We start from the raw sequence: 72089 nt of genomic DNA on the forward strand, positions 1-72089 counted from the left end.
GTATCCAAAGATTATGCAAGATATTGTGACAAGTCATTGGTATTGAGCAGTAAAAATCCAAGGAAAAAAGGAAAACTGTATTATTTCTAAGTGGAGCCACTGTTTTCTTAGCCAAAATTACTGATGGGATTTTGGAAAGCTTAAGGGCAACACATAACTTCCCAGAAAAACAAAAAACCCCCCTCATTTAAACCACAAAACATACAAACAAAACATTAGCCATATCTAAACAAAAATGTACAATCTAACTACAAAGAAAATTCTTAGGGGGGAAAAAGGATCAGTTAGAGCATAAGAAGTTTTTACTTTGGGTTTGTCAGTGTATTCCCTCACCAGAAATTTCTAAACATTTTTAAAACCTTTGTATCTCATTTGCTTCCACTTCTAATTGCAGACAACACAATTGCTTACCTCAACATTCACATGGCAGTATCAGCATCAGAAAAGCCAGGTGTTAATGATGTGAATTTTCTTGCTAGGATATATTTACTTGGAATAATGTTTAATTTCAGAGGCTTAAGGTGAACTTTGAAAACAGAAGCACTTCCTTCTATATCTGGGAATTATTTTAAATCTGCCTGTCAAAGTGTTCTGTTCTCAAATGTGTCTGAGATGTTAGTATCTGCCAAAACTGCTACATTAGTGATTGTATTAAATACATTTTTTTACTAGGAACTGCTAGAGTGCACTCTTTGACCTCTAGACTTTCCCGTTCTCTTCCTTCCTACTGTATCTATTTCATCAATGAAGAGAATGCACAAGGCATTTTTCTGAGCAAGAGCAATTAAGTTTCTAACTTGAGCTGGACCCACATCAACAAATACCTGTAAGAACTCTGAGCCCTTGATTGTGATAAAATGGTACATTAGCTTCTCCAGCTGTAGCTTTAGCTAGAAATGTTTCCCCAGTACCTGGAAGATCTGTCAGAATTGCCCTCTTTGCAATGTTTGCTCCCAGATTCTAATATTGTTTGGGATTTTTCAAAAAGTTAATAAACTCCATTTTCTGTAATTTTTCATTCTCACATCCAGCTGTATCTTTGAATTTAACATCTACTTCATTCTTAATGACTTTGGCTATGGTGTCACCCACACTGAAATGTGGGGCCATTCCCTGTTTGAGCCTGAAACACCGAGGTTGTGCGTTCAGTCACATAAGAGTTGGACTTGTTGATCCTTCTGGGTCCCTTCCAACTCAGAATGTTCTGTGATTGGGTGACTTAAGCCTGCAGGACCTTGATTTTTACAGTAAAGAACCACTAATCAGGACTGTAGGCAGCAAACTCCAGAGATATCCGCCATACCTCTTCGATGAGCAGACTACAGGTGATCTATTATCCAGTTCTATTCCCAGATATTCTGCTTCTTTTGTTTCTCCAGCTGTACCTCTTGTTCCATTAGCTTTTCTTCCATTGGGAAATTATTTTTCAAATTATTATGAGGAATGGATGGGGGAGGTAGGGTTATTTAGCCTGGAGAAATGAAGACTCAGGGGAGATCTTATCACTCTTCTATCTGAAAGAATGGTATAGCCAGGTGGGGGTCAGCCTATTCTACCAGTTAGAAAGTGATAGGACAAGAGAAAATGGCCTCAAGTTGTGCAAGGGGATGTTTAGATTAGATATTTAGTAAAATTTCTTCCTGGACAGGGTTGTAAAGCATTGAAATATGCTGCCCAGGGAAGTGGTAGAGTCATCATTCCTGGAAGTTTTAAAAAAAAAAACCTGTGGATATGGCACTTGAGGAAATGGTTTAGTGGTGAGTGTGGAGGTTGGGCTTGTTTGATGGTTGGACTTGATGATCTTAAAGGTCTTCTCCAACCTCAAAAACACTGTTTCTATGGCAGTATGACCAAAGCATGAGTAACGTGTTCAAGCAGGATGTACATTGGGCTTGTCCAGTTGCCCTTAGCAAGAGTTCTCCAGCTCTGCCCAAGATCACGGGGACTGTCAGACAGCAACTGGGGCAGACTGCACAATTGTCAAGTACAAAAGATTAGAAGGTCCCAACACCCCCTGCCTGTACTGGCTTTTTTCACAGAATGGTGAGAGTTTTTCTAATAGCTTCACGCTTTAAACTTCTTTTTTTGAACAAGCATGAGAAAAATATTGGGGTTTGTGTGCTTTTTAATTGAAAAACAAGTTCAGTCAATGCATTAAAGAGTTTACAAAACACACTTGTACTGCACAGTACTCCTCAGTGGGGATTTTGCTGGTTATTCCCAAGCTCAGAGAGCTGAATGTGAATGAAGGCACGAGAAAGAAATTTAGCAGGCCTTTTACAAAGTACTGATTATCACTTCTGATTTCCAACAAGTAGAAGCTAAATCTTATTTTGTTAGAACGGTCATGATAATTAATAACCAAGGCAGATTATTTTATCTGGTAAGTTTGTCTTAAACCTCTCATATCATATGCATGTGTGTTCTTTAACATATACATGCATTCACATACCTGGTACTTTTTCTTTGGTTGCTATTGAAGTCCCACCAATTTAAAGGGTAAAGCTAAAGACACTGGATTGGAGGCTAACAATATGGATGATGAAACAGCAGCTCCTTGTTGTAAAACAAAGGAAAAAATTGAGTGGTGTGGCAAATCTTGTTCGCAGAAACCCCGAATTTTATGAACCTCCTGTAGTGCAGGTGCAATGATCACCAATAAAAGGCATATACAGGTTGTGTAATAGTTTCCAAATGGAAAAAGATAAATTTGCTCATAGACTGGGTTGCCCTTTTAATTCCCAAGTGTGAACGTTAATAGGCTTCCTTATTAAAGAACCTCATTAAATTGAAAATCCCACTGAAAATTAACTGTGCCATGATAATGCTGAGAAGAGAAGCTCATACAAAACCAGAAAATATATTTTGGATATCCTATTAATCCAGTGAGATTAGCTGTTGAACATGTTGTCTTGGACCTCCAATGACCATAGTAATAGGTTCATTTTAATTTTAAGTTCATCATTCTACTAATGCAGTAGAAAATATAGTAGTAGAAAATGTAATGTAGTGAAAAAAAAAGCATCCTGATATAACTCCCTTATGCAGTACTGATTAACTGGACTGTTTTGCTATAAATTTTCCATGTCTATTGTGTTTCAGTGCTCATCATAATTTCTTGTAATTTCATTTTTAGAAGGTGGATGATATAGCAGAATATTTCATGATTATCAATGTGTATGAAAACAAGGTTGAAATATAGAATGAGTAAAACATGAGTAAAGCAAGAAAAAACATCCAACAACGGTTTTTTTGGAGTCAAACTAATATTTGAATCCGTTAAAGGCTGAAAACAAGCAATCTAATCACAGATACACCTTTATTGCTCTTTTTGCCTTTGATATTGCTTTATTATCCCCCTTCCCTGATTACTTAATGGCCTCAAAAGAAGGTCTTGAGTTCCACCAAGGCATGTGTCTTCCCTTTGTGGTCCAGACTCAGACATGATACTCCGTTCTGTAACCTATGACAACTCCTTTACATCACTGCAATTTCTTTCCTACTGAAAAGTGTGGAATTTGAAATTAGTAATAGTTGCCTCACACTTGTGTGTTTCCACAAAGAAATTGTGTCTGGTTGTGAGAAGAGTGTTTGGGATGTATAGGTTTGCATAAAAGCTTCATGTTTAGCATATATCTCTCCACACCCATGCAAATCCAGTCGTACTGCGGCCTGTTCTGCACATTAAAAAATCAATCTTGGTATATTTATGTTGTAGCTAATGTTAATTCTGTATCCAGTGCCCACTGTTGTGGCAGGAGGTGAGTTATGGCTGGAAGAGGCACAGCAGCTATATTTGTGGATATGGAACACCACTTGTTAGACAGGACAGTGTCCCACTCACCTGTAGCTGCAGACTTCCTGCCAAGCAGAGCAAAAAAGGAGTCAGTGGAACTTACTGTACTTCTAAATAAATATGACATATTTTTTTGCCCCATGGCAAGCCATGTATTTAAGGACTCAGGCAAAAAAATCTGCTAATCCATTCCTCTAGGACCAGGCTGTGTATCAGCACATGCTGACAGACAAATTGCTAGTGCCTGAATGAAAGAAGGGTGGGAAATAGCATGTCCTTTGACTGTTAAAGAAGAAAGCATGATTTGCTGCCAGGATCTTACCATATTGTTTTATATATAATCATTAATTCTTTACACTGGTCAGGATAAAGACGATGTGGTTTGAGTTGATTTGTGGGTACCCATAATTAACCAGAGTCTTTCTAATTTTATAAAATTTTCTACAGACATTATTTAGTACAATGAGGTCAATTATGTATTTATAATTAGGTATGTGACTAAGAGGGGACATGCTGGATTCAGATGTGAACCTTTCTTGAGGGAAATGAGTGGTTTCTAGCTCGCCACAAAAAGAACTCCATTTCCCTATCACTAAAATAATTATTAAAGAAGTCTTGCTGTGACTTCTATTATGTATTCTAATTTTTGTGAATGCATTAGAAATTGACAACAGTTAGTCCCGCACTAGAAATGGTCCCCATACTGAGTAACCATGCTGCTAGCTAAAATGGTTTAATCTTCTGCCAAAGATTTTTTTGTCTAACATTCTTACTGTTGCTTAGTTCATGAGTGGGATACAGAGGTCACTTACAGCTTTATGGTTGATAATATGCCCCTCTCTGGGACATAATTGACATCACTGCAGTTGCAAGCCAAGGAATAAAAAGCTTTTATCTGTTCTCAGTGATTATTTCATGAGCTTTTTTTCAATAAAATCTTTAAAAATTATACAAATAATAAAGGAAACCAGGAAGCTTGTGACAACAAATTTAAGTTCTAGTAAAAAAAAAAAAAATGTTCTGTATGGATAAATAAAGGGATAATAGGGCTAATTTTTTTGTTTGCTCAGATAATCAAAGCAGCATTTATTTAGAAGAGTCCTTTTCTAAACTCATTTGAACTTGTCAGGAGACTTACAAAGCTATTACTGTTGTGCATGTAATCCATGCACATTTAGCCTGTTAACACAGATGGGAGAATAAATATAAATGAGAAGGATTCACAGTTCCCTAGCACTGTGAGACATGGGCATACTGTACAGAATCCAGCAAAGGGCTGATGATTATAGGGCCTGTAGCATCTCTCCTGTGGGCAAAGGCTGAGGGAGCTGGTACTGGAAGAGAGAAGGCTCAATGTACCCCTCACTGGAAGATGCAAAGAGGATGGAGCAAGGGTCTTCTGTTAGACTCGCTTTCAGGACACAAGGAAAAATGGGCACAAAGAGAAAACACAGGAGGCTCCATCTGAACTTCAGGAAACACTGTTGTTTTTAGATTGTAAGCACTGGCACCAATTTCCCAGGGGGCTTGTGGAGTCTTCCTCCTTAGGGATATATCAAAATCGGTTTTGGTCAATTGGCTTTAAGTAGCCCTGCTTGAGAAGGACAGTTGGACCAGCTCATCTCCAAAGGTCTCTCCCAAGCTTAATTGATCTGTCATTAGACACACATTAAATGAAACTCAGAGGTGAAACTCAGCTGCCAGAGCCATTTGAGAAACTGTGGGTGGATAGAGTATGGGTACATGAAGATGGTATAGAATGTAATCTTACCCATAGAGAGTTACAGCTGAGCCAGTTACTAGAGATTAGGAGCAGGCCTGATGTTAACAGGCCACAGCTGTAGCCAATAAGAGGAGTGCTATTAAAGAGTGGGTTGGTTGATTGAGGGGAACTGGAATCATTGGGCTGCTGTGAGGACAAGGAACAGTCAGTGCCCAGCGGAGCTCCCTGCAGGAAACATCAAGGAGGTACAAAACTCTAGCAATGTGGAACCATTGCAATGTAATGACAATAGAACTCTTGCACTACAATGACAACAAGAAAACAGCCATTACTCCAATAGCATTCTTGGGGATCAGAGAGACATCACCGAAGTAATGATGTCTGGTCTGTTTTTGTCTTTTTTCAGGGACTTTGGTAACTGTTGTTTTTCATTGCTTTTACCATTAGGTGCCAATGACAGCTCAAAATAAATTCAGTTATCGTTTTATGCCACTGAATTTGAAAGCAGTATTTGGCCCACACAGATTTAAAATCAATTTTAAGCTGCATTATTTTATGTTACTAGGCATCACAATACAGAATATTCAACAGTAAACCCTCAGATGTTTTTGGAGTTTAAAACACTTAGTATAGTTGACTGGAAAAGAAGTTACATCTCTTGAATGGGAATAAATAGTTACTGAGATTTCTCATGTTGATTTCAACAGCACTACCCTAATACAAGTGAAGGAAGAGCTGTAACACAGATGAATGCATTTAATAGATTTTTCAAAGGCTTATACTGGTACGACAGCTTGTCTTTATTTAATTTTAACTCTCTAAATTTAAAGAGCAATTTAAACCAGAATGATAGAAGCTAGAGGGGAAAGACACCTATTACATCATGGAGTTAATCTCCTGCCACTGCACAAATGTTCTTTATTGTGTATTTTCAAGTATTTTGTCCAGAATTGTTTTTAAAGTCAAAAACAACAGGGCTTCTACTCCTTAGAAAGGATTAGGATTTTCTGGCCCTCAGGATATTTCTCAGACGTGGTCTTTATTTTCTTTTTCATACTTTAATTGATGTAGGTCTGATGTTTTGTGAAAACAGTAGGAAGTTTAATAAAGGACCTTTATTGCCTTTTTTTTTTTTTTTCTAACAGCCTACAAGGAAATGGGAACTACAGCTTTAGGAGTAATGCAGCTTTTTCTGATCCAGCAGGGCTGCAGTGAAAGTTCAGCCCCACCCTCTCAGACACTCAGCATAACCAGCTCTTTCTCATGCCCAGTACAAAGTTTTGCCTTCTGGTGCTTTTTATGGCTCTGCTGTTGCTTCTGAAAGCTCTTGTAGCTTATCTCTTTCTTTCACAGACAGAAATGTTCATTTTCTTTCTTGCTGTTTAGTAAGAATGTCAAACCTAATAGTGAAGATGTCTCTCCTATCTATTCCATAGACATCCCTGAGCTTTTTATTTCTTTGCCCCTTCTCACGCAAATAATTTTGTTCATGTACTGTCAGTTTTCTTTCCCCAAAGTCTTAGATATTTTCTGACTGCTAGTTATTGAATTTTTCTCTTTTTTTGCTGTTTCTCTGAGATGACATGTTCATTATCTGGCCATTATCTTTCAGGGTTTTTTTTTTCTGTTATTCCCTAGCTCCTTAATTCCCTATTTCAAACTACTCACCCACATCTCCTCCTGCTTGCCAAATTAGCTTCTTCTAGATTTTTTTCAGGAATAATTACTGTTGGAGATGCTGAGTAACCAGCATATTGTGTGGTGGACATACAGATATTAAGCCTGTTGCAGCTTTTTTTACTGCATAGTATATTCTTAAACAGTGATTAGGTCTGAGTTGGTCATAGATTTAAATCATCTGGCAAACAGGGGAGAAGTGGGTTCTAGACCCAACACAAAAGATTATGAACTAAAAATATAACAATATCCAGGGAACTAACTGATCTTCATAGATATTTAGTAGAGAAGCAGTGCCCTGCTGCTGAATTAGGGCTCATGTTGATACTGAAGCTTGCTGGACTGGCCATTAACATTGGAACAGCTTGAGGAGGAGGAGCTGCCTGAGCTCCTCTGGCTGCATGGCAGAGGCCACAGGGCCTTCACTGCCTTAGCAGCTGAAGAGCTCACATGGTGTTTGGGCAGGGTAATGAATGCTACCTGGGTCTTAAATGTTTAGGATGGGAATTGCTGGAACACTGTATTAGAAGGCATCCCTTTTAATGGGTGGTCTTTTCCATGAGAGCTTGGTGTTCTGCATTTTTATCTTTGGTGACTGGCTAATTTCTTCTTTATTTTTTTTAAATTGCTATAGAGTCTAGAAACCTGGCATTGGGTTTGGGGGACTGTGTTATGTACTGGAGAGCAAAGTCTAGAAATTAATGCTGCTGTGTCACATTTCTTACACTGATGCATACATTTCTGGGTCTATATTTAGTAACTACTAAGACTGCAATGATGCAAAAAAAAGCAGAGCAAAGGTGGTGGGATAAGTACTCTAATGAAGAGGGAGAAGGGGTCAAGAAAGTTACTGTGTGAATTAAGAACCCAAGACTTATGGTACGCAAAATGTGGAATATATTGATGGATGGAGATGTTCAAAACTTGATTGATTGTTTTGAAGAAGGCTTTTGTTGTTGAGTCTGAGAAAGTGGCTTTATTCTGAGAAGTTAAAAATATTTTGTATATCTTGCTCAGATGGAGTATTGATCCCTGACATTAATGCAGAGTGGCTTCTTCCAATTTGTCCTAAATTACTTTTTTCATCTTTACATCTCTCTCAAGCTCATATGCAAAAATAGTAATTTTTTTTACATCAATTCTTTTTTCTGTAGTTTCCAAAATTGTAAGAATATGATTATTATTTTAAAGAAAAAGGCTATTAAGTTGAAAATCAATTGTTATTGTTTAACACATCAAGAAAAACATTGTTTTCTTTCTGAAGTTAATCTAGTAGAGTACTTCTTTTTCTGTCATGAATCAAAACTACTACACTTTGCATTTGTTATTGTCAGGTGCAGCTTTTCAAATAAGGCATTGACATAATTGCTAAAATATTACTAGCTAAAGTAGAAAATTAATTACTTTACATGACATAAGAAATGTTCTAATCTGGTCTGAGAACATGAATAAGACAGACTGATGGAGACATGACTAGAAATGCAGGAAAGAACTGATTAAATCTGGAAGGACCCAGTTACTATACAGAACTCAGCTCTCAGTTTATCAAGGCCCTGAGTGCACCCACAGGCACTAATTGTCCTGACCAGCCATAGAGCAAAAATTTATCCTCTCCCTTTTGGTCCAGAAGCTTTTCTTAAGCTCAGGTTGTGTCCGTAGTTCCTGTCTGAACTATGAAACATGTATTCCTGCACCAAACTGATTTCCTCTGATCCTGATGTTTTTGTGGGATGTGCAATTTAACCTCTGCCCTGACTGTCACATCACATTTGCCTGATGATCACTGGGCAGAGCTTGTTACTGCCACCAATCCTGCTTGGTCCTGAGGAACTGCATTTGTGCTGAAGTCCCTACCCTTGTCTGTGCCAAGGTCTCCTGTAGCTCATCCTCCAGTGTGTGGGAGCCTTGGTCTTGATGCTCGTGACAGCCAGTTCCAGCTGATGGCTGGGGCAGTGCAGGGTGTGATCTGTCTCCGTCCTTGAAAGGGTGTGTGGGTGGTTTGTGCTCAGCTTGTTGCCTACAGAAAGATTTCAAGCTGCTCTGTACAAAGCCACTTTTCTACCCATGTGATTGTCATCCTGTAAAATAGTAAGGGTTTATATCATCACAGATGCAAGGCTTTTCATTTGCCTTTGTTGACTTCATAAGAGTCCTTTTTATATTCAGTCCACTTATTTTATCCATTTAGCATCTGTCCAGTGTGGACCTGTCCACCCAGCCTGATGTCATTTGCAAACATGATGCAGGACCCTTTTGTTATGCTAACCAGAATGTTAATGAAGGTTTTAAACAGTATCAACTCCAATATGAAAACTTGAGGAACATTGCTAGTTACTAGATATCAGAATTTATTTGCATCTGTAGTTTAAAAACCATGAGTCCAGCTTTGACCAACATTTGAATAATATCCAATTATATTATCCCATGAAGTATTTCTAAATATTAATTTTAATTTCTCATTTGGTATTTTAGGGATTTTTACAAATCCAAAACCTGTGGAGTAAATTCCCCTGCATATGGACAAAGGCAATGAATTCACAAATTATAGATACAGGGCTGGAAATCAGGCAGCTCTGAATATCCCTCTGCCAAACTGAGACAATACACATCTCTATTTTTGCCTTGTTTCTCATTGAATATATTGGAAATGCAGTGTACTTGGGAAGTAGACAGACATCCAGCAATTTTTCTCACATTGATAGCTTTGAAATGTCTTAGTCATACACACATAATGAGATATTTCAGCATTTCAAGCAAAGTATCCACTTTTGAAAGTAGCTCTTTAAAATGAAAAGTACAAATATTTTTGACCCATAAGAACAGAGAAACACATTTATTTTGCCAAGATACTTCATGTAGTTGCTTCAAATCCTTATTATTCTAAATTACATACTTTTCCAGCATGCCCAGAATTTCCAGAAGGTGTTGAACAGATGCCTCAGTAAGAGGCACAGAGGCGCTATGAACTACTACTCTCAACTGAAAGGGAATGCACTCTTGCCTCTTTGACAATCATTCCCTTTAAAAGCCTGTCATGTACTTCAAAGGAAGCCCAGGAAATATTATTACCCACTTGTGAGTTGCTGTATCTGTCTTTTATCAGTTATTTCTTACAACCAGCTCAGTAGAGATGGTATATGAGAGAGGGTACAAGAAAATTCTTTGTCTTTGCTTGCCTCCTTTGATAGCACAACCAGATCCCAACTCAGGTAGCCCAGACAAGTCAAGCAGGTTCCAACAGGTGGTTCCTAGAGGACCCTACATGAAAAGTAAACCGGAATTTCTGAAGATAGGCAGACAGACTCCAGGCAAAATTAGGGTTTAAAATAATGTTAAGTAACAGTATATGTTACTTAGGCATGAGAATAGTTGAGGCAGACTCTGCCCAAACTCATCCAAAGTGTACATTTGAAGACAATTTGCACCATTGAATCAAGATGACACATTTCTGTGAGCTTTTGAGTCCTTGTGGTTTTTGTTCATTACCCACTGGGGGTTGGAATTCTGCTTGAACCTCAGGTAGGCTCACACAAATACCTTTTTTGCCAGACATCTGATTTTTGTGATTTGGATCATTTCCATTTGCTGAACAGACTTTGTGATTGGCAGTCTAGCAAGTACTGCATTTTATTAAATGTATGGAATAACAAAAGATGTATGAATTTTTGTTCTGTAATTGACTCAGTGATGTGTTAAAGCAGTTGTTTGGAAGATTAAGGAGAACGGAAATTCTTCAAGGAATGAAAAAAAGTAAAGAAATGTGCATTTGAATAATATCAAAATTACTATTTGCCTCCTGTCAGTTTGCTTTTTTTAGTTAATTTTCTTCTGAAGTGCTTTGTGTTCAGTATAAACAAATGCAGAGGGGAAACAGAATGCTGCTATTTTTGTTGTGGTTGTCTGTTCTTGTATTTGTGCAGAACCAAGATGTGAAAAACTGTTGGTCTGCTAACTTTCAGAATTTTTTGCTGTTATTAAAAATAGCCTATATAATTTCAACAAAAGCATGTAACAGTTATCTTTGTTGCCATCATTTCTAGGAATGATTGGTGGATTAAGTGACTTGAAGCATGAGTGCATATCTAAGGGGTTAAAAATCAAATGCAAGTAAAATGTAACAGCCATGTTAACAATGGATTTGACTAACTAGAGAAAACACTGGGGTTACTGTTGGGGGAACTGTCCTTCAAGAAGCAGATGTGTACATTTATATATCTTCATTTTAGAACTAGTGAAGCTACATGATTGTTCCTTTTTGCATTTATTTGCTTCTACAGTGTAAATTGCTGGTTTAGTTCTCAGGTCACGGAGACATTTGTAGTTTCTGTTTATTGGTTTTGGGTTTTTCAGAATTCAAAGAGATTTTAAAGACTAGTTAAAACTAAATCCTTCGCAGTTTTATGAACCTGCACAAAGTCAAAAATAAGGTCCTGATTGAGATGATTCAGGAGTTTGGATTGAAACATTCATGTAAGTGCTTTTTTGGACATGGGCCAGGGCACTTGGTTGTTCTTTCACTCGTGACTCTCCAGTGAAGCAGTTCTCTCAGACTGTTGACACAAGTCCTTGCTCCAGTTTATTTTGGTAGCTTGGGCTGATACAAGACTGAAATTTGCATTTCAATTATCAGGAAGTCTGGGGAGAATTCAAAACAGAAGCAGGATTTGAACTTTGCTGTTTAGCTCACCTCACATCCCAAGAACTCCAGAGAACTCCTTGATGGACTGGTTCACCTTCCTGCCTACTGACACAATCCAAATTAACTGCAGAACAGCTCAGTGTCTCCTCATCTGAGAGAAAATGTAGCTTTTAGCTACATTTCAGTGGTTTTTATTTCATTCATCTATGATCATTTTTTATGGCCTTATGGCCTAACATAATCTGAGCATGAACTATCTTTCATTTAACTGGTTAAGAAACATGTAGAAGCCTGTCTGCTTCACTAAAATTAAAAACATGGTGAATTACTGTTCCTTAAAAAATTATTCTAAAAAAAATATTTAAAAATATATGATGTGTAACTGCAATTTTGTTGTTGAAGAATTGAATTTGAACAAAAAACAAAGGAGCTTGAGTTAAAGCTTTAAAACTTGAACTTTTGACATCTTAAAAAGCAACAGAGGAAATTCTCAAACACCAGTCAAAAATAACTCCCAGAGTTGTATTCCACTTCAAGTATGACTGAAAGATTTTAGAGAGATGAAAGCTGAGATTGTGTGCATGTATCTCTTACACAAAAAGATTTTTCTTCCTTTAAAACTTCTTCCTTTTATAAGTAACTGGTAAGATATTTTCCATTACTCTGCAAGAGCTGACAGATTTCTTTTCTACAAATCTACAAATATCTGCTTCCATCTGATTTTCCCTTCATCTTAGCTGTGCTACTTTTCCTGCAGTATTCTAAAGTTTGATTTATAAAATTTTAAGTCTACTGGAATTTTAATAATAACCTCATTGAAGTTCTCTACAATGTAGCAAAATTTATTTAATCGAAAATCCAGCTTTAAGAAGCAGAACAGTTTTCAATAATAGGCACTAAAGTGTACAAAATACTTATAAAGTAAAATGCATGAAAATGCAAATCACAACAATGGATTTTCTCTTCTAAGAAGCCCATTTGTGTATGTTTACTTTAATTGCTCTTATTAATCTTTCTTTCCTAGCAAAACTTTCTGCATGCCCAAAGAAAGAGAAAACCCCTTTGTTTTTCATTTTAAAAATATGCTTTCATCATTGCCATGATCTGCAGCATTTTACTGCAAAATTACTTGTTTCATGGTGGTGTTTTGTTTCAGCAAAGATATTGGAGCTCTGGCTTGTGAACATTGCAAAAACTTTTAAAATTATTTCAGAAATGAAAATTCTAAAAGAACCCCCTCATCTTTTTCATTTCCACAGTAGTCATTAAAGTAATCTATAAGGCTCATAGGTGAGATCAGTGTGCCAGTACATTCAAGTTAGCAGAAATGATTAATTGTTCATTCATTATTAAATAATTTGCAAGTTAGTATTGGTTAAGTGCAAATCCTTAACAAGAATTTTTCATGTTTAAAACTTTCTTCTTTTCCTATTCTGAATGATCTTTTTCTTGCTGATATGTAGCATAATTATTGTTGGAATTAATACAATTTTAACAGGATGTAATATTCCTAGACCATCTTGAAATAAATATGGATATGGTGGTCTGGATGTTATGAAATATTCAGCATGTGACAAGAAATACTTCAAAAAGTAGGTATGTTCTGGCACTCCAATAATTGGGTTCATTAATTGCTTTCAATAGGAATATGAAAGTTACTTTTCCTCTTTGCAACAAATGTCACTAGTGCTCATGGAAAAAAAAAAATAAAGGCAATTTTTAAAGGTAGCTTAAGAAAATCAATCTGCTCACACAGTTGAAATACTGAATACTGGCCTTCCCCCCCCTCCCCCACCATGATCTAGGTATTTATTACACATGCAGTTTTTACAGTTAATCTAACAATACCTGCAGTCCTCAGAGGTATAATACCAATGTTTTCCAAGAGAAATCCCACAACAATGCTTGTACTCCATTTATGTTAAACCCTTTTAAAAGGAAATTGAGGGCCTATTGTCAGTGAATTGGAAAAGGTGAAAAGGAAATGCTATCACTTTTTTTTTTCCTTGAAATGAAATGTCTTTACATAATCTGAGAGAATAACACCACTTGGTAATGAATCTCTGATAAATGCATCCTTTCTAGGTGTTTGTCTTTATTTTTCAGACAATTTACATCTGTTTCTCATTTGTTAAAGAAGGACACTACTAGAGATTAAAGTATCAAAAGCAGTGCTTTTAAATTTCAAGCTTAAAAACTGTTAACAAGCTACAAGTTAAATATGAGGACACACCAAAAAACTCAGAAGGAACATAGTGAGGGTGGTTAAAATCCCATAAAAGAAACAAGCAAACAACCAAAAACTCCCAAACTCTGCTATTCGTTACAATGAGCTTCTGTAGCAGAAAGTATTTCAGTTACCCTTATGAGAGGAGCAAATGAGATCCCAGAACTCACTGATCTTCAGTAAATAATTTAGTTGAATTACCAGTTAAAAGTAAAATTTATAATTACTTAATGGATCATAATTTTACAAGGAGGTTGACCTTCATAAGGGGAAAACATGAGCCTCTAATTTTATATAGCATAATTCCTTAAAGATGTCAATGCAATTGTGAGTGTAATAGACAGATACACATGTTCATCTCAATTAAAAAAAAACTTTTTGTAGTCTTTCAAAAGAAGCCATAAAAAATTATCAGTCTTAAGGGGAGAACCAATGTTGTCTCACAGGTCAAAAGTCAGATGAGACCTGGAAAACAAAGAACCTGAATAATTCCTCTGTTTTGGAAAGTGTAAAATGTAGTGATATGTTTGAGTATTGAAAGGTTTAAATGACTGTTTTCAATAATGATCTGGAAAAGACATTAAATGAGCTAATTCTTGATTATTTATGAACTAAAAAAAATAATTTGAGAAGTAGCAGGAGGATTTAGCAGAATGAAGTCATCGGTGTGATCATGGGTACAATGTAAATCTGGTTGTGGCAAAAAAATGCTGGCAATGGTACTGGCAGTTTTCTAAATGTTCTTGAGTATCATTGGATCTATCATTAGGATTGCTTATCAAAGAAAAGAAGATTCTGACAGATATTTCTGTGATAGCTCAGCTCCCTTCCTTCTCCCCAAAGAACAAAAGGAAGTAGAAATACAGGGAGAGGAAGAGAAGGAGGTAGAATAAGAAGGAGATGATGATGAAGAAGAAGAAATTAGAGATCGCTGTGACAGGAACATTTGGGAAATGGGCCTAAATTAGTATATGATAACACAGAACAGATATTTGATTAGTTCTGATGGGAATGGTCCTTGCTGATTGTAACCATCAAGGCAGTCAGATTTCAGAGCTTTGTCTCAGATGATCAGAAGCCAAATCAGGCATCTGATTTTTCTCCCCAGACATCTGACATCTAGCCATTTGCAAGACAGCTGAGTTTCACAGCAGATCGCAACTCTTGGCCTGTGTCCCCGGGCTAGGTGTTTTCAGGGATATTACTTTGTCAGGGCAGTTCTTTTATGCTGTTTCTCAACTGTTATTTTCCCTTGGTGAACTTCTGCTTCTTTAACCAGCGCCAGTGCTGCCCCAGCTCTCAAGGCCGGCCTTCTTCAATGACCCACAACAGACTGTTGGTGTTGACTCCATTTCCAAGCTGTGCCCATGTTGTCAAAGCCCCTGCTGCTATCCTGCAGTTAAAGTGTGCATCACAACAGGAGACACCCGTATCAGGTTTGGGCTCACACAGCCAGGTCTCCTAACAAGCTGATGAGAAACTGCATGTCAGCGTTGGCACCTTGCCCTGTGAGCTGCCAACATGCCAGGGACCTCTTAGTGACAGTTTCTGTAATGTTTTTAAATACACACACAGAAGCATAAAAAGGTTTTGCTATGTCCGTGTGCATATGTTTGGATTCTGAAATCGGTGTTGTCAAAGCCTGCAGAGTGTGCTTCTACTTCTATGGGAAAATAAGGTTTCTGTGTTAGCTACACAGAATACAGATTTGCTACAAATGTGTTACTTTAATGGTGAATGTATACCCTGGGAGGATAATAGGTCTGTATTTGAGGCCCTGTTTTAAGAAGCAAGTGTGTTTTTTTCATGACAAGGCCATTGCAACAAGCATAATCATTATTCTGATGTTACCAACTGATTAAACTACAGTGAAGGCTTACTTTGGTATGTGTGATGATATTGGGTAGAAAGGGACAGGAACTAAAAATACGGTGAGAAATGGAACTTTCAGAAAATTATTAACTTTCCTCCAAATTGCTGCTGAAAAGTGCAGTATATTGAACTACACTGATAACTTATTTGAAGTGATGTGTCCATTGTTTCCCTATAGTGGTCCAGTTCACAGGCATGGTTAGCAACATCATCTCATACAGCGCTGTTAACAGCTTCCTCTTTTTTATGTTGACATATTCATTTCCTGCCTAAACCAATTCAGGTAACAGGGTGTAAGTCTCTGTTGAATAATAAAGCTATATTCATAAGTAGTAATGCTGTCAACAACATAAGAATGACATTATAATTCATTTTTCTCTAAAAATTTGAAGTTTCTGCTGTCACAAATGCATAAGTATCTATGCTGTAATCAGGGGACGCTTGGTGAATTGTATGCTAGCTGAATGCTAGTCTTTCCCTGTAGAATTTTAAGGTAAATCATTTTCCCTGGTAGGGCAAATAGAGAAATCTGTAAAACTGATAGGAGAACAATGCATGGATAAACATTTCAATTAATGTGATTTTGTACAGTGTCACAGCAACAATCTCAAGCAGAACATCCATAGGAAAAAAAAAAGTTTGGAAAAGTTGCAGAAGCTCCTATTAAGCTCATAAAAGTGATTTTCAGTGCTGATTGAAGCAATACATTAACTAAAATAGAGCTACTATTTAATGTTAGGCAAGCTAAAGGGAAGAATTACTAGATCTATATGTTGCATGACATGATGTGATAAAATCCTTTGATGTATTAGCGGACTCCAGGAGCTAAATCTAAAAAGATAACTAACTATAATAAATCTGCAATGGTAAAATTCTGCATTTACATAGTGCTGGATTCTAACACACTTGCATTCACTTCTTTTTTATCAATTTTTAGTTAAAAATGGTTGTTACTCAAAAAAAAAAGGATTTTAATTTGTTTGAACCAGACGGTACAAAGAATGACGTAGAATATTGTATAATAGATAGGAAAGGGCTGGCTTGAGAAAGAGTTCTAATCATGTTCATATGGGAGTAAATTTTATGCTTGAAATCCAAATTATTTTTTCCTAATTTTTTCAATAATTTCTACTCTCTATGTCTTTGAATCCATATGTATATGTGTATGATAATAATAGAGAAGTTATACAAATTTATGTTTCCAAGTATAATGTCGAAATTCCTACCATCAAACATTTCTAGAACAGTCCTGTCTGTTTTCAGCTGAAGGAGATTTTGGTATTTTGTCTAACTGAAAGGAGGAGGATGTGGGGTTTTTTTACTTGTGCAATTAAAGTTTAGTTTCTATTGAAGTGCAACTTTGAACTGTTGTTACAAGAGGGGCCATAGCACCCTTATTGCTCATGCTAAACTCAGCCTTTTCAAAGCAGAGAAAGATTTAAGGGTTACCCAAATGCTTGAAATTGTTAGAGCAAGGAGAGTACAGATTTTCTCAATTGAACTTTTTCTTTTATTAAATCCAGACACTTTTGATCACTTTTACTATTCATCCACAAAATAAGGAGAGCCAGTTTTTTTGGCTCTGCCTCAGTGTCTGCCCTTTCGTCCAATACAAATGACTGTGGGAAGGCTTGATGGTGACAGAGCTATTTCACCCATCTTTCCACTTCTGAGCTATTCCTAAAAGAGGACGAACTTTTAGAGGTGTACTGGCTGTTTTAAGGATAATTTATAGAGAAGAAATTTCTGTCACTTTATCCTCCCTCTGAGAAGGATAAAAAGGAAGAATAAAACCTGCTGAGAAACACTTCTTTTCTTTTAAGGAAATCAGCAACTCCATTTGTACTATTTCTTCCAATAACAATTGTAGCAAACAAGCATAAAATCATAGAATGGTTTGGGTCGGGAGGGAGTTGCATTTGGGGGTTTATTCCTCATTTGCTGCTATTTAAAAAAAAAAAAAAAAATTCCCTCTGCTTCCCAAAAGCCATTTCCTTTACAAAGCATCAGTTTTCCTTACTGAAGCTGAAAATAAAGCATCAGGCAGAACAAAAGAGGACATCAACAGTAAAATCTGGCTTTAAGTCTCTTCTTCAGTATCTCTGTAATAGAGAATTACTGCTGCAGTGAACCCCTTATCTGAATGTGAATAGCTTTATTGTCAGCTCTATATCTACTTTATGTACTAAATGACAGCTTTTCCAGTGTTCTCCTTTTTCTCCCCTCATTGCCCATTAAAGGCATTTGTACTGATATGTTAAACTAATATTCTATTCAGATTTTGCTAGTTATGATGCAGCAATTAAACAAGAAATTCTTCCCAGTTTTTCCCCACAGACTTTTCTTAGCTTCTGTCGTACATGATAAATAGGAAATATTTTAGTAGATGGCTGTTCTTCCACCTCAAATTATCATTAATTCACTGAGATAACAAAAGACAAATTAAACTGCAGTAAGAGTCTATTTAAGCAAATATTTTGATAATGCTGGCACAAGTCACAATTGTGTTACTGTACAAAGCCCCAAAAGCTGAACTTGGTCTACCATGTACATGGTAGATAGAATGAGGAAAAAAAAAAACGTTGAAAGTGGTTTCAAAAATATTCTCTATATAAGAATTTTTGTGGCTCTTCTAAATTTCAATAAACAAGGAAATTATGCGATAGATGATTTGCAACTGCTAAACCAAACAGTGGTGTATTTCTGTAGTCCTGTAAAATTGTGCCAGGTCTAGTGTCCTATGATATATGTAGCCCACGTATTCACATGCTGAGTACACGCTGTGCTTCCACATACAGTTTCAATTAACTATTTCCTGGGCATTTTCTTCACATTAGTTCATTTCAGCCTTCTATAAGATTTCTTTCTTTGCTAGTTTTACCTACTTTTTCAGTGGAGTAGTTTCTATTTTACTTCCATAGCTGCCTTTGTAGGAACTTCAGAGCTGACTTGTTTGATACTACTTTAAACATTTTGCATAACTTATCGGTGATATTGGCCCCAGCTCTTCTGCAGCACTTGCAGCTGTGGAAGAAGGAGTTAAATCTTTTCAGTGGAGGTTTTGTCTTTACAGAAGATCTCTTCTGGATGGTTATAAAGGTTGTTGTAGACCAACATCTCCCATGAGTAAGCTGCTGTGGGAGGAGCATCTCCCATGAGCATGTGCTGAGAATCAGTCATGGAGTTCCCACTTATACTAATGGGATTTTTTTTTGCTATACTTGCTCCTGAGACCATAATCCTTAAAATCTATTCATTTCTAGGAGAAAAAGAAGCACTTGTAGATACAATAAACATCCCAAAGCACATCTTAGAAAATTGCATTATGTATCATGTAGCAGTCTGAAAACTACAGCACACTTCATTCGTACCACAGGCTGCTACAACCATTTCTACTACAAAGAATTTTTGCAGACATAGTAAATTCTAAGGAACTTTTCAAAAAGTAACAGTTGAAAGATTCGCTGTGATTATGTTGCATGGACTACATCAAAATTTGCTGTGCATTGGTTACTCCGTCCCATGAAGGAGCCTTTTCAAGACTTGACTCCCTTCCCTATGGAACCAGTCTGTTGGGTTTGTATTGTGGGAATGCAGCTCATGGAACACTTCAGGTGTAGTAATCTACTCTGAAATGAGTCTTCACAGTCTCACTGTGCTCTAGTTTCCCTCTATAAACAGCATCTGAGAGTTTTGTCCTTTTCTTTGAGGGCAAAACTCAAGATTTCTGTTCATTTTGTTAATCTTGTGTTGATCTTCACAGGGATTAAATTTGATGTATTTTACCATGTATCTGCATGTGATCCCTTTTTAAACAAGGAAGCAACCATGCATTTGCATTAAAGTGACTCATTAGGAGTAGTCTCTAATTGCATCTGTTTGAACATTTAGTACAGATCTTGTTTCTACAGAAGTATTGTTATGGTCAATTCAGTGGAAGAAGAATTTGTGATGATTTAGTCAATGCAATAGCCAACTACCATGTTCTGTTGTGAGACATGCTTTCAAACTATTTATAAAAGCAGCAGTAATTATGTCCGTAACTCAGTGAAGAAATAAAAACCATGTTGCTTGCCTCCTTCAGCAGAACCATTTAATTCAGAGAAACCATGTAGCTGTTTCACCCCACTTTGGGACACCTCTTTATAACAGATTGCACCTGTATAGCCATAAAAGGTTATGATTATCTCTACCTTATTCATCTCTGTAGATTACCTTTTAAAAAGATTAAAGACTAATGCCTTCGTCTTATTCAAGCCTGGGGAGACAGCATTGGTACTCTTGTCACAGATGACGAAGAATAGAAGTACAAAAGAAAGGTAATCCCCTGAATAAACTACATTTGCCCTGGAATTACTGTTTTAATAGCTTGGCATTTTCAATCAATCATGAACAAAGAATTTAGCTACTACTCTATTTCTTTCTGATGCTCACTGCAATTACATGTAGAGTTAACTACTCTTGCTCATATTAGTATTTGCTCAGTGGTCTTGTTTATATGGACCAGGGTTTCAAATGGTTTTGCCTTTTTGAGTGTTATTTTATAACTTTTCATGGCTTGTACCTGTTTTTTTTAATTCAGTACAAGACACTGAATGCTGACAGCATGAGCAATGAATGATGCTGTCAATTGATTCAAAGGTGAAGTTGCCTGGCAGCAGCTATGATGGCATAAATGAGGAAAATATAACATTGCCTTATTACCTCAAATTTATCTATTTATTTATTTAACTTTTCAATGTGTTTGAGGTGCTATAATTTATGTAGCAGTACTTTGGTGTCTTTTATGAGGGCCAGTCTTAATTCATTACTAAGTCTATTTTAGAGCAAGGCTCTATTCTGCTGATTTGCTAAATTAAAAGTAATTTTTTCTTCATATTCAGGGAATTTTTTTTAAGAACAAATTTCATAAATTTCCAGAATAGAATATGTTTAAACAATTAAAATCTGACAGAGTAAATTAAAATATAACTAAGTCATTTTGCGAAAATTCATATGAAATACATTCATTTTCTCTTCCTCAACCAAATATGGCTACTAAAAATATATTTATTATGTATGGCTCATGAAATAGTTTTTTAAAGATATGAAAAAATTAATTTTTTTCTACAAGGCTTAAACGTACAGAAAATAGTGTAAAAGGACAGTATCAATGTGAAAAACTAGGAGTTTTGAGAAAACCAGTTCAAATGTAAAATTTCAAATATCACTTCACATTTCTAAATTCAGTAATTTTTATGGACTAATGTGTTAGCTGCAGATTTTCTCTTAGTGTGCTTGCAGTGAGACTTTCTGGTTACTGTTTTCATTTTCTGAGTTAATGCCATAGGTGCTCAAGTTTCCAGTGCCATGTAAAATGTTGTATAACACAGTAGGGGATGAAAGTTTGTTCAACTGTAGGAGTGCCCATCAAGTTAATTACAGATTTGCATTAGTAGGAGGAAGGGGCTTATCTGAGAGCAGAACATTGCTAAACTCCTCTAAAATAGTGAGGCATATTCAGAGTCATGCAAAGTCAGTTAAAGCACTCAAATGCAATGATGACTTCAGCCAATATTTGGGTTTCACACCTGCATGACTTAAGACAGTATTATTATTTTTAACACCATAAAGAAACTTCCAAGAACTTGAAGAGTTCTAAAAGATAATACCCATTGATGTAACTCCCAAATTATCTTAAATCACAGCAGTATTCAATCTTAGTATTTGTCATTCTTCTTGCCAGACTTGTGTTATATGCACATGCTTGTGTGCTTTTTGTCTTATAAATATTAATATATATATATACTACCACATAAAACATTAAAAAATTCTATTAGTACTTCGGCTACCATTCTTGTGTAGGCAAAATATAAGGAAGTGATAAACAGTATATTTTACTGGGATGATTTTGACATTTCAACATAAATGAAAATGATCAATTTATGGCCAAAGCATTTCTAAAATAATTCTTTAACTTAATCAGAAAACAATGAATCATGTGTCACAATTACAAAATTAAACTGAGTGCAGCATGACATTTCTCCAGTTACTTTGAAGCAAAACTGGAATGATGTCAAAAGTCAGTCCTTCAGTATTTGTAAATGATGGCTATTCTGTCACAGGCATCTCACTGTGCATTTTCCCATCAGCATAAAGAAGGCTAGCAAGGATTCAATGGCTTTTTATCATTATTGACAAGGGCTGGATACCTAAGTGGTTCAGTGAAGCTGGGGACCATTTTCAGAATACATGGGTGCCAGGCCTGGATGATGAAAGCTCTTCCTGTCCTGGAGCTGCCCTTTTCTCCGGGGCACATGAAACAAAGAAAGCAGTTTGTGTAACAAGACCCCAATCAGTCACCATTCTTGTTTGTATTTCTCCTGTACTGGATAAAATTAATTGGCCCTTTTTATGGTTTTTCTCCCTTCAAGCACTTAAAACACCACAATTATAATAATGTTTTATGTTACTATAATGGCTGTGCAGAATATATTTGTCCAATTCTGTGTTTCTCAAACACAATTAGCACTTCTATTTAGTATTAAATATTCATAAATTTGACCTTAGGGAACTAGTGACTATTAACTGAGAGAGAGATTGATAACAGCCCTCAATTTAGAGAGCTGATGGTTATTTTCCTCTTTTGCAAGAGCGGTAAAGGTACATCCAGAGGCTGCAATGTCAGGAAGAGATGCAATTTGCATAATTATTTTTTTTTCCTTATATCATAATTTTATTTTGCTCAAGTACTTCTTTCATGAAAGAGAAAAGGAAACTACATTCTACAAATGTTTCTAATATGTAATCTTTCATAAGAGTAATCCATTTTTGTGTGGTTGGAGAGCCTAAGAAGTTTTGTCTGTTGTTTGCCAGAACACTCCTTGCCAGTTGATTAATGTTGAAATATCTACTGTTCCAATGTTAATTTCACAGGCACGAAATTTAGTTTTTACATGATAAAATGCAATAAGTAGCAAGAAACATAGAGAACACAGTGATCTTGACAAAATCCTGGAAAAGTGTGTGAGACTTCATTTCCTTTTGCATAGTGAAGTCAGATTGTAAGTCAAGGAACATTTAAGGGTTAGAAAATGTCTTCCACTCTTTCACATTACAATGCTCTTACTGAGACTGCTTTCCATGTGCTGAAAAGTTGTATGAGACATTTCCTCTCTCACTATATGACTATATTGAGCTAATAATGTGGACTCGGAGCAGAGTGGGTTAGAGGGCTATGAAGAGCAGGTTTGGATTTTCTGAGCTAGAAGTTTCAGCTGAAAAAAGTCTTCTATGTTTTTTTTTTAATCTTGGGTGAGTGGGTGGATTGGTTGGTGGGTTGAGATTTTTTTTTTTTGTTAGGTTTGTTTTTGTGACATTTGAAGCAACTAATTTATTGAGTAGCAACCTTCAAAATGGTGTTGGGACATAAACTGTGTTCACATCTCAGCAGCAAAGGAAACCAATCTGTAGTTTTAGACTCAACAGAAATTGTCCTAATTTTCTGGAAATGTATTGGTGGACAAATGTTAGAATTAGTTTAGCATTTTTCAAAATGACATACAGAATTCCTCTCAAATATTATCATTCCAGTGTTAAACTTCTGATAATGAAGATATTCTGTTAGGGTGTCAGCGTTAGAGGGCAAGGCAAAAATATCATTGGTTCCAAAACTATTTTTGAACCATTTGGAGATGGAGTTATTTGTAAGAGTTATACCTGTATAGGAGGAGATGGGAACTCTGAATATCCTGCCAAAAAGCTCTGTAGGCCAAGCAGTAGCGAAACTAAATATCTAACCATTTAAATAATAACAGATTTATGTGATTATTCTGTCTTCAGGGTTGTGCAAGGATGTAAAAGTAATCATGGAATAAAGAGATTTTATTTGAGACAGGTGCAATGGAAGATTACAAGATGATATTGCTAATTTTGATATATTTATTCTATTAGCTATTTTAATTAGATATTTATACTTTTAAGCAGATGAAAACTCAGAAAATTTTTGATCTAACATGCCTTCCTGAAACTGGCATGTTTATGAAAATAATAGTAATAATAGTAGTAATAATAATAATAATAATAGTTATTGTTATTATTATTTACCAGAAAAGAGATACATAAAAAGTACAAGGAAGTTCCTTGAGATATAGGTATTTTACCTAGTTGACTAAAACTTGCTGGAATGTCTTAGAATTCAGGAACTTCATCATTAATTGACTCTAGGCATGAGCAGCTAATTAATAGTGTACTAAAAGAAGTGCAAAATCTCTTCATTGTAAGTGGGTCCTCTACGTAACCAGTGACACAAACAAGCTTTTCTGGAGTCCTGACTGCTATAACTGTACCAGGAGAAAAGTCAAAAGAGAAAACAAGTGTATGATTTTGTCTCCTTTTATTACAGCTGAAAACAGAATCAATGTGCCAATGAAATAATGCTGGAGATAACAAACAAGGACTCATTTCACAGACAGTGCTCTTTTGAAAAAACTCATTTTCTGTTATCTCTTAGTTTGCTTAACTGGTTTTATCTATCAAAGCTATTTTATTTGAAGGTGAATCAAAATCCTAATTACTACAAGGTACAGACAAAGGACAGCTATTTAATTGGGTTAAGGGTACTGAGCTCATTTTCTTTTTTTTCCCCTTAATTATGGGAAGTTAATGTATATGCATTATCTGAGATTTGAAAAGGACTTAGAATCTTTATATCACTTCAGATACTGTAGGAACAAGTGCTCTATTTATTTTAAACTGATGGCAAGCCCGTTCCTTTCAATAAATAAAGAAGCAGGGGAAAGAGATTATTGGCAAAGAAAACAGCTGTATCATCAGTATACCAACAGAGTTCTTTGCTTTTTAATAAGCTATATTTATGTCTGCACCCTAATTCCTACCTCACCATCACTCAAATCCAGTTAAAATATATATTTTTTATCATGTCAGATTTTCCACATGGACCATGTGAGAAAACAGAGCAAAACAGAAATTCTTGTACCAATGTTTTCATATTAATATTATTATGTACACTAATAGATAACGTGTTCTGAGGATGTTTTTCTAGCCTTAAACCTTTTATACCAAATATATGTGGGTTTAGTTTTTATTTATTATATTACTGAACAGATTTTTAAATTAAGGGAAAAAGACCCTGATTATTTCCCCTTTTCTTTTTCCAGTCTTTTTTTTTGTAATTTTTTAACTAACTATGCAGTATTATTAATTTATAGAAAGAGGGAGCAATATAGTTGAGAGGAAATGACAGAAGGATCTCCTTTTCTGATGTTTCTTGGAACCATAAGAGAAAGCCTGTGAAACTGATAAATCCCTAGGGAACAGTTGTGTTACACACATATGTGTTCATATGCTTACGTGCATATATATGCATGCACATGGATAAACACGAACACCCCTCTGTATTCCCTGTGTGCTATGAATGGCATGGCTATTAGAGGGTTGTGCTCTACAGATACAAGCGCAAACACAAAGGATGCTCTATTATTTGCATAGCAGTCAGTTTGCTTGGGAAATGTCTTATGCAGAAAATTATAGTAGAAGAAAATGTCACTTTTACATAGCAACTTTTCAAATTGTAATCAACCAAGAGCATGTTTCATTACCTATTTACAGCATATAAGTGTAATCTGTAGAAGTTAAAGCTGATGAGTTAATTTCTCAGTCTGGACACAGACATTAAATTGGAGCTCAGCAAGGTACATCCTGACACTGGTGTCAGAACTAAGTGTATAGTTCTGAATTCCTTCAGGCATCTAAAGAACTCTTACTTTTTCTTCTCAAAAATTTGGAAGATGCTGCTGCTACCTTTACAAGGTGCATATTTGACACCTTAGAAAACAAGACTGTAGTATGGTCTACAACATTATTATTATTGTTTAGTATTTAGATCCTGCTGTTACACATGGATGTTCTCGATATGCATCATTTCAGAGGAAGCTGCTTTTCAGTTATTTTGGCAGTTGTTTCACTAATTCTGCTGTCTTAGTATATGTTCCTACAATATTTTGAAGTCGTAAATTATTATTTCTGTTTCAGGAGGTAAATAGATCTTTGATTTAATTCCTTACATTACATTATTTTTTCTTAGTCAAGCAGCAGCAAAGGTTTAAGACTTGATTCTTGATATCTTTAATAATTCTCTCTAGAAGCTGAGCATTATATTGTGATTTAGGTTACTTTGATAAATAGATGATATTACAATCAACTGCACTGCTTTGGAAGGCTTTTATGTGAATGAATGGCAGTAGGATGTCATTTTGCTCTTGACACCTTAGATATAAGTGTGAGCTAATAGTGTAGGAGTAGGATCTGTAAGCCTGTGAAAAAATTTTAATTGTGCTTCTGACATTGACATCCCTTTGCCTCGAGAAAGCCATTAGCCCATCTCAGAATTCCCTATTATGAAATAGTGAAGATATTTAACCTCATGTAAGTGTCTTTTACATAACATCATTAACAGTTGATGTTACAGGATATGTCATGACATTGTTCTTTAGTTCATGAAGTTTGCATAATATTGCATTTATTTCTTTTGGGTTTTGAAAGTACTGAGGTGGATTAAGGTTTCCCCTTGGCATTTAATCCTTTTTTGGTATCAGTGCTATTCAATTGGTGAGACCTCTATATTGAAATATATGCTTATTTCAATAAGTATTTTAAAAAGTTTATCTTTCTTTTGATGATACCAATATAGCAGCAAAACATTACATCTCAAGGGTGCTCAAAAGAAGCAGCAGCTGCAGGGACCACTTGCAATTCATGTGAATGCCTTGGCTTTACACAGGCCCCAGTACTGTCTGGGTATGTGGGACATAAAAGACAGAGACAGCATGAGAGCTGTGCTCAGGGCAGAGAGTTAAGTGGGACAGTAGCAGGACAGGCACCAGCTTAATACATTCTCTGAGGCAGTAAGAAACTTCCAGAAGCACTTTTCCTCTCCCTACTTTGGCTTTGTGAAGTGTGAAACATGAAGTGTGCCTTCAGTAACTGATGTGACTCCTTATGTCAGCGTGCTAGCTTGGTCCTACTCAAGCAATCAAATAATTTACTGCAGGCAGCTCCTGGGGAACTGCTAGGGCCAAATATTCACTCCAGGTTGTTGTGGGACACTGAATTCAGGCATTTTGATGTATTGGTTCCAAAGGAATGCATGGAAACCATGCTGTGCAGGTAAACCTGTGGATTTAAATGATACAGGAGTCTGAGTTTATCCAACAAATGTGTTGTGTGTTTTCAACACAACTAGCATGGACAGACTGTTTCAATGTTCTCAGCTGTGTAAATATTGCTGAAGGCTTCTCAGTGATTGTGCCCAGTTCCCAGACACTGATGCCTTCAGCAATGGGCTGCGCTGTTTATAGCCTTGGAGGGAGCCCTGCAGGAGCAATCTGAATAATGAGACAGGGCTTCCTTGGTGATGGAAGAGCCTTTATAGATGTGACAGTAGTATTCCATAAGGACCAAACTATCAAATTGGAATTGGTCATTCCTTGGTATGTTAATGTATCTCTGTAGGTACCTATATGGGTGCACAGCTTCACATGCCCACACCCTTGATGACTATTTTACTCCAAATAATTGCACTGTAATTGCTGTAGAGATATTTTACTGTAGATAATTGCTTCAACAACTCTATCTAGTAGTTTACCTATCTTTATTCCTCATCCTTCACCTGACTTGGCTCCTTTTCCTTTATAGCTTCTTTTTTGGTATTTACTCTTATTCAGGTCATCCACGTCTGTGTTGTCCTTGTTCCTTCTTTACTGATAACTCTGCTCCCCTAACATATATTAACATATATTAAATAGATATAAAACAAGATGTCATTCCCTGCCAGAATATGTCATGTGCTGGAATTTTGACTAATTTTTTGATAAATTCACAAATTCACAAAATATTCAGAGTCAGAAGGGACCCGCAAGGATCACTGAGTCCACAACCCCTCCTTTTTGTGCTCTAATTATAGATAAATTTCAGAGGATAAAGAAAACAACCTTAAAGTACAGTTTAACACTAATAATTAGTAAGATATCACATGAGTTGCAATTGTTTCCAAATCACATTTTCCCTATTGTTAATTTGGATAGTTAAGCCCTTTTTACTTATGTGTCTATCATAAATTTTCTTGCATATGAGGTCATAATGGCCACAGGGAAAATTTCTTCTGGACTTCTGAAGACATGAATAATCAATGAAAATATTGCCTTAATTTATATTTAAAGATCTGTTTTGACATTCTCTTCTGAAACTGTTTTATTCTTTTACTGGAATAAGTTATTGCAAGTAGTACAGTGCAAGTTCAAAGTCAATTGGTTCGCCCTTGATTAACATGTCCTTTTTATATACTGGTTCACATTCACACATTACAATTCTCCTTAGTGATTCAAAGGTTACAATTCCTTTTTAAAATAAGTATTTTCTCACTTCTTCCTAAGTCACTTGCTTTTTCCTCTCACAAGTTTGAGTTTGGGGTTGGTTTTGGGTATTTGTTATTGTTTTGGGTTTTTATTTTTGTGTTGGTGGGCTGGTTGGGTTGTTTTGTTGGCTTTTTTTTCCTGTGGGGGAGGCAGTGCTATTGTTTGGTTTTTGAGGTTTTTTAAAACCTTTTTGTCATCAGAAAATTCCAGTAATTTTGATATATACTAGGCTTGATAGCTTGTGTGTTGCAGGAAGCAGTACAAAGATGGGAAATATTTCAGAGAACTACATTTGACCCAGGATAAAATGAGAACCAGGTTAAGTGACTTAGTCCATGCTTTAATAAAAGAAAAGCCATAAAACTTATGCTTATAAGTATTGGAGTACATGGTAATTACAAGAATGAGTTCTACAGAGTAATCTGGTTTCAGACAGCTTACTCTAAATTAGGAACCCATATTGTCTAAAAAATCAAGATCACAAATGTATCTGAAGTTTACAATTCATATTTTCATGTTAAATATTCAATTTTTGAAAATAATTATTGGTGGATGAAAAATTAATCATTAATTAAGAAGAATTAATTACTCTCCAGTGGATGAAAAATTAATCGAGAACATGTGACAAATGCAGTAGCTAAAAATTGGGTTATATCATTCTTGAATTCTTAGAGAAAATAGTGCTACTATGGTCAATATTTGCAATGCTATTGAGATTCATATGATGACATAACAAGTTCTAATGCCCACACTCAAAAATAATATTGGAAAAAGAAGAAAATATTAGAGAAACTAGTAGAAAGTTTTGGCTGATTTTAAGGCAAAGTTTAAGACAAAATGTTAGCATGACTTGTATTTTACATTCGAACACAGTCTTTGCCAGACAGAAGTGTCTATCCAGCGAAAGATGCATGAATCTGTTCCTCAGAAGCTAATGCTGGATACATTAAAAAAAAAAAAGTGATATTAATGTTTAATTTTAATAAGTGAGAATAATTTTAAAAGACAATTGAGATTCTCAATGGATGGGTGAGAGATCATAAATCTATTTTTTAGTAAATGTTCTATTTTAGATATACAGACCTATTGCAAGACTGGACCTCACAAACTAAAACTGAAAAAGCTTTTGTTCTCACTTGAAATCCTATAGAATTTTTAATCTTACTCTACCCTAAAAGCTGTGGTATACTTAGTGCAATGTTTTGCTTTTACATACTGTAATGTCTATATGAACACAGAAAGTATGAAAGACACGACCAAAATTACTTTGCATCACAATTGGTGCCATTGACTGCTAAAGGTGGATCTGCTTTATTGTGGGAAAGTCTAGCAAAGAGCTTCAGTGTTGTTAACTAACAGAGGGGAGATTTTCTAAGCAGTCTAAAATTTATCACTCTTCTTCAAGATACACCATTAACAGAATTATGTTTAGTGAATAGTAAGTTGGCCAAATACCTCAATCCTTTCAAAATTATTTTCACTGCAACATGTTGACATCTGATAACAGCACAAAAGTAGAACTGAATATGAATACACAGTATTTTTCTTATAGAACAATAGTTACTAATTCAAACATCTTGATTTTTTTTTTATCATAATGTAATTTTTAACATTTAATATCTGTTGGAGCAATGTACTTGAGAGAAATGTGTTTGCACATGCCAGAAAAGACATTCCATTCCTAATCATTAGTTTCCTCAGATTTACCACAAAATAAAGCCATTTACAAGAATAATATTGAATGTATTGTAGAAGTCTGAATCATTAATGTCATTGTTTCCTGAACTAATTAGTTGGAGTAATGTCATAGAAGTATTCTTATGTTTGGAGATTCTGATTTGGGGCAGTATAAACCTATATAAATATACATCTAAATGACTGCTGTAAGTATAGAATTTTAGGTTGGAGTGTTTTTGAGAAATTTGGTGGCTGCTTTAGTGGCAGGGTGGTGGATTCACTGAGTTGAACCCCTATCTAAGCCATTTAAGTATTTGCAACTATACTTTAAGTTCTGCCTCCCTCTTCCCCCCTCCTTGTCCTCCGCAGTTGAGAACAGTAACCACTGTCTGTATGTGCAGTAACAATTAGAAATATAAGCCAGCTGAAATGGATGGTAAATTTTTTTGAGTAAATTGTCATGTGAACCAAACTTATCTCCAGCATTAGGAAAGAGTTCATGACCAGAACAGTAGTTTTCAAATTCTCAGTATCACTTTGAACTAAGTCATGTATGGACTTGTCAAGGCAGGGGTGAAAAGCAGGAGATGAAAAAGAGAAGTATAGACACCCTTGTCATCAGTGTGTTAGTAGTCAAATAGATCAAGCTTCCCTGAATAACTGAGTTCTTGAATTATTAAAACATCTTCTTACTTTCCTCCAGAAGATGATAGACTTAATTTAAAAAGAGATATTAAATTTGAAGTGATGGTTCTCAACATCTTTTGTTCCGCATTAATATGATTTAGTGATGTTCACTTTTTCTGCTATAGCATGTTACCTTGCTTAAACTGTCAGGAAAGAAAATTGCTCAATTCAAAAAATGTTCGGATTTCCAAACCCCTCTGATTTTCGTGGCCTCCAGATCTGCCCAGGAGATTTGTCTCCCTATATTTGCCCTATACATCAAGAAGCAGAAAGCCCTTACTAGAGGATGATTTGTGTGCTCCAATTTGTCCTCTAAACGAAAGCCTCTTTTTGCTACTAGTAGAGAGAGCCTTAGGAAACCAGCTTAAAATTAGTCTTTGTTAATAACCCATCACAGCCCAAAGACAAGATTATCAAAGGAACTCAAGCAATGAACAGACTGATTTTAGTGAAATGTGCTGATTGAATTGCTTTTAATGTTCTTTTAAACATTTCAAAACTTAAGAGGAAAAATTCTTGAATGGAGCAGCTAGTGGGATGAGGGGTTTTACTCAGCTTGGGTTGTGGCCTGTGAAATGAATTTTTACATATTTTTTAATAAAACAATTAAGGGGTTTTTTTTAAGTTATCAAGATATTTTAATATTTAAGATTAATTTTAATACCCCAGGAAAGATATATAAGAGAATAAACAAAGCAAGTAGCAAACCCACATATTTTCTTAACAACCAATGTGAGCTAGGCTTTTCTTTTAAGGTGATTGATTGTGTAAAGATTATACAGATTTTGGTTTGCCTTCACATGTGGGGAATGAACATAAGTGATTTCAGTTGAAAAGAGGGTTAAAATTATAGAAAATCCAAGGAATTTTCTGTATTGCTTCTATGAAAGCAAGAATTAAACTGAATATAAAATAATTTCCCATCTCTAAGGCAAACAGAACATTATATATATAGATGCATATTTATATAAAAAATATGTAACATAACATACAGAGCATAGTGAATAAGTATACATCACTGTTATCACAAAGCAGTAATCTGAAGCTAATTAAAATATTAAAATATTATAAATCATGATAAAGAAAGTACAATTCTCATTGAATAAGAGATAGAAAATTAAACCAAGCACATATCTGTCCTGTTGCCAAAAATTGTATGAAACATTTACACAAATATATAAATACAGATGGTATGGTCATAGTTTCATATGTTTTCCTAAAAGTCTAGAACACTTAGTAATAACAAGTTGTCAGCTTCATTATACTTTTGGATCAATTTCTTAAAAAAACCCGAACCAATACCCCCCCCAAAAATCAAAAGACAGAAACAAAAATGATCCAAATAAAGCACAACATGTAGCAAAAGATGCGACTGCACAATTGATTGAGGATATTTTGTAGTCGCACCATGAACTCATACATATTTTCTTATGAGAAAAAAATATTATGTTCCTTTAAGCAATCTTCTGCAAGCGATGAATATCTTTATTGCATGTCATTAAACAGACCCATCATTATAACAGAGAATTTCTGAATACTTAGATCATATTGATCTGTAATGATATGTAGCAGCACTTACCATCCAATTATAGATATCCAGTGGAGGGAGTATAAACAGTCAAAATGTGAAGTGATACTTCCAAGGAATACCTACTGTTTCAGGTTCAGAATCTTTTTCAGACAGATCTGGCATTTCTGTATTTAATAGTCTTTAATGTGTCTTTTCTCCAGGTATTTGTCAAATTACTTTTTCAGGCCATCCAAAACACCCTGTAGCAAGCATCAACCTGTAGAGGCAATAGATAACCTAGACACCTGCCTTCTCTTTGCTTGTTTTGCACCTTCTGACTGATGGTTTCACCTGTTGCTTCCTCTTTTTCCAAGAGAAAAGAGAGTGAGCATTTATTCCTTCCAAGTCACTACTAAGGAAATCAGAACAAAGGGAATTCACACAATAGAGCAAGATTTTCAAGGAGGTTGAATACCTGGTTGAAAATAGCAATTGTAAAGAAATTGTTAAGGAAATCAGATGTAACTTGTATTTAGGGCCATATACAGATAGTGAAATATCCCACTTCTCATTCTGGGCAATTTAAATAGTCTTGTACAGACTATAATTGTGAATGTAATTTTCTAAGAATGAGACTGAGAATTAATTTAACTGAACTCAGGTTAAATTACTTCAACTGAGATAAGATGAATGTTGATTAACAGACTCAAATGCCAAGTCAATTAAAGTAATTCCAACTTCAGAAGAAAACATTTGCGACATGTTTATTGAGGTCAAGTCACTTGAAACAAGATCACATGTGTTATCTTTTGCAGTATTGAAGTTCAGGTATATTCAGGACATTATATGAGAAGAAATTGCTGGCAATAAATATGGAGCTTGAGATAATCTTTTCTTAATATTTGTGAAGTTAGAATCTTAAATGAAAAATGTACCAAAATCACATTTACAGGCTGATATCCTTTAGTTTTAAATATAAAAATGGAATTTCAAATGTTGGAACAGTCAGCATGGTCTGCCAAAAGAAATTTGTTTGCTTTAGAGTCTTGAATAACAACAACAAAAAAAAAGGAATTTTTTTTGAGATTCTTGTATCACACATTTTGCGTTCATTCTTCAAATTGCCAAAGCACAGCTTAATCTGAAATAAAAATATAAGCTTCGATTACATTGTATCTACCCACAGTGAAAACTATGGGAGAAGGAAAGTAACAAAATATTTTGCACTTTACCATGCAGCAAACAATTGAACAGCATTGAAGAACATTTTTTTGAGCTCTAGGAGGTGAAATGTGCTCATTGTAACTCGGTCTTAGAGAAGTAATGTTATTAAACCCATTACTATGCAATAAAATGAACATGTCTGTATTTCTGTTTGTAGGGATGATACTTTTAAAAAAAAATAAAGTTGCCGTATTGAAGGTATGTGAAGATCATTAAGCGTGATTTTTTTTTTTTTTTCAGTAACAGATAAAATATGAGTGCTGAAAGCTTGTGCCCATGACTTATGAAGCAGATTGTCCAGTCAGCAAAGAAATAAATTCTAATGGAGAACAGAATGGCTCTAAAGGAGTATTACTGACTGGGTATTAATAGTAACGGACAATGAGTAAGGGGTGGATAAAAAGGAACAGTTTGACTCAAAAAAATGTTTTAGAGAAAGGTAATAAAAAATGTTCTGTTTGAATATTGTATGAAATGTGTGTTCTTCATTCACAGAAATTCAAAACAGCTGGCCTGTGAAATTGGCAGTTATTAGTAGGAATTTCTAATGAAATTGCCAAGTTGGAGTGGCACCATATGACAGGAAAATAGAATATCTAGCTTATAGGAGAAAAAAACATGCAGCTGCAAGCTGATTAGTCTATCCTCAGTACCATAGAATTTATGAATAAATACTAAAAGTAAATGAATGTTCAAGTCATGACTGTAAATGAATAAATGTTGGAAAATAATGCATCAGTTCATCAAAAGTAGATTGTGTCAGACTAACCTTGTATCTGTCTTTGATAAGACAACAGATTGATTGTCTAGACAGGGAAATTCAGTTTTAATCTGATTTCTGTAAGCATTTTATATAATACTAATATGTTCTGTAAACATTTTATATAATACAAAGAAAGAGATGCCAGACGTTTAAGGAACTTTTTTTAAGGAGTCAATTGTTGAATTTGTTGATGTTTGGTAGTGAAACTCAAAGATAAGTAATGGGGAAAATCCTGTTTAATACTTTTCAGTGATGTATTCGCCTGGACAGTGCAAGTTTGCTGATGCAATAAACCTGGCAATCAGTACAGAAAAGGATGAAGACAGAGTAAGAATTAGATGTCTTAATTAATAGAAGTAGAGCAAAATTCACTAATTGAAATTCACTAATTTGAAAAGGACATAGTAATGGCTTATGCTATATAATGAAAACACTAGTGGTAGAAACAAAGGAAACTTTTGGGATGTCCAAGCTAGTTATGGATTGGTCGGGTTCAATAGGGCTTTGAGCAACTTGGTTTGGTGGAAGGTATCCCTGATCAGGGCAGGAGTGCTGAACTTAGATGATTCTAAAGGTACCTCCCAGCCCAACATGTTCTATGATTTACTTGGAGTCACAAAAGAAAAACAGTTTTAAAAAATGGTTATTCAGCCTTAGAAAACATCAGTCAAGCATTTTTAAGATGGAGTTACCTTTCTTGCATAAAATACTCATGAGACTTCCTCTGGAATGTTGTGTACAAGAAAGAAAAATCTTTATTTTCAGGATAAACAGGGGAATGGGAAATATATTTAATAAAAGAAAAATAGATAAGTTTGGCTGAAGTAGGGTAATAAAAACTTGGAGTGAGATGTAAATATAGTAAGAAAATACTATAGTTAACAGCAGCTTGGTGAAAATCATCTAAAAGTATCTAGATACCAGAACACAAGGGTGTAAACTTTTGACTAATTAAGATAGTCTGAAAAAGGAAAGACAGTTTCTTACCACAGTAGAAGGAATGGGACAACGATATTGCCTAATTTTAAAACAGGTTATGATTGATTGTTTTAGAAAGTATTACATAGCACTGGGGACAGATTCAAATGGCTCCTTCAGGTCTGTGCTTCTTGAACAATCATGATGTTTGCTAAATAGATAAATCATTGCTATTAAGTTTATTTTTGTCTAAACTCAGAAATCCTTTATGTAGGCCTGCATATAGAAAGAAGGAAAAACAAGGTTAAGGACCAGTATTGAAATGAATTGAGCATAAAATTTAGTACAGTCCTTCAGGATAATTTTCTGTCTTCCTGTTTCATCTTCACCCTTTCAAAATGATGGGAATTATTGCCTTTACATACTCTCTATTTAGTGTCAAATGAATTCCATATGTTTTACTGATAAATAAAAGATTAAGGAGATTAAAATGAATATTCTGGCAAGCAGGGATAAGATTTGTGAAGGCTTACTTAGAAGCAACTTCGAAGTCACTTGAGGACTGCACAGTAAAGTTGGCTATACCTGTGAAAAAGTCTGCAGGATGCCACACTGATTTGAGACCTTTCTTAGTGTTAATCATTATAATCAGCATGTGGGTCTCAATGAGAAGACTTACCTTGAAACTTTTTTGTGAGTCATTTGTAATTTACAGTTTTTTGATATTCTGAGATAGAAATTAGTCTGGAGTCAAAGTGGCAGCACTGTGTAAAATGAGAAACTAAACTAGAATAGCAAGCCTAGTTGAATTGTGTGTTCTTCTTAGACTTTGCAAATAAGCTTTGTTCAATTTTTTAATCAAAATTTATTCCATTACAGTGCTAACCAACCTAAATCTTCCGCTCTAAGAGCATAAAAATTTCCTATAACTGCTAAATCTAATGCAGATTATAGAATCAGCCAAAATTTTCTGTAGGTATCTATAGATATCTATAAGTATATACAGATATGTATCTGAAGGTATCTAGCTATCCAGGAATATATATTAAATACATTTTCAACTATGGAGGGTGTAGAGATGAGAAATAAGGAGGCGGATGATACAGAAAAAATGTTCACTTCATAAAATGTGAAACAAAGAATCTAGATATCACCAGCTTGGTGTCAAAGAGATTTATTTGAATGTTTGAGAAAATAGTGAGCTTAAGAGCAAACATTTGGGTGACATATCCTACTAACTTGGATATCTTTCAACTGTTTTCAAAAGCTGATTTGGGACTGCAAATATGTCTTTGGTTTTGCATATGTCAAAAGTAAGAATTGCTGTCTGTTAATGTGTGATCAATGGTAGGAAATGTCAGAATATTCATAATTACTGGAAGGAAGAAAAAAAGCAATGAGCATACACAAATTTTCTGTCAGTTTTGTAGCTTATGTCTCTCCCTGGAATTTAGTCATAGTCATACAAAAGTCTATTTCATATGGTTATGGGAGACTAATGTTGTATCATGTTGTAGAATAAAGTTTAAAAAAACATTAATAAAATTACAGAATCATTTAGGTTGGGAAAAAACCTTTTAAAATCATACTGTAAATTGTCATCAAACTATCAGGACTGTCAGCTGGGAACAGGAGCAAAGAATAGACATTTCTTTCAAATATGGAAATAAAAAATCTGTGCCCAACTCAATGTGATTAGAAACTATTATTTACATTATAGGACTCCTGTGTATAACTAATAGATATCAAATTGAGAGCCACAGACTTCTCCACAGACTTTTCCAATAATTCAAAATTTTTTTCTCAAGATGTCTATGGGCTGTGAGTTTTCTGCATTTCTGTTTCAACACTTCAGATATACAAGATTAGCCTACCATTAGTATGTCTGATGTATAATTGCTTTCTTGTACAATGTGCTTAAGATGATGTCAACATTCATTTGAAAAAGAAAAAACCTTAAATATCTTTATTTAGTCCTATCTCTCTCTACTGCAGATGGCAACAGAGAAACAAACGCATTCCATACCTACCTTCATTCCACATAAATATTTATAAAAATTGCTTTATTACAATAACTGACACAGTTATTAAAATCAGTTCTGCAAAAATTAGATTTTTACAAGATTGGTCCATATGAGCAATTTAGTTTAACTTTCCTCAGCTGTTACCTTGGGATGTATTAGTGGAATGCATTAGTGTCAGTGTGAGTAAATTAGAAATGGAAGATGCAGTTATTTATATAGAATGATGATATTGATTGGGCTAAATGTGTACTTTCTCACTGATAATACTCATCAGACTTGTATTGTGGGTGATGTTCCCTGTGGTCTAATATTATTCAAAAGTTACTCATTCATGGAATGAGTATAGATGAATATACAGATAAATATATAGAATATATAGATGAAACTTCACCTAGGAAAAAATTCTGCCTATCCACTAAATTCTGAAGTGTTCTTGGTTAGAACTGTTGCAGAACTAAGCTTAATTCTAATTCTAGTCTACTATTCTATTACTAATAAGCAAAAAATGTCAACGTTTTAGAATTCCTAGAGCCAGTGGAGAGACTTCTTGTCTCTCAATATATCTCAGGATATATTTCTGACATTGCTTTACAGTTGTCTACTGTTCAATAATATACAAAAATTTCCTCAAAAGTCGTTAGAACCTTTCCTCAAAAGTCATTAGAATCAAATCCTATTCTACAGATGCTATCTCTTTTAAAATTGCCACTTTACCAGTGGACTGACTAGCATATATTATATGTGATCATGGAATCATATAATGTAGAATAAAGCTAAAAAATAATGTCTTATTATGAGTAAAAAAGCAATTATATTTTAAGGTAGGAGGAGCATCCACTGTGATTTCTATTTTTGTGAATTTCATTGCACTATTTGATTATGCTTTCTTAAAATAAAATGGCAAAAAATTTGAAAATAATGGGGTAAAAATTATCGTGGTCTGAGCTTTTCATGCTGTGTTGAATTTGTCCAGAGCTTTGGTATATAAGAGAACTGTTTTGTTGATAAACCAATATTGGGCAATCAAGAAGAGGTGAGTGCATGTCCGGGCTAATCCTTGTAAATTTGTGTGACAGGAAAAATCAGAAGATCATTCTGAACTATGTACTGCATACATACAAGGCAATGGTCTTCTGTTGAAATACAACAAGAAAAAAATTCAGACTTTATTTACCCATCCAAATTTCTAGTGAGCTCAACAGCATCTCTTGGAGGCCATTTTTGGGGCAAATTAAAAGAGGATCAGTAAAGAAAATAGTGGATTTTTATGAGGTCCACAAAATCATCACATAACAAATGTTAATAGTTCTAATAAAGCATTATTATACCTGCCCTACACTACACTATGGTTTTGCCCTACTGCCAAAAAAAATAAACTGAAAGGTTCCTTGAGAAAAGGAACAGAAAAAATCTGAGAGTTGCAAAGATAGATGAAAGTTAAAGGTTACTAAAAAAAAGTGACTAAACCCATAACCAGGATAACTTTCCATAGAGTAACCTAGCTTATAATTACAGGGAATATGATGGTTTAATGTTCTCCACATTAAACATTAAAGTTAAGCTGAATAGCCAGATGAAACAATCCCAAATCCTGAGATGGGCTTTGGATTCATATTACTTCAATTCTGAGATTGAAAACATTATTATTGTAGCTTTTTCTGTTTCAGAGAGGTCTAAACTCAGTGTGACAGAAAATACTTGATCTTCTCTCAGGCACAGCTGTACTAGTAGGATAGAAAGGTAAGTCAGGTCTCTTGCAGAGAAGAATTGCTTCTTTTAAATAAATGATACAGAAGATTGAATAGACTGTCAACAACATGCTAATCACCTTCAATTCTCCTGCCTGTAACTGTTCCCCACAGGCCATAAAAGATATTCTGATTTGACTTTTAGATACTTGGCCATCTGTTTCCTGAACATCTCGTATTAATTGTCTGAAGGAATAGAAATTTGGCAAGCACATGTGGTTTAACCTGTCCATTCATTCACATGACATGCATCATTAGCAGTACATTGTCTATCGTCCACAGTTGTCTCTCTCTTTAACAAGTCCGAAGTAATTAGGTCTGGGCAACATGAATCCTGTCACACCAGGAAAGTCAGCTGCTAATGCTGTCTCATATTTAGGCAATCTGTCTGTCAAATGATTACTCACAACAGAAAGGGACAGAATTAGTGTGAGCGGTGTCTCTCTTGACAATGAAACTACACACAGTATCTTATGTGCCAGTTATGTTTTTCCTTGCATAGGAAGGAAAGTCCTTGAAGTCCTGAAGTCCTTGAATTCCTTGAATCTTGAAGTCCTGTGGTCTTCAAGAAAGCTTGGGTTTAAAATGGAGAATAAACCCCATTGTTGCCATTGGTGTAGTTAGCTTGGAGTTCTGCAGTCATTGTTTTCATATCCTGGATGTTACTGCCATAGCAATAATCGTTAGCAAGCTCTTGTTATTCCCTCTGACTGTTTCAGGTGAGTTTGATGCTGCTCTTAGATATAACACACAAAACCACACTGAAATGAGCACCCTTAGAATACAGAATACTATGAATTGGAGGGAACCCACAAAGATCATCCAGTCTAACTCTTAAATGAATGGGATCAAACCAACAACCTTGGCATTATTAGCACCACACTCTAACCAGCTGATATAATCTAAATCACTCAATAGTTTCAGTAGGGAATGTCTCACTTTTACATAAAATTTTTCACTTCTCCAAATAGTTATGGGGACCCCAAAGCTTTATTTATGGGTTGAACAAAGCATTTCTTTAAATTATTTATTTACCTTCAGAAAGGAAAAAAAAAATGGGGAAAGCTTGAAGCCCTGAAATATCACCATCATAATTGTGTTTGGTAAAATTTCATGGCATTCACATGAAGGATACGTTAAGGTGTGACAAATTGCATTGTAATTAGGATTTGAACTATATTTATTCTTCTTCTTTGTTTAGATCAGTGCTACAAAACCTACAAAGTGCTAATGCAAGTAAAACATTCTGCTAACAGACTACTTGTTAGCATTATTAGCAGTGTACCAGATTTCTTGCAGCTAAAATAAGACTTATGGAAAAAAAACAGTCAGTTTTTTTCACAAATGTCCTCTGAGAACTGAGGCATAACAATAGAAGGGCAGATCATGAAAAGATTCTGTAAGATCATATATTGGTTTAACACTTCAGGAGAAGAGGATTGCATTTATGCTTGTTTTCAATGGACACATGATTAAAATGAGGATCTTTAAAAAGAAAGGGAAGGCAAAAAAAATTGCAAAATAGAAAAAATAGCAGCCAAGGATAAAATTTGTATATTTAAAACACAGTCACTAACATGCACTGCCGAAGAAAAACAGTGCAAATATTATGTCTCCTTTTTTAATGTTTATTTATGAATGAACGTCTTAAAAGTATTTTCTGCAATTTATTTAATTTTTTACAGTTTGAGGGCAGATTTTTTTAAAATGCATTAAAAGGACACGTCATAATCTAATCTCATAGGTGATAAGATTGTGTAAAAAGTTAGTGGACTTTCTGAATTCCTTGTTAGTATCTGTGTGCATTGGCAATAACACAAATTGTGTGTCATTTTTGTCCCTACCTGTGAGCAAGCTGCTACTTGCTTGACTCGAGATCTGATTTTTAAAAGCAGTGTGAAGTGCTCCACATGAAAAATCCATAACCACTACTAATAATTGATATAGAGGCTTTTGTGAGTGTTCAGCTCAATTTTGATGTGAGAAAATACGTATTGATAGATAGGTATTTTGAGGAACTTCTTAAAAATTTTATTCAAATATTTATTCTAATAGCATATTCTACCAAAGGTTAGTATTTACTTTTGTACATCTATATTCATACTATTTGTGTACATCATATTCTCCATAATGTTATGTTGTATTATTTTTAAATACTTAACATTTTGAAATAAGGACTCAACACTGATCAAGTATCCCTGAAGTACTTTTCAACCACTCTTCTCAAAGTTTTTAATCGTACTGGATTTTTTTTTCCCCTCTGGTTTCTCTTCCTTACCCCTCTTCCTGTGTGAGCTGGGATGAGCTTCAAAGAAGATTTTTTGAGGGATTGAACAATAGTTCTGTGTTACTCCAGGTGTACCTGGCACCTTTTAATTGAGTAGAAATAGATCTCTGGTGGTACAGAGAGGAAGGCAGGCTTGTTCTGAGCCAACCTTTCTCTTTTATCTTCTTTAAAGCTCCTTCTGCAGGCAGCGGCGTTGAAGCCAAGGTAGCAAACTGTGCTTCATGGGTGAAAATAGTCCTGAACACTTGGGCCAACAAAAGCTGCCAGGATTTCACAGCATCTGAAGGCACTGTCCATGCTGGGTTCCCAAAAACCACAGTGTGGTACCTTCACGAGAGATCTCTTCACCATGGCAGAACCTATATTCCCATTTAAGAAAAAAAAAAAAATCTAAATTTAGAGATGGAATTTGAGGATAAAAATTCTGAATTTTTATACATTTTGTAAGTAGTTACTGGAGAAAAGCATATGCTTTAATTAAAGAGTGTTTTCTTTCCTTTCCACATCTTTTGATGGAGTTCTTAAAAAAAAATCTTAAAAATTATTATTAGTAACAGGCAATACTGTACTAAAGGAGTCACAATGCAGATCAGGAATATTTGCATCTCCTTCAGAAATACAGCTGTTTGGGAATTTTCTGAACTTTTATTTTATTTTCATATTCTTGAATCTTCTTCCATAAAAATATAGAAATTTTTAAAATTATATTTTTCATCCCTTCTGACATGGATGAGCTGGAATTCACTGAATGGCACCTCTAGTCTCAGCAAATGAGATCTAGAAAGAAGTACAGTAGGAAAAGAGATTATACTGATTTCATGGCTGTAGTCTCCATACAAATGGTTGCACTTTTTGTTGGTGACTTACAAATTCTAATCCTCTATAGCTTTCAATTTAAGAGTGTTCCAGCATAAAAGAATTCAAGATGACCTTTGAATTCAGGATGATCCTCTAAAAAACTAAATAAATTGTAGAAAAAACTTTTAAGACGCTCATTAAAGAACTCATTCAAGAACTGTAAACAAAGCCAAAACACATCAGAAATACTTATTTTACCAAGCTAATTGGTAACCTTTTATAAGCACATAACTAAATTATTTTTTTCCCTGTAGCCACATGACTAGAATTCCATAGAAGCCCAACAGGAGCACTGAGGTTAAAGTGCAGTATATGTGCAGCATATGCATGTGTGTTTGGAATTGGTATGTATTTTTCCATCTGGTGCTATCTTATAATGTTACTTCATAAAGATAATAGAGTAAATTGCAATTTTTAAGACATTCTAAAAGCCCCCACATTTTCTATCATTTTAGAGATGGAAGCTAGTTTAAATAGTAATTGAAGTTTTCTCTTCAAGTTATGTATAGGCACTCATTCAGCATTTCCAAGTTCACTTTGGAAAATACCAAAAGCACTTGAGGTTATGAGCCTTATATAGAAGAATCAGTATTAAATATTTGAGAAAAGTACTGTCGTGCTAAAAAACCCAAAAAAAACCCTGTTGTTTCACTATGTTTAAAAAAGAATATGATTTTTTATTTCCTTTCAGGAAAATATAGCAAATATTAAAGATTATAATTTTAGGGAAAAAAAAGGAGAAACTATAATTTAAATGGCATTTATAAGATGGTTTCTTTTTTTCTTTTTTTGAAAAGAGATTGCTCACTTTGTTCTTGAAAAGTATTAAGAGCAGCTATCCTTATGGTTAGGTGAAGGAATATATAAAAAAATCCATCTCAAGGTAAAAATAAGAAAGAAGCTATAGGAAAAAGGCTTTAAAGGCTACCTTTGATTTTATTTTAGCATCAATTTCTTTCTCATTCTTGTTCTGAACTTCAGGGTTTAGATCAAATGTAGAAATCCCTCTAGTATCTTCCATGCAAATTAAAGCACTTAACAACAGATTGCTTTTTTGTATTACTCACATACACAAATCTGGGATAATAAATCTGAAGCAAGCTCGTAATCTCTGGATCAGAAGCATGATATCAGTAAAAAATAGGTTTAAAATTATAAGAAGGAGGAAAAACCGCTTTACAGTTGCTTGCTCACTGTGATATGTGTGATATAGTATTTGTATCAAACGTTTTTAGTTGCTATAACAAATTTAAAATTACAATTGTATCAAGAAAGTTTTGCTGGTTTTGAGTTCATTAAATAACCATTATTTTGGTAAGTCTTACAATTATTTGTGTCGGCTTGTTTCTACTTAAGTGGATAGATTTTTAGGCTTTGAGGTCTCTAATACTATTTATGAGATATTTGAATTATGTATTTCTCTCTTTCACTAATTTGCTACTGTTTGTTATCTGTTGGGTAGCTTATAGAAACCTTGAACGAATAGTGCAGTTTGATGGAGTTTGGTTTTAAACCTCACTATCTAAAACATAAAGGAATTTAGTAAGAGAAAAAGCTTTAAAATTAGGCTGCCTACACTCCACTCCAGTGGAGAAAGGCTGATAACAGACAGGATATCTGACTAGTTGCTGTTCAAAATGGGCAAAAACAGCAACCAGTGACCAGAGGAGCAATAATGTGCATTCTGCACACGACCCAGGAGCAAACTTCAAGGCAGACCACCTGGCAAGCTGGAGAAGTCTTGGTTAATGGGGATGCCAGGGGTCTTGGAGCTGCTGAGCTGGAGAACTGGACACATCTGGGAAGAGTTTTTCCCCAGAGAGTCCCAAGACTGCGTGATTACTCAGGCAGCTCCTGTTTTTGGTGGGTGCCTGTGCCAATCCTATTCTGTCTGTTTACAAGCAGCAGTGTCTGCAGAGACCTTGTGTGTGCCCATAAGGGGATAGTGTTCAGCTTCATTGCTGGTGAGGCCTGGAAATGGGCCTGGAGCAGAACCTCTCAGTCAGCTCTAGAGGGAATGGATTAATCCACTGGGTTTAGTTGTATATTATATGTATATTAAATAATCTAAGTTTACCTACTAATCTTAATATTTCAAAAGGTAAGATCTGTAATTGTTTTCTCCCTGGAGCAATTTTCAGTCTTTTTTTTTCTCTTTTTTTTTTTTTTTTTTTTTTTTTTTTTATGAAGGGTGTGTGTAGGTAAGGATGTGGAGTTTTGTGTACCCTGAGGGGGGTGGCATTTTTTTGTTTGTTTTTTCTCACTATCACTAGCTTGGATCATATTTGGAGTGGTGGTAAGAAAGGGAAGTTATTTGAAGGTGTTAAATATGGAGGTGCAGGTATCTGTTTTGTTATCTCAGTGAAAAAATCATGTTATGGTTAGGCTCAGTACAAATCTTGATTGTCAGGAAATGACCTGAGATATCCTGACTCATCTCTCTGTAGGTCATGTTTTGGCTGGCTTTGATGTTCAGAGAGTCCAGCCTGCGAACCTGGACTGAACTTTTGCCTTCAGAGAAGATATTCTCTTTCAGGATTCCTTTACTTCAATAATTCATGGTTCACACATTACTGTGTCATGTCTTATACCACAAGTCTGAGGTGCAATTTTGTTCCCATGAAAAGCTGCAGACCAAAGCACTTTCTTCCATGACCGTTATAAAGATAAAATACTGCAGGGTGGGTTATCAAGCTATTGAAAGGATTAAATGAGGTTAGAAATATCTTCAGGGGTTTACTCTGTACAGGAAAAACACTTTTGTGAAGAAAAAGGACTAACAAGTTGTATCACCTAAAAGAGAGCAGCTTCATTTCTGAGTCTCTTGAGGCTATCATAGAACCTTACTGGGGCAAAACAACAGAGAACAAAATATTATTGATTTAGATTTAAAGGGAAGCATAACATTTGAAAATACTTTATATCAATTTATTGCAACTGTTACTACCAAAAAATTTGTCAGGAGAAATATTTTGTATTACACTGATATTTTCGTCTGCTGTTTTTACTTTTTTATAACATTGTTATTTTCGTAGTATTTGGCTAGATAAACAAAATGTGTTTTACACTATTTTTTTGTTAAACATTTTTTTCAAGAGATTTGCAAAGTGATTTCAAGACACAAGGAGAAAACGCTCCAATTCCCTTTAGCTATTAATCCTCAAATGCAGAAATTCACCAAGCAGCACTCAGGTAAAAAATGTTGACCTAACAAGATGTACTGTCCTGTGATCTTGCAGTTTTAAGCTTTACTTAATAATTTGCCCTGTCTTCAAGTCCAGTACATCACTTCATTTTTCAACAACAACGTTTCTTGTACATCTCAAAGTGTTTATGTCTAATACCCCTCAGAAGTCCAGAATTTTTTTGATTTCATAATTTTCCAAATTCAGTATATTCAAATATTGCTGCCTATGAAAGTGTGCAGTCCTAAGCAATTCTTTCTCATGGTCATGTAATCCCTTCTTCATTCAAAAAATGCTTTATGCAGATATCACAATAGCATTTTACACATGGAAAATTGTTATTGATTTCAGAGATTTTTGCCTTAATATTTAAGAAAAATTAAAATTTCATGGCTGACAACCTTTTTTTTTTACCTCCTGCTATGCCTTGTCTTAATCAAAATTATAATACACTATGGGTTGCCACACTATCTTGCAGCATATCCCTTTAGTTGAAAAGAACTCTCTTAAAAGATGATAGCTGTCTTAACATCTCGATTCTCTGTGACTTTTAAAATAAGTGAAGTTTAACTCCTGTCAGTGGTGATCTTTCTCAGGGCTTAAATTTGTATATGGAGCTTTATAAGTGCTTCCTGAACTGCGGAGTTTTTTAATTATTGAAGAAGATATTAAGTCAAAATGGAAATTGATCACAAAATGAAAATTGAATTTTAGTGGAGGCAATTAAAATGAACATAGAAGAGCCTCTGTATAGGAATAATTAGACAATTACAGGGAATATCATAGATGAACAATCCAAGTGACAAAAAACATCATGTAAAAATGTCAGTAATAATCAGATATCAGTGTAAGTTTATAGAATCTTCTATTATTTCCACACTGCCTTCCTTACTGTTGCCTGGGACACGATGCCATGTAACAGAGGGTCAAAAATGTTTTGCGTACTCAGCCCTCAATGATCAGGAAGGACTTTTGTCTCCCCAAAGTTTAGTAAAGAGAGACCATCTCTGCAATCACAGACAGCCCAGCCAGTATATTTTGGGGTCAATAAGAACACTTAAGAGAAATAATATTACCTGAAATATTTTTTTTTCATAAATGAAGGTACTTTAGAATAGGGAAGAACTAATGAGCTGTAAGAGGTCTGAAATTACCAGTCATATCTCACTGATGATGTGATGGGTTGTGGTTCAACTAAACCAAGATGCTATTGAAATAATAACAGTAAGTGTAATTGAAAATCAGTGGTGAAAGACAAAAGCTAAGAAGAAATTTTGCCTAGAGTAAAAATTCTTTTCTACAGCAATGGTTCTCAAACAGGTGTGGTGGCAGTTTGACACCATGCAAGCTGATACACCAGGCAGTCTTGACATGCCTTATAGCCTTGGTTCTGTTGTTTCTCATTGCTGTGTCCCCTAAGGCAGCTAAAAATGCTTTCCTGCTATCACTTTTTTATGTAAACAGGTGCTTTAATGGCTACTGATGACAACTGAGTTGGAAGAATCCATAAGAAGTTTTCTATTTGCCATTTATTCTATGTTGCTGCTAAATACATCTGCTCCTGCTGCTCTAAGTTAGCTTTTTTGTGTTATGCTGATTGCAGGTTCATCTTGAAAGGCTTGAGAAGCCAAGTCCTGCTTCATGTGTGGTTTTTTTGTCTTTTAGACTTTGTGAGAATAATCACTTTGACTCATTTCTATGAATTGTTAGTGAACAAACTGCATTACAATGTGCCAGTAGAGACTTTACTTACAAAAGGAGGAAAAAGGTAGTTAAGTAATCAGCATGTATTCATTGTGCTTTGCCCTCTATGCTTCAGGCACTCCAAAATAACAGTATACTGCAGGAATTCTCTCTCTTTTCAGTGTCTCTGATAATTACCAACAAGTTTCATACAGTAAATTTGTATGTCTGAAATATTGGAAGGATTTATTATTGCCTGAAACGTTGCTGATGGATATAATGGGTATCTAACATATAGTAGCAGCATTTTCTTATAATTTATTATTCTCTCTCTCTTTTTTTTCCATCTAATTTCTCCAGTCTAATAGTTTCTCATATTACTACAAAGCCTTGGGACATTTTACTAGAGCAAAATAATAGCTGCTGGAGACAGGAAAACAGGTTGGCTTGCTTATATTTGCATTCAAGGGAAGGAAGGCAGGAGCAGTACTTTTCCTAGTGCTTTCATTGAAGCGTGTTAATTAAATATTGCAATTTATATAATTTCTTCTGGTTTCCTTAAAAGATTGTTTCAAGGTTAAGTATTTTGTACTATTGTGTTGCTTATGTTCTTTAATTTTATTTCTTCCTTTTCTCCTCTCTTGAGACCTTGTCAATCTTCCTACACCATGGACCTCTTAATCTGTTCTTTTTCCTTAAGCAGAAATGCATTTAGTTCCTTCAGAAACATTTATTTTTCTAAGAAGTTATTTTCTAATTTCTATTTTATCTGAGGTATATGTCTTCCTGTTTCAGTTTCCAAAGTAGCTTCCATATGTTGGTTTAATGTGATTTTTAGAATTCTCTTTGAACTGCCAATGACTTATTGTCCAAGCAATAATAGGACTGTACATGGGATCCCTGCCATGCCACGTATGCAATTACTGTCACAATATTCACCTTATATAAAAATCTAAGAAATTTTCTATTCAACAAAAGAAGCTCATTGCCAGATCCATTACAAGTCTCTCTAAGTGTCTTCTTTCTGTTAAATAGCTATTTATATTAGTTCTGTATAGTGGATCAATTCTTAGAGCATTGTAGAATTCATGAGTAATGGAGTAGGCCTTCTGAAAAGATAATTTATTCAGGTTTTAGAGGGAGTATAGTATGTTTCTTGGTATTTAAGATATTGTAGAATAAAAGTAACAATAAATATTAGGAAGTTAGCACAGAATATTTTTAGAGGCCATTACATTTTTCTGGTGATGTAATCACAAAACCTTTCTTTCACTAAATACACTGGAACTGTAATTTCTGAGTCTGATTGTTAGAGGTTCAAATCAAGTATTTCTTTTAAGCTTATTGTTCTCTATAACCTTGTTTACCTAATTGTTATTTCTTACAGGATATTCAAAACCCTGATAAATACTTCTACCATTTATAACCTGATGTTACAGATGTATTCAAACTTTTTATCAGATCACTTAATGACAGCTCTACATTACATGAAAATTATCTCTTAATTACAGTGTTTTTCTTCACTTTTTGATACAAGCCAGGCAGTGTGGACCTCTGCACCTGCCTCGCTTCAAGTACTATTCAGTTCCACTGATTTTGTTGCATTTTCCTCATATTAGGCAAGAGTTATTTTCTTAATAGGATGAGTTTACTTGCATTTAAAAAATAATTAAATGAATGTGTTTTGACAAGATAATTGTAGATCCCTTCCAACTGAACGATTCTGCTTTATTATAAATAAATAAACTGGTTCCCTAGAATTTTACAGAAATACTTATGTCTGGTTCGATACTGGTTCCTGGAAAAATCTCTTTTTTTAAGACCATTTTAAAGGAATAAGGTCCTTAGGCCAAGATTCAGGCTGAGAGTTTGAAAAAAATCTCTTGCGGATTTTCTGTGAGTTTAAGCCCTATGCTTTGGATAGCCTTATGCTTTTTGGAAGAGACCTTTCATGATAACCATGGTAGTCTGTGAGTAAAAATTAAAAACTCTCTCCTAATGATTCTCTTCCTCTTCATATACCCACAGGTATTAAAGTGAAAGAGAAAATTATCTTCTTTTAAATTCATAATGACAAGGAGACATCTAATGCCATGGAGTAATGTATATAAAAGGTTAATCTTGGTCCAGAAATGCAAGCAGCATAGCAAAAGCAATGGCTGGTTACTTCAAGCATTTCTGTTACTTCAGAAACGTTTTGTAATTTTCATTTTCTTGCAGCACTCAGTAGACAAGGCAGCAATTTTCTGTCTTTGTTAAAGTAGCTAAAAATACTTCATGGTGAACCACAGAATAATTAATCATCCTGCAGGATTTGGAGTTTTCAAAGGCCTATTTCTGAATTACTAATCCATTCCTGAAAGGGTTTTCTGTCGTTTTTTCCCTCTCATGAGCTTGGTTCTTAGTACCCCAAGTCTGCTCATAAAAAAAATAGAATGCTTTTCTTAATCTTGGCATTTACTCTTTCAAATCCTTTTATACAAGTATTTTTCAATTAGTTTGCATTTTGAATTAATGTTTGGCACAGAATCTGGGTTTTTTCAGGTCACTTTGCATCAAAATAAATAGCATCAAATGTTCTTTTCAATTTTTTTTTTGAAGGCTTGAAGTCAGATACAGATAAGGGTCATCAATGTAAATTTATATTTTTCTATTGATATCACTGTGTGTTCACCCAGGCCTTTAGATATTCTTTTCTTCTAGATTTTTGTATTGCAATTTTAATTCTTAGATTTCCTCGAAACTAGCAGTGACTGGGATATTGTCATTTACTTTACTTTATTTGGCACTTTCAACTGTGTGGTGGGTATAGTTGTTAGTAAAATAACATAAGACTCAAATGAAATTAGTTTGAACTAAACAAGGAAGACCTCAATAATTAGTGCTACATGATTTTAGCAAAAATGATCCAACACACTGCAGTTCTTTGTGGCATCCCCTGTTTGTTTGCTGAGTGGCACTGGAGTGAATGGATGCTGTCTCATGACTTTAGATCAGCTTGCTATTTTCTGACCTTTGTGATAAGAAGGAGAACAACTTTATTTCTGCATTTTATATCCTCAGCATACCCAACTTCTATCCATTCAGTATTCACTGGAAGTGTTCACCAGCTGATACATTTGCTATAAAATGTACAATGTGGTAACATTCACCAAAAGAAAATCTCTGATCTCTTCACTCTGTAATGGGTTGTTTTGCCCAAATATAATTTTTTTTCTATGTAAAAGCAATTCCATTCTTTACAGCTGAGAAGAAAAAACCAAAACATCTCTGACATTGCTGTAGTCTGTGAGCTCCAAACCCAAATGGAACTCAAAGTGTAGCTGGAGACAACGGAGGATCAGTGAAAAAAGGTTTCAAATTTTTCAAAATGAAAAAAGGTTTGAAATTTCAAATTTCAAATTCTTCTTCCCATTTTTCATACTCTGGGATTTATAGTTTAAAAAAAAATCTTCAACACATTTTGCACTCAACAGACCTGAGTTCAAGTCATTTCACTGCTGTACTGGATGAGATTTAAAAAAAAAAAAAAAGGCAGCAAAGGATAACAGCAGTGTTGTGCTCTCTTGTATTTTTTTTAACACAGTATAAAGGAAACCTTTAGTGTCATAATATTCATGTAAAAATAGCTTAGGTGTACTCTATGTTTTCACCATAAAAATCTTATAATTGCTTTTTTCTTTCTGTAGTTTAAAGAAAAAAAAGTGAATAAAAAGTAAGGATATTCTTCTGTGAAAAAAGTAATGCCTCAAACATTTCCACGGAATTAAATTCAAGATCTGATTTTTGTGGAAAATACCACAAGAACACTGACAAATCAGTAATGTGGAGATCAGAGGTGCAACCAAATATCTCTAAACCTTCAGAGACATGAAATTTGTACCAATATTTGTGGTATTTGCACCCCCTTTAAATATTTACTCTTGTTTTTAATAATTTTTTATTACTTTGGATGAAAATTGAAATTGAGGACTGGCTGAATGGGAGATCCCAGAGGGTTTTATTCCCACAGGGTCTAGGTGGAAGTCGGTCACAAATGGTGTCCTCCAGGATTCTATGCTGGGCCCAGCAGTAGGCTTCAAACTGCAGAAGAAACTCTGCATAGTTAGGATTTAATTTTTTTTTTAACATCATGGATGATATAGAAAAATCATAGATCATATGGAAGAATCTTAGAGTGAAACTTAGATTTAATCTTAAATTGAAAAAAAGAGTTATAAACTCTGCCAGACTTCACTGAAATAGAAGTAATAGGGTTCCTCTCCAAGATAGATTTCTGACAAGTTTAAAATCTCTTTTTAAGCTCAATTGATTTTTTTTCAATTTGTTCAAGTTGCTGTTAATAGACTCACCTCTTGGCTACCAATTTCTATTAAATCTGTGCTCTCATTATTTTTTAATATAAAGTAGATTTTAATTAGCAAGTCCATTAGTCAGAGTAGCATAAGAAAAATTCACAAAACATTTTAAAATTAACCACTTAAAATTAATCTCTGCAACTGTTATTTACCTGCCGTTATTTTTTTGTCTGTGAGTCCAAGGTATAACCTTGTACCCAACGCCTTTGTGCACGGCATTAAGTTATTGTTTTCTTTGGAAAAGAGTGCAGAAAATTAGCTGTACTTTTTTTTTTTTTAATTTTTATGTTTAGAACCTTTCTCTTTTTCAGCACATGCAACCTCTTACCTGCTGTGTAATTATTGCCTCTCTGAACAGCCTTTATTGAAAAGATTTCTAAATACACTTTCTCTCCCTCCCATTTTCAGTTGTGCAACTTAAAACAATGACTCTCTTTGACTGTTACTCTATTAGAAAAAAATTGGAGGTTTGTGGAATTCCAAATTACAGTTGGTTTGGTTTCAGTTCAAGTCTTACTACAGAAGTTGTCCTGAGATGTTAAGGTGAAGGTATATAAAATAATAATCTCAAACAAAAGGAAAAAGAAAGGTAGATAATGGTAAAAACAGCTGTGCTTGATATTGTTATTTAAGGTAGAAACCTAAAAAGTCAATCAAGAAATTAAGCATTTAGCTGGATTGAATTGATCTTATACATTTACACCCAGCTCTAAATATGGAGTAAGGATTCCAATGAAGAAAATCATTTAGCAAAAAAGCGTTATTTGAATGCAAAAATTTGATTTGGGATAAATTATTCTAAAGATAATGAAACAAAAGAAGAGTACAAGCATGTGTAAAACAGGAACTTGATAAGCTCTCAATTGCCAGATGTCATTTTAATATACAAACTAAAATAGAGGAAGAAGCCTTAGCTAGAGAAAGGCATGCCACTATTAGAGGTATGAGTAGGATACACATATTTGTTGGCTCAGTTGAAGACAACACTTTGTACTCCTTTGTAACGTGACATGACTGTGCTTTGGAAAGATGATGGGCAATGCACTCTGCTTCCAGCATTTCCCTGTGCTGAATCTGACAGAGCAATGGTGGGGTGGTGGCAATTGGTAACTCTTCCCACAGCCCATCAACAAAGAAATAATCACCTAATCTGACCTTTGCCTTTACCTTTACCTCCTCTAAGGAACAAATGGTCAGAATAGTCTTGTCACAGGAAAACAGTAAACCACACCACTGGAGAACTATGCCATGGTAATTTTTTCGATTCCTAATGTGATAAATTTCAATTAGCAAAATCATGAAAGTTTCTCCGTTTTCATAGAAAAAGTGGAGTGTTGAATACTAAAAGATTGGTCAGCTATATCAGTTCATTGGGGATGACTTGGTTTTGAGTTGTCAGTAGAATATTCCTGAAAAATTGAAAAGAAATAAAGGAGCAGAGAGGGAGATTTTTCCTGGCAGAGGTCAGCAGTCCTGACATCTCTGTTCAGAAAGAAAAAGGAGATAGGATTTGCCTTAATTCTCTAAAAAGAAGTGGCAGGAATCTCACTTGACATATACATATTTTAGGAGAGAAAAAGAAGGAATTTTGAGTGATAAGGTATAAAAGCAGACTGAAATCAAGAACACGGATGTACACAGCAGCTGGTGGATTTGTTTTTATGTATTTTATTCATGTCTTTGTTGTTAGACCAAATTCTGCATTATTTATGTTTGTGCACAGAGAGGAAACACAGGTAAAAATCACACTGTGTTTGTTGGGAAAAATACAGCAGGAAATTGATGGATAACAAAGAATTTTACAGTGAACAAAAAACAAAAGGCAGGAAACAGGTATCATCCAGGCTTAGCAACTTCACTGAATGTGAAATGAAGTTACTGAAAAAGGATAAAAAGGAAAATAATGGAAATTAAACAAAACCAAAGAAAGTGAGGTTAGTAAGCTTGAAAAAAAAATAGGCCTAAAACCATGAAGAAGTATATCTGCTTAAAAAGTGTAACTCAATTAGCAAGGTAACAAAGAAACTAATATTGTAGGATTTACAATGTCAGAGTGAGCATTGCAAAAAACATATTTGCAGGGCAGTGAAAAAGTTAACAGTGATATTTCCAGTATTACAAGTAGGAAAACAGAACAAATTATATTTCAGCTACCTGGGAAATAACATAAATGTGATGGAAGCAATAGAAGAGAATGAGAAGTAAGTTGATTTTTACTCTGTCTCCTAGTTCTGTGGCAGTGAGGTGCAATTGTCATTTCACCTGAGCAACACATCACCTACAGAAGCATGTTGATATTCTCTCTTCATTGCCATTATTTAATGAGGGACAGGTTGGTTTTTTAATCCTTTTTGAGCACATTGCTGCAGCTGTAGCCTTGCTCTGTATCTGTGCACATATTAACTATGAATATGTTTTGGCCACTGCTGCAGAACAGATGTGCTTAAACTTCCTTCTGGAGAAACTCCCCAAAGAGACCAAAAGGGTTTAGATTCAAAAATAAATTTTATTCCAAAATAGAAGTCCAAGTGTATTGACTTTCCAAATGAAAAGAAGTTAAAGTAATGAATAAAAAGAACAAAAATGGAGAGTTTTATATACTGCCCATTCTGTCCCTGTAGACTGGAACTTTTGTGTTTCAGTTCCATTATCTTGATACTTTCTGAACAGCAGCAAGATCTGATCTTTTCCCCTCTGTCCCAGAGAAGCCCTTCCCTTTGTGTTTGTGGCCTTGTTAGCAGACTCATCCTCTCTGCTGCCTCTTAACCTCTGCGTGAGCTCCAGCCTTTGGCTGGCTCTTGCTTGCCAGCACAGCAACCTTTCCTACCCTGCATACACTCAGAAATTCCCTGGTGATAGGAGAAGCCTTCTTCTCCAAAGGGCTCTGTTGGAGCCAGACTCTTCTTAGGAGAGGAGCCTGGGGACCCAGACATAAATTTTAGCAAAGATGGTCAAGAGAGCAAGTACTGTTGTCTACTATGCATTGAAGCACTGTATATTTCAGGATGGATACTTGATGGTTTCTTTGTTGATTTGTTTATATTTAATCTTCAGTTGCCTTAAAATTACATTAGCATACCTTTTAATTATTGGACAAGGCTTGATTTGAATTATCAGGAGGCTATGTGTTATTAATAAAATGTAGATAGTTAAATGTTTCAAAATAATGTTGGCTTCTGGTTAAACTAAGCCTGACTTTAAGATGGTGGATTTTTGCACACACTAGCCTTAAAACTATCCTCCTTTGTGAGAATAATTTCTGAGACATTTATCAGACAATTAAAATTGAGATGTCTGGGCAGGTTTTCTAATGAAGGATTAATACTGTACAATTTTATTTCTTTTGGTTTGCTCTTACATTCATACCTTTTGTCATGCTATTTTGTAAGACTTTTATCAAGTGCTACATTGGTAATCCTCTTTCCAACATGTCCTTTGCAGTTTTGAGTGCTTCGCTTGTTTTGTGCTCTTGCCACTTCTCTTCCCACAGATTAAACCCCTTACATAGAAGCAGTCGATAGCACTACCTGACAGTGATGGGAGTACTCAGAAAAAAAGGAGCATTTTGTAAAGCTCAGAATCTCAGGCAAGAATGTAATTTCACTGTTGATAAAACACAAACACAACAACCCAAACGCACAAAGCAAAACTAAAGAAATATAGCAAATTCAACAAAACAATACTAATCTAGATGGATAAAGATGTAACACCACCTAGACTGAGAAAAGTAACCTTGCTATAAATTCATAAACTATGTTCTTTTAGTTTTCCTTTTCATTTTTGTTTGATGTATTTTTAAAGATTGCTACCTACAGGAGTTCATTGAATTGCAAATATTTGGCATAAATTACCCCCTTACCTGGTTTTACAGAATAGTTTAGTTGACTGGTAAAGATAGAGAATTTCAGTTGCTTTGTGGAACAATCTCCATGTAAAATGACTGGCAGAGTATAGTTATAAGAGGTAAGAAATAGAGGAAGGAAAAACTGAGTTGGGTTCTTGTTGATATTAAAACTGTTGGAGATAAAATTTATTGAAAAAGTAAAACATTTCTAAGGCTTGCATTTCATTGTATATTAAGATGCAGTCCATTGATAACAAGTGGTTCTTCAGAGCATGCTCTTTTCTTCACAGATTAATTTCCTAAACAAGTAGAAATTATAAATCTGTCTCAGCATTATGTTTCATGTCTTGTAGATCAGAAAATGCTCTGCAGCTGGATGACTTCAGCGCCACTGAAGCTGTGTATAACAAAACAACAGAAAAGGAGTCAGGGAGGAGAAAAGAACAATAACGTGGAGAAACTCATCCTTTTTTCTTCTACCTCTGAGTGGGGGTTGGTGTCTCTCTAGGAATCAAGGTGCTCGAGTTCCCTTGAGGCAAAAGAGAATAAATTGCCAGTAGCAGACAAGGTGAATGCAATTGTGTATAAGGTGGGTGAATAGAAGAATCTCTTTGTGATTGCTTTCAAAACCATCAAGGGGGTCTGAAATAGGGCAGCCAAAGGGTATATTTTTCACTTTACATAATTTTTTTTGTGGCTGTGTAATTTTCATGTAAAATTTATAATGTTGTATGTTCAAAATAGATGATGAAACCTGCTTTGCAAATTACAATGCGTCTATCATTAGATACTATGATTCACTGTGTTACTACGATTCACTTAGCTCAATTCTTAAGGAAAATCATAGGCAGTGATTTGGAAAAGCTCCCCCTCTACAGCAGAAACACAATAATTTCTTTCCAAGTAAGAGCTGTTAAATATGTAGCCAATGCATCATTTGCATATTAATAGTGAAAGTATTCTGATAAATTACAGTTTTCTGTCTTTTTAAATCACGCATATAGCTCTTGAATGTTGTATAATATTATCACTGGATCATAGAGATTTTCAGCTTTATCTAATATAATTTGTTATAAGCATTAAAATGAAGTTCCCAGCTCTTCCTGATTAACAGTCTTTTTTTTGTTTTGTTTCTATAGCTAACGTCACAACAAGAACAAAATTATTTGAAATAAATATCACTTTTAAAAGAGGAGAAAAATAAAGTATTTTGCTTTAGCATATTATTTTCTTCTTGCACATTTTCCTTGTCAGGTTCTTCATAGAACATGCTGTTCTCTCTTGTGACACAATGCCTAACAGATTTCTACAGAAATATTTTGTTCTGTAAAAAACCTAAAACATGTCTAGAAAAAAAGAATGCACTTCATGACTAGAGTGTCTTTCTCATCCTAGGCTTTCTTTATTCAAATTCATGAATTTGAGATGGTTGCTAACAGCCTATTATAGCAGCATAAGATAGTGTAAATGGTACAAGCTCAGACTAAAAGCATTTTACCTGACTACACAGGCAGCCGTGTGTTTTACTAACACTTAACTTGAAAAAATATTACAAAGTAGAGGATCATTACTTTAGACTTAATGAAAAGCATCTCTTCATCTAGGAGAGGTCAAAGTAGATAAGATGGTGAATGTGTGAAGAGAGTGAAAGAGCTTGTGAATCTCTCACAAGCTCTGACACATCTTTTGTGCTCGCTCAGGAGAAATGTGTAAGTGTATTCAAGCTGCTTTTAGTGAGAGGGTAATTTTCTATGAAAGTTTCTTTTGGATTAATTCACTTAAGAGAAGGTAGTGCTTTTCTTTTCTCCAACACTCTGGGGTCAGGAGATTTTAACTCCTGGTAAAATGCAGTGAAAGGCTCCATGCCCTAAGGCTGTAATGGTTGCTAGCTGCTCTGGGGAAACCTATAAATACAGTACTGTCTCTATCCATATGTTCCACACAGCTCAGGAAATCTGTGGCAGGACCACATCTGAGCTTTCCCACATGAGACCTATAACACCACAGTAGTTATCTTTGTGGCATGATGGTTTCTCTTCTGGAAAGGTAATAATGCATTTAGAGAGAATGCAAAATATGGATTGCTGGGTACTTGAGCAAGAGTAGGATGAATGTTTTCCAACAGGAAGGGGTGTTACAGAAAATATATAAAATATAAGATGCATCATTGTGTGTGGCCCTGTGTAAGTTAAAAACATAAGAAAATTTAAAAAAAACAACAACAAAAAACCCCAAACAAACACACTGTAGCTTCAAAAAGAATATTTCTTAATAGAAGAACTGGGCCTACACTTGGAATGCTTAACAGGACTTATAAGTAAAAGTGCTTCTTAATCCAAATGAAGGATCAGCCTGAGATTATGATATAAGGCCTTGGATGGCACATAAAAACTAATGTGTTCTTACCTGCTTCTAAAATCCTTGCAGCTATGGTTGTATAGCTGAACTATTAGTTTATTTTTATTCAAGGAATGACACATCTGCACTTCACTTTATCCCCAGGCTTAAACATATTATGCTTTAACTACTATTACACCCTCTCTTTCATCCCATGGCAGACATATCACTTTGATTTTATATCGTTTTACTGAGTGCTTATTTTATGACAGGTTTCTGTTTTGCTTGCATTGGGAGAGGGAGGGGATGTTGAAGGCAGAAGAAGGAGGGAACATTGAGGGAATTTTCACCTGTATTCAGACAATTCTGTACCTTGCAAAAGTGAAGTTATATTCCTTTTAAAGAAACATCATTATAAACTACAAATATTCATTATTCCCTCTGACAAAAGAATATTTCATTCAGGGTAATAAAAGAATATTTGTGGTGGTGAACTGCCCTAGAATGAAATATTTCTCTTTCTTGTTATAAATCTGTGCAAATGCTTTAAAAATATATTAGTTCATTGTAATATATTCACAGGCATCCACATTTTCACACAGAAATTGACAAATATACCTGTGTGTGTCAACAAGTATATTCATTCATCCATGCAAAATGGATGCTTCAGATGAATATTTGTATCATCCTTTGGTTTGCTGCACACACACATGCACATATATAAAAAAAAAAGAAGACTGTTTTGTGTTTTTTTTAACAAATAATTGGACATTAACCCAAAATCATATGTAATTTGCTGCACTGGAAATACCATCAACAAAACTTTATTGTAAATGTCTTTAAATGTAGGGGAAGTTGTAAGTCAAAGGATACTTGTCAGTGCAGGTTGAAAATTAATATTTTCATCTGAATGACAATTTATTTAGAATCTTGTGAATGTTTTTAGATGTTACTTTAACAGGTACTGCCTCTGGGGAAAAAAAAATACTTAGAAGTCTTATGATAACCCAGAATACTTATTTTACCATACTTTTAATTTAATATTTTCAGGTGAATGTGGCAAACAATGACTTTAGCTAGTCTTTACAAATTATATGTATGATACTTTTACGGTGATATATGTACAGTGACTGCTTGTACTTCATGATGTTTATTCTTATTGAAAAGCAAAATTATATACAGTTGTCCAAATGACATTGTGTTGATAATATTTGCCACAACTCCTAGAAATTCCAACATTTATTCTCGTAATATCTCTACCATAAATAATATTTATCAGAAATCAATTTTATAGAAAAGAATAATTATCTAAAAATTCTAGGTTGCACTATGAGTATGATAACAAACATAAGCAATATAATTGATGTTCAGATACAATTTTTACCATACATAACATTTATAGAAATAGAAAAAAAAGCATTCATGCTCCTATTTTTCTCTCAAGACTTATTCTCAAAATGTGTCAATCCTGCAATGAATAAGGAAGATAGCAATGCAGTTTTGCATGGTAAAATATATGCAATAAGGAGTAAAGCTTAAAAAACCTGGAATTATTGTTTCATATAACACAAAGTCAAGTTGTAGGATTTATTGTCTTAGGGTGCAGTAGAAGTCGCAATGTATAGGGGCTGAGAAGTATGAAATCCTCTCAGTGACTATCAAACATGACTGTGTGGATGAGAGTTCCAGAGAGGCTTAGAGAGTAGTACTTGAGGGAGGCTGAAAATCTATGTTGTTTTCTAGCATTTTCTCATATTAACAGATGCTTTGGAAAATACTAGACAGATCAATGAACGACATATTTAGTAAGTGTATATTATAGTTTTAAGGAAATTATAATGTAAGTTTTAGTCTAATTGCCATAGAAATTTTCCTGATATTTTTCAAAAGTACTTCTAAATTCAAAGATGAAAATTCACCCAAAAAAAAAGGTGCAAAATTTCTTTGTGGGCTTTTAAATTGAAAGTGATATGTATGTGGAGTAATTTTTAAAAATGGAATTCAGCCCCAAAGGACAGAATAACAAACTGCAGCAGGTTTCATATTGGTACTATATGTAAACTTGAGCTCAGTTTCATTTGAAACTAAACTCTCTCTATGAATAGTAATATATTTATTATTTTATGTATTAAAAGTGTATGCATATTAATTTATAGTATAATAATTATTATATAAATTACATTGATAATTTAGTATTTGCAACAACATTTAGCTAAATATCTGTTTCATAGTGCAGATGTAATGTTGTTGATGTAAACTTGAGGGCGGACTTGGGAAAATTCCAAGTTGCACTCATGGTCATTTCCTCACACTGGAAGAAACTTGTAGTGAACAAATCCATCCTCTAAGGATTTAGTCCCTTTTGCAGGAGTCACAGAGACATTTAAGATGATGACAAGTATCTCTGTGTTGGAATGCTTAGTTTGATTTTTTAATTTTCTTACACTACCATTCAGTCTGCATGTTATTCCAGGCTCTATTTCCTACTCTTAAGAGAATAACTGCTTTCCCGCCAGATAAGAATAAAGTGAGATACTGGGAATATACCATAGGAGAAAGAGAAAAGAAGGAATTATGTATTATATTTCAAAGATTATTTTTTAAAAATGTTTCTTAGCTGTAAAATTACCATACACATGTGCAACCTGTACCATCCACGTTATAGCATCAGTGACTTTGACCAGTGCTTGAAGTTTTCTGGTTGAAATGACAAGTTAAGGTATGGAACAACATTTTCCTTTCCTTTGCTTCTTGGAAAAAAATCTTTATTGCCTTTTTTAAGTAGTTTGCTGAATTTATCCCTATGCTAATTCAAGCACAGTGATTCTCTCCCTGCTGTTACAATGCCTGGAACAGCATATATTTTAGATGATGGAAATTAATTTCAGTGTCAGACTTTCATGAGTACGCCAAGGGAAAAATAAAACAATCAAAAAATATTTTAAAGTGGAATGCAAGGAGAATGGAGGAAATCATAAAGATTTATAAAGGATACATATTCATAAAAATAAAATTTTAAAAGTTAATTAACTAGGAACAGTGTTTTCTAATTAAAAATAATAAACAATGAAAATTATCCCAAACTGGTTTGTCTATGAAATATATATTTTGCATTTGTAATTTTCTTCCCTTCCCTGCCTTTTATATCAGAAGTTGTTCAGTCAATAAAGTCAGGGTACACCTCCTAGTTGCTTTAAAAGGGGTAGAATTTCTCACACAATTCATAAAATATTCTGAAAAAGGCGTTTCTTGATCAAAATATTAAATAATCACATTTTCATCTTCATTTATCAGTAAATTTCTTGTCATTTCAGAAAAATTTGATCCACCACATAATATCCTAAGTCAATTAAAGGTGTCAACTAGCCACAGTTAGGATTGGCCCCTCATTTGGAGGTTTAAGCACCACCACTCAGCTGGAAGAATGTTTATCAACCTGCTGTTGTGCAAAGTTGCCCAAGTTGCTTCAGAACACTTTTAGTGTCTGTTCATACTAACTCCATTCCCCTTGAAATTTCATAATAGAGTAACAAGTTATAAATAGTGGTAGTGGAAGACAATACTTTAAAATATCACAGTTGTTTTTACCACCTGCCCTTTAGAATTCGTTCATCTTCTACAATGCACAGTGATATTTAATACAGACATTCCTAAGCAGACCAAAAATCAATATTTCTATTTATATCATTCAATGCAGCTCTCTGAAAATACAGTCTTTTCAACTTATACTTCAGGCTAATTTCACAAGATCTTCCTTAAAAAATACAGTCCTTATTTCCAGGATGTTTCATGTGCAGCCTCACCGGATGGTTGAGAGAGGGGATTGTCCCTCTCTGCTCTGTGCTGATGTGGCCTCACCTTCAATATTCTCTGCAGGTTTGGGCACCACAATGTAATAAAGATGTAAAACTATTATAAAACATCCAAAACAGGGCTACAAAGATACTGGGAAGGAAACAATATATTTGCTTTCTAATTCTTTTTTTTTTTTTTGCAATTTAATAGACAATAATCTTTTAGAGTGTCTCCCTTTAAATAATTTAAGCATGGTTACAGCTTGAAATAAGACTTGGAGGTAACTAATCATGCATAGTTTGGGAGGACACTCACCTCTCTGCTCACTACAGAGAGGCTCAATTATCAAAACTATTTCAAGTTTTTGTTTTAGACAGAAGCAGAATAAGTTAAATGGAATAAATAAAATGTATTATTTTTCTGTCAGTCTGAATATTATTTATATTTCTGTTAATTTCTGTGCTAAGACTCCCTGTAAGGAGTCCCCACTCTGCATGACAATTTTCATGTCACTATATAAATCTTCTATTTCTTGTGGAAAACAAGAACTCATTAGAAAATGACCCAAAAGTAATTACATATGTGACATTAGATATTGTTCTGCATCTCATGACTAGATAAGAGTGGTTCTGGAAGTTACAGCATGTAACATCCTGTATGTACCCAAAACTTTGAACAAAACTGTGATTTTTTTTCATTTATGATCTTTTTTTCCATTTTCAAAGATAAAGCAAAAATCAGAGATTGCTGACATTTTGTAAAAAAGTGAAAGAAAGGAGAAACAGAAAGAGAAGGGGTTTGGGTGACGGGGATTCAGATAAGCTTTACCATGGCAACTACTGTACCACAGAAAAGGTCGATTAACATGGAGCTGGAGATTAGGACGGAATGCCAGTGGTGTCACTAACACTCTTCTTCCTTCTCCCCAAGGAAGTACAAATGCAATCAGTTTTCGCCCACAGATGCCTTTTTTCTCAGGAAAGATGAAGATGACCAGGAGAGATATAGAACATTTTATTATTTTTTTTCCTATCAAAATACAGGGAACCAAAAAGCATTTTTCAGTCTGCCCCTGTGATGGTGTTTGGGTCACTCAATTTGCTCTCTGCTGGATATGTTAATAGAAGTCCTGCTATGTCCTATTCCTGTGAGCTATAAATTTTGACAGCCTTTTGAAAGCTTGTACAGTAAAGAGTAGATTTTAGATTAAATCATCTTGAAGACTTATCTTGTCCAGAAAGGTTCCAAAGTTTATCCAAGCAGGTAAGTTTTTCTTCAAGACAGGAATAACCTTTGGATAAGATTGTAGGTGGGTCCTTTTGAGGAGTTTTCTTGAAATAATTATGTCATACTTCACCCTTACTGCAGGCTTTCTGTTGGATGATAGATTTATTTACGGCGATGACAGTTTAAGCACTTTCTTCCACTTTTAAGAATTTTAAATGTTGATGCTAATCTAAATCTATATAAGAGCAGATGAAAAATGTAATTTAGCATTGGTACTATGACTATAATGAAAAGATCTTTGATGCTGATAAATGCAAATCGAGCTAACAGGTCATCATGAATAGATGATTTATTACAGCAGCTTCAGGGACATGTCTCCTTCTTAGAAGTGTTTCAGTTATAGTAAAGGGTACAGCAACACCTTAATCAGCATTTTTAAGTGCTTTCTGCAGTAGCATATCTGCTGCTCATAGAGCAGCCAGTCTGCAGTAGGGAGAAGCAATTCTGCATATAGCTTAAAATATGGGAATCCTGGACTTAAAATATATTTAAAGGAAATGCTAAGAGAATTGGGTTTGTTCAGCCTGAAAAAGAGAAGGCTTAGGGATGACCTAATTATGACCTTCCAGTATCTGAAGGTCAAGATGGAGACAAGAAAGATGGAGAGAGGATTTTTGCAAGACTATGTAGTAACAGGACAAAGGCAAATGGCTTTAAAATTAAAGATATAGATATTAAATATTAGGAACAATTTCTCTTTTACTCTGAGGGTGATGAGACACTTGAACAGGTTCCCCAGAGCAGATGCCCATCACTGGGAATGTTTAAAGCCAGGCTGATGGAGCTCTGAGCAATCTGGTCTGGGGACCAGGTTCACAGCAGAAGGATTTGAACTAGATGATCTTGAAGATGTTCTCCAAACCAAACCATTCTATGTTTCTACAATTCTATGGCTAATAATGACTGGCTGTATTGTAGCATTGTAGGTACATATGCATGCTTCTATTCCTGATCTCCTTGCCTCTGATGCTGGCCTTTAATGATTACAATTTAGACAAATCTGAATAAAGTTTACTGATATGGGATAGGTCATAAACAAGGGGGATTTGAGTCTAGCTAGCACTACATTTTCAACATGTAACTTAGAATGTGTTACACATTAAAGCATTAAATATCACTTTTCTCAGACTTCTGGTAAAAAAAAATTAAAATACATTTCAGTACTTAAACTGAAAAAGTCAGTGTGGAGAATAAATCTTTTAGGATGCAGAGTTTTCAGTTGGGTGCTGCAAGTTTGGCAGAGGTCAGATGTACAGCAACAGCAGTAGTATGCTGATTGCCATGTTTTATTTTCTGACCCTACAAAGTGTCTTTTTCTAAGCTCTTGTTTCACTGAAGTGCATCTGACCCATCTCTTCCCCTAAGTGTAGAAAGTAATTCTTTATAGGAAGCCATAAGTTATAGTTGTACATGGAACAGAATTTAGATGGTAAAAAACAGTGTTCCCAGTGGGCCTGCAGGGATAAAAAGACCTCAAAACAAACAAAAAACAACTAATAGCTTTCCAGGTCTAGAAATCAATAATAACAATGTTAGTTACCAAAACTAAAATAAGTATTGAGCATAAAGGTTGTGTAAAAAATGGTAGGTTTACTGAAAGAATATGATTTCTTATGCAAAAGTTCGCTCTGTGCTGCCACAGTAGACATGAAAAAAGAAGGCGCAGTTATAAAAAGAAGTTCTTATTCTGAAATCATTTCCAAGCTGTTCAATTTGTCATAAGCCACCACAAGAGGTTCACAGCTGCTGGCCTATGCTGAGGCTTATGTATAGCATCAAAGAGTTGGAGATTGATGCTCAGAGAAAGAGACTCTGGAAGTGGACTTGAATTCTAATTCCGTCTCTCACCTTGTCGTTGATTGTTTCATGGAATGGATAGTGCAGCTGAAGCCAAAATTGTGTTTGCTTTACATCCAGCTCTGAGAACAAGCTCTGGCCACATTTGTTCAAGTATTTTCAGCCAGGGATGACTTACAGAGGCTCAAAAGTAAAATGAACTGAAGTAAATGAAATGAAGTAAAAAAACAAAGTGTGTTACGCCTTTTCCAGCTGGATTATAAATCCAAATAAAAAGATAACCTGACAAAACTTTTCTGTTGCTGTTTCCGGCAAAACATACCCCTTCTCAGATTCTAAAAGTTTCGAAGAATGAAAGTGCTATTAAAAGGAATTTTTTTCTGTTCTTTTATTTTACCTCATTCTTGTGCTATGGTAAAATGAAATAATTTTTTAAATTTTTTCCCGAGAGCCATTTCACTCAGGACGACTAATGATGCTGTGACACCTGCTGTGACCAAAAGACCTTCACTGGAATGAGGAATCATCTTGAAGTCTAAAGAGCTGGACTCCAATGTAGGTAGGAAAATTTTCACTAAAGTAATAGCAGAATATAGCAGTGCTTCTCGTGGCATATATATCCATAAGATATCCATAATTAGCTGTGTGAATGAAGGCATCACCAGTCAGCTCAAGGCAGTTAATTGTTATGGATCTATTTCAGAGTGGAATGATATGGATTTAATCATGAGCACCTGACTATGATGGGTTGGCCTTGCCTGGGTGACTGTTGCCCACCAAAGCTGCTCTGTCACTCCCCTCCTCAAATGGACAGGGAAGAGAAAATGTAATGAAAGGCTCATGGGTAAGATAAGGACAGGGAAAGGTCGCCTGGGGATTAATATCACTTGCAGAAGAGCTTCCGCTTGGGAACAAGTAAATTTAATTTTTTGTCAATCAAATCATACTAGGATAATAAGAAATAAACCCAAATTTTAAAAACACCTTCCCCCTATCTCTTTCTTCACAGGCCCATCTTCACTCCCAATTTTCTCTAGCTCCTCCCCACAACAGCACAGAGGAATGGGGAATGGGAGCTGCAGTCATTCCTCACACATTGTCTCTGCTGCTCCTTCCTCCTCAGGGGGAGCACTCCTCATGCTTTTCCCCTGACCCACTGTCCCCCCCACAGAGGACCATCTCCAATGTGAGTTCTTCCCACAGGCTAGCATTTTCCACAAACTGCTCCAGTGTGCATCTCTTCAGGAACAGTGGGGGCTAGTCCTTCAGGAACAGACTGCTCCAGCATGAGTCCCCCACCTGGGCAATAGTCCTGCCACCAAAACCGTCCCAGTTTAGGCTCCTCTCTGCACAAGGTCACAGGTCCCTCCCTGCCAGGTGCATACTCCAGTATTGGCTTCCCTCAGGACACAGCCACCTGTGGTGTGTGGGCATCCGCCTGCAGAGTGAGGGTTCCTCCACAGGCTGCAGGTGATCTCTGCTCCCTGGTGGATCTCCATGGGCTGCAGGGGCACATCCTGCCTCAGCATAGTCTTCCTCATGCGCTGCAGTGGAATCTCAGCTCTGATGTCTGGAGCACCTCCTGCCCCTCTTTCTGTGCCAGCCTTGGTGTCTGCAGGGCAGTTTCACACTCTCAGTCCTCTCTCCTGACTGCTCTTGTGCAGCATTTTCCCCATCATAACTCTGTTATCCCAGAGGCGCTGCCACCATCGCTGATGAGTTCAGCCTTGACCAGCAGTGGGTCTGATTTGGCACCAGCTGGGTTTGGCTCCATCAGACATGGGGCAGCTTCTGGCAGCTTCTCACAGGAGCCACTGCTGCAGCCCCCTGGTACCAAACTCTTGCCATGCAAGCGCAATACACTAACATATGTTTATCTATTTTAAGGGATAGCAGTACCTTACTGAGAAATTATTTATTGATACCATATGGCAATCCCCAAAATTATAGCTAAATTAAGTTTAATTTATCTCATAAAACCCTGATTTGTTTTTCAATTAAAAAAAAGGACTTAAAGACTGAAAATATTGCCTAACATAGCTTGTGGGTTTTTTGGGATTGAGTTCTTAAAATGTTCTGGCCATACGTTAAGCTGCATAGTGCTACCGTAAGGAAATACAGATGAGGAATGCCTTTTACACAGGAATTCCTAAGCATTCTTTTTAAAGCTGTTGTGTTAGTAACCTCTTGCAAATTGCTTTGAAGACTTTAATCCTCAGAAATCTTTCTGTTTCTAGAGATCCAGTAATGATATATAATACATATCTAGAAATATGTTAAAGATCCAGAAGTCAGACAGATGTGTAGTGAAATGTGTGATTCAGTAAAACAGTCCACCAAGAAGCACTTCACTTTATCCACATAAAGAAATTTAAGAATAAAGTTCCTCTCAAACAATTCTATAGCTGCAATATCTCTAAACCACAAGAGGAAAAGAAAATATATTTGATGTTATGACTGAAAATAAGTACAGAGATTTTGAGGAAGAATTGTTTCTGAAATACTTAGGTATGTCCTCTGAAAACATTCTAGATAATCAGAAAGGGAAGTAAAAGGTACATAAAGGGCTATCAAGTTATTACTGTCTTGTGTGTTGTACCTGTGTGCAGTAGCTGAGTGTGTGTGTTGGAAACTGCCTTTTTATATGTGCCTGGTGGTTAGACAAGGAAAGAGAACCTGGAAAATTTGATACAGAACCACTTGTTTTATTTTTCATGTGTAATGCAATTTCTTTTTCTACTGCTCCATGTGACCTACTTTACTGAAATTGTTTTATCATAATGATATTTTAGTGTTTATTCTTTAGGTAGTCCTTTGAGAATCAATGAGTTGGACTCTGTGGTCCTTATGTGTACCTTCCAGCTTGAGATATTCTATGATTTTCTGTATGTAGTGTCTTGATTGCCAATTTCATGATAAAAAATTTACATTAAATACTAGGTTTCTTATTCTGAGCTCCTCACTGGAGAATAAATGAAAATCTGAAAGCAGGACTCAAACAACCACCTAAAAATAACATGGCTTTAGTAATTGCCTTTAATCTATTTTCACTGTCATATTTTTATATCAATGTAATTATTAGGAAGGTTAAAATTTTGATAGACATTATGTATTCTACTAAGTAAAAAATAATAATATAAGCACTGACAGGAAGAGCAAACTTACAAGTCACTTTCAAAAGTGAGATTATGTCAAAACAGTTTCTATGAAGATTTATTACACTTAATATAATCAAAAGTACAGTAGAATACTGCAATACCATCAAAAGTCTCCAATATATATTTAGGTCCATTTTCTAATAAATAAAAAGTCTTGTAATATCAGTTCTTCTGGTAAGTATGAAACAGTAAAAATCTGAAATGAAAAAACAAAAATGCAAATTTCATTTAAATCTCTTTTCTTCTTTATCTGGAGCAAGATACAGGGGTATTTTCCCCTCCACTGGACATGACACACATGTGCCTTGCTTGGGGAATTTGCCCATCATATAAATCAAGGACAGTGCACAGCAACATCTGTTATACATGCCTACACCTGTTAAAGAATTTTATCATGCCGCAAAATGAAAAACCTGCATTGTCATATATGACATCTATTCCTTATATTTGAGAAGCATATTTTCCTAAATGTTTGCATAATAACAGACTAATGTAAATAAGCATATAATTTCCTTCAGATAAAATAACCATATTCTATTTTACCTTTCTTCTTTTTTTTGCCTCCTCATTTCTGATGATCATGGAATGACTATAAACAGAAGACTGACTAATTTATTCAAATTATATTTTGGGAGGAGTGCTGGAACATTGTTTTCTTTTATTTTGCAGATTTATCTGTCAGTTGTTAATGGATTATTTTGTCCCAAATGTAGTCCTGGATATTGCCTTTCCCAAGTCAAAGCTCACTAGGAGAGTAATTCAGAGATATAAATTTAGGGAAGAGAGAAACCCCAGGTCCTACCTTCTCTCAAGCTGTTTCAGATTTAAAAGAGACTATGAAAGGTCTACATTTTTGAAGGGAAGAAAAAAAAAGGAAATTTCCTTATGAAAAAACCCAGAGCTTTATATAATCAGCTAGAAATGTTCTTGTCTTCAGATAGCTAGTTGAAAAGACAGAATATGATTGTCTGATTCTCTTTAAAAACCAGAAGCAGATCATTACCACGCTTAATTATATCCAGAATCTGAATTGTCACAGTGTTCTTGAAGTATAATTGATATACACCATAGGAAGTGAATCAAAGTTATATAAAAGAATCTTTATCTTGTAACTTTAGTATCTTGTCAAACGTTGGTTTTGCATTTTCGGCAAAAATCCACGTGGCAGGATCATGGTAAATGGTTCCTTAGATATAAACCATCCTGTTCCTCAGTTTGAAGAAGATGCAGGAATGTGTAGCCCAGATTGCCTGAGTCATGGAAACTAGCAAGAAACAGCAGAGAGACTCATTAGACATTAATACACAAAGATAAAAGGTCTTGATGCATAGGACATCCTTCAGAGCCAAATATCCAAATCACCTAGACAAGGGTGAGACTGGGCAGCAAAAGCACCACCACCACTTTAAGGAGAGGCAGGAGCCTGCTTCTTTCTGAGCAGTAAATCTGTCTTTAGGCTCTACACAGTGTTACTCACCCCCTTGTAGTGAAGAACAGGGTTTCACTCACATCCTTATCCTGGTATTTCCTACAGACTGATTCTAGTCAGTGTTGATTGCTGTAATTTCCTATCCAGGTTAAACACCTTTCCTGCCTCTATCATTTCTGTAGCACAAATAAGCATATCAGCATTGCCACTGGCTTTCTCAGAGTCCATTTCTCCTGTCCGTTTCTAGAGTCCACAATGCTGAGGATTACAATCACTAAGTCCTGCTTTTATTTGTGACTTGGTGTTTGTAAGTTTTAAGCCATTTAAACCTGGCATTGTCAAACAAAACAGCCTAGCAGAAAGCATGAGAGAAGGGCATGCAGACTAGTCATGTTTCATTTATGCAGCTATACAAAATCCAAGATCTCTCACGTTCAGAACAAATGACTCATAGCAAAAGATTCTGGGAAGTGAAGGATCTCACTCCTTTGATTGTCTTTCTGGTAAACAAAGCAACAGAAAGGAGCAAGGATGGCTGCTATATTATTATGATTAATATATTTGGATGAGAGTCTTAAGAGGATTAGCCAGGATACAGACTGTTCCAGCTAAGTGATTTACAAAGAGCCAGGATAGCCAAGTGCTTAGGATGGCTTGGAAGATCAGGCAATGCTGTGGACAAAGTGAGGATGGGTTGGAAGGATAAACAAAAAAACTGTGCCAAAGGAGTTTAACATCCTTGGGGGGGAAATTAGATTGTTTTTTTATATCATAATGTCTGATGCTGGTGTTTCCAAGAGAAATCTTTTTGAATTCTTTCAAGGTGAAAACAGAAGATGCTTCTGAGAAAATCGAATGGGGGGGTAAACATAGGATATGATCTCCAGAGGAGGAGCAGTCAAAGAGAAAAAAATGCAGTTCTGGTTTGATTCTAAACATTTTTGTTGACTAGAGAAGAATATTTTAGTTTGACTAGGGTCTGTACTGTCTTTATAAATAATAACTCCAAAGGAGAGACTGGACCACTGTCCAGAGGGATGTAGTTAGTCATCCCTATCAGGGAATCATTAAATAATCAGATCATGCCTTTCCTTCTGAACCAGCTGTGACCTGCATTTGGAAATAAACACAAGGAAAAAACACAGTGAAAAAAAAAAAATCTTATGATTTATGAGGTGTTGTCAATCTGTGTGAGATCCAAAGCTAAGTAGTAGAATCTTTCTTACATTTTAATTCTAACACATTGCTTGTATGAATGTTTGCTTTAAAAAACTTCAATTTCACGGAATACTTTTCCACCTAATTCTTGTAGTTATAAAATAGATCCTTTGTAAGGAAGCTGAAGTTCTTCTGCGTGAAAAGAATGAATTTGAAAAAAGAAAAGTTTGAAGTGGAAAAATTGTTAAATACTCATTAATAAGAATTCAAATAGGCAACCTGATGTACCTAATGGACTTTGAAGGGACTGGTAATTTGAAAAATCATTAGAAAGTCATGCAAGAAAGAGTGAGGTAAATTTTAAAAGGTTATATAAAAAAGATTAAGTATATCAAGAAGTCTGAACACCCACATATAAGTGAAGTCAGAAAGAAAAGAGAGGCACAGTGAGAAGGAAAATTTTAGCTAGTGGAATTTATAAGAGGTAGATGAGAAATGATAAACTTTAGGTTAGAATGTTTTTAATGAAAAAAGTTTTACTTTTCATCTTGGACATGTTTATGGAAGGCTGTCTCCTGTGGTAGAATGTGTTTTCCTAGAATTTAACCTTTGGAATCTAACAACCTGTTGCTGACATATATGTATATGTATAAATATAATCCAAATATATTACTAATTTTTAAATAATTTCCCATATTTTTATAATGCCTATAATCTTAATTAACTAAGAACCAGAAGGAAGAGACAAAAATAGAATGGACTCTTCTGTTGAACATGCTTTTTTTGATTGAAGAGTTGTAGCTGGAAATGTTGCTGTCTGTTCCTCTACACTGTTTAAAAATACAAATGTCTATTAATCCTTTGACTAGCATTTTTTTAATAAAGTGCCTGAGATCACAAAAAAAATTATGATTTTTAAATTTTTTTTAAATTTTTTTTAATTTATTTTTCTTTTTAAATTTCACAGCTTGCTTTGTTGGGAAATTGTATCCTACTGGGATGAAATTATTATTCTGTTCCCACAGAAGCAAAAGCTGGGAGCTGCCTGATTCTTAATGCATCAGGAAAACTAAGTGCATTTCTGGCAAAACTGAGATGAAGGCCTTCCTATACCACCAGCATATTAAGAGGTTTGTAAAATTTCCAATGAAATTAAATAAAATCAATATTATTAAAGAAAATATTTTTCTAAGGTGAAAAGAAAGTGTGTTTGAGTCCAATAGTTTATTTACTTTCAGAAATTCTCTCCAAATATGCTAATTGTTCCTGCCTATGAAGAAAAATTCAATTCCATTATCACTGTCACGTTTATTTCAAGTTTATGTTACTGTTTTCAAATTTGACTTTTTTCTACATACATTTATATTATTGCTAGAAGTTATCGCAGGACATTTTATTTCAGTTTTCCAAACAAGTTCTATAGTTATCAAATATTCATTTTTGACCCTTAGATTTCAAAAAGAACAAGTTTTTTGCTTCTTCCTTACCAATGCCTGTTTCAATTAGAAAAATGATGCAGAGACCCCACTTTGATTTTCCCCTCCTGACAGGTGTAGGTTTTGACACAGGAATCACTCACTGCCAATGCTGCTGCTAAGCCCACCTTATCTGTCAAAGTTGGTTATTTCCTGATGAGGTCTGTCTGATCACCATGTAAAAAAGATTCTATCCAGGGTGCTGACCTTCACTCTCACATTTTACAGCTCCTGTCTGTCAGCTGAAGTTTGGCTGCGTGTTTATTTAGTCAAGAAATTGATTCTAATCTGAGGTGGAGAATGTTCAGAAAACTTTACTGCCTATTGACCTGAGGGCAACTCATAATGCATGTTCCCAAAGCTGGCCACTCAGGTGGCATGCTCAGAGATTCATGTACACATTTATCAATCACCCATATTGATATTGGGATATTTATAGTGGGGCCAGTGGGCAGTAAAGAGCAGTGTTTTGAAAAGGCACTGAAGATTAGATAGGTGATGCTGAACAAAGGGAAAAAGAGGAAAAGTAAGCATACAGAA

At 35.0% G+C, this 72089-nt stretch overlaps 1 long non-coding RNA gene across 1 annotated transcript; it reads left to right on the forward strand.

Moving 5' to 3' along the window:
• The first annotated feature begins 5712 nt into the window (after positions 1 to 5712).
• On the forward strand, positions 5713 to 56191 carry LOC135447315 (uncharacterized). The gene is made up of 4 exons (XR_010440065.1): positions 5713 to 5764; positions 38818 to 38890; positions 42298 to 42387; positions 55467 to 56191. It is a non-coding gene; the product is annotated as an uncharacterized LOC135447315 (long non-coding RNA).
• Positions 56192 to 72089: the final 15898 nt, after the last annotated feature.

This window comes from Zonotrichia leucophrys, chromosome 4, assembly GCF_028769735.1.
Source record: "Zonotrichia leucophrys gambelii isolate GWCS_2022_RI chromosome 4, RI_Zleu_2.0, whole genome shotgun sequence".
NCBI classification, from domain to species: Eukaryota; Metazoa; Chordata; class Aves; order Passeriformes; family Passerellidae; genus Zonotrichia; species Zonotrichia leucophrys.